Source organism: Hordeum vulgare, chromosome 2H, assembly GCF_904849725.1.
Source record: "Hordeum vulgare subsp. vulgare chromosome 2H, MorexV3_pseudomolecules_assembly, whole genome shotgun sequence".
Classification (NCBI taxonomy): domain Eukaryota; kingdom Viridiplantae; phylum Streptophyta; class Magnoliopsida; order Poales; family Poaceae; genus Hordeum; species Hordeum vulgare.
Window position 1 is genome coordinate 157,962,435 of NC_058519.1, and position 72,089 is coordinate 158,034,523.

A 72,089-nucleotide genomic window follows, 5' to 3' on the forward strand; every position below is an offset into this window, starting at 1 on the left:
ACCAACGCATTAACACTTGGTGAATACATGAACTCCTCATACTATGGTCAGCTCCGGGAGTGGTTCTAGCTATTGTCACTCCGGGGTTGCCGGGGCATAACACATAGTAGGTGACTACAACTTGCAAGATAGGAGTGAAAACACACATATATTGGCAACAACATAATAGGTTCAGATCTGAAATCATGGTACTCGGGCCCTAGTGACAAGCATTAAGCATGGCAAAGTAGTAGCAACATCAATCTCAGAACATAGTGGATACTAGGGATCAATCCCCGTCAAAACTAACTCGATTACATGATAGATCTCATCCAACCCATCACCGTCCAGCAAGCCTACGATGAGATTACTTATGAACGATCAAGAGCATCATGGAATTGGCGATGAAGGAAGGTTGGTGATGACGATGGCGATGATCTCCCCTCTCCGGAGCCCAAAACTGAGTTCAGATCTGCCCTCCAGATGAAGAACAGGAGGTGGCGGCGCCTCCGTATCCTAAAACGCGATGAACTCTTCTCCCTGATTTTTTTTTCCGGGCGAGACGGACTAAATAGAGCTGAGATTGGAGGCGGCGGAGCGTCGTGGGCTCCACAAGCCTGCCACACACGGCCAGGGGGCCCCGCGCCTGGTGGGCTTGTGGGCTCCACGCTCCACATCCTCCGCTGATTCTTGCGCCAGTATTTTTCATAAATTCTAGAATAATTCTCCGTAAATTTTCAGGTCATTCCGAGAACTTTTATTTCTGCGCAAAAACAACACCATGGCAATTCTGCTGAAAACAGCGTTAGTCCGGGTTAGTTCCACTCAAATCATGCAAATTAGAGTCCAAAACAAGGACAGAAGAGTTAGGAAAAGTACATACGACGGAGACGTATCAAGTGTCTCGGTCATGTTTGCATGCTTCCCGAACCCATAGGGTCTACACACTTAAGGCTCGATGACGCTAGGGTTAGATGAGAATAGTGTACGAGGTTGCCGAAGGTTGTTCAGATTCCCGGATGAGATCCCGGACGTCACGAGGAGCTCCGGAATGGTCTGGAGGTGAATATTGATATATAGGATGAGGAGTTTTGGACACTGGAAATGTTTCGGGCGTCACTGGTAACGTACCAGGACCACCGGAAGGGTTCCGGGGGTCCACCGGGAGGGGCCACCAGCCCCAAAGCTAACATGGGCCAAAAGGTGGAAGGGAACCAACCCAGAGTGGTCTGGTGCGCCTCCCACCAAGGCCCAAGGTGCAAGAAGAGAGGGAAGGGGGGACCCTAGTGGAGGTGGGCCTTGGACCCATCTGGGGTGCACCTCCACCTCTCCCAGCGCTGGCCGCACCTCCCTCATGAGAGATGGGGCTGCCGCACCCATTGGGGGTGGGAACCCTAAGGGGTGCTTCCCCCTCCCTCCCCCCCCTATATATATTGGAGGTTTTGGCCTTTGGAGAACACACAAAAATTGTTTTCCTCTCTCTCATGCAGCCCAGTTCTTCTTCCTCCTCTTCTGCGCAGCTTGGAGAAGCTCCGTCGGAATACCTCGTAGCTCCACCGCCACCGCGCCGTCGCGCTGTCGAAGCTCTCCCTCAACCTCTCCCTCCTCCTTGCTGGATCAAGGCCCGGGAGACGTCACCAGGCTGTACATGTGTTGAACACGGAGGTGCCGTGGTTCGGCACATAGATCGGAACCGACCGTGATCTGAATCACTGCGAGTACGACTCCATCGACCGCATTCTAGTAATGCTTCCGCTTTGTGATCTTCAAAGGTATGAAGATGCTCTACCCAATTACTCATTGCTGGTCTCTCCATATATAGATCCTTGTTTTCCATAGGAATTTTTTTGAAATTACTACGTCCTCCAACGTCTACATGGAAAAAAGAATCTACAAGGAAAAAAGAATCTTAAGTGTGTAGACCTTGCGGGTTCGAGAACTATGTATACATGGACGAGACACTCTCCGGTCAATATCCTATAGCGGGACCTGGATGCCCATATTGGTTCATACATATTCTATGAAGATCTTTATCGGCTAAAACTCTATGTCAGGGATTTAGTTAATCCCGTATAACATTTTCTTTGTCCTTCGGTATGTTACTTGCCCGAGATTAGATCGTCGGTATCTCTATACCTATTTGAATCTCGTTACCGACAAGTCTCTTTACTCGTTCTGTAATACAAAATCCTGTGGCTAACTCTTTAGTCACATTGCTTGCAAGGCTTGTTGAGATGTTGTATTATCGAGTGAGCCCCAAGATACCTCTCTGTCATACAGAGTGAAAAATCCCAATCTTGATCCCTTTCAGAGAAGAATTTTAAACGCAGTCCCAACGGAACAAAACTTCCAAAAAGATTTTTTACGAAACAGAAGAAGATCGGGAAGCCTGAGAATTAGGGCAGGGGGCCACCAGGGACCCCACAAGCCCCCTAGCCACGGACAGGGGGCCCGCGCCTCCCAGGCTTGTGGGCTCACTGGGCCACCTCTGCCCTAAGTCTTTTGCCTATATATTCCCTAAAATCCCAGAAAAAATCAGGAGATCATCGAAAGTACTTTTCCGCCGCCGCAAGCTTCTATCTCCGCAAGATCCCATCTGGGGCATGTTCTGGTGCCCTGCTGGAGGGGGGATTCGGATACGGAGGGCTTCTTCATCAACACCATGACCTCTCCGATGATGCGTGAGTAGTTCACCATAGACCTACGGGTCCATAGCTAGTAGCTAGATGGCTTCTTCTCTCTCTTGGATCTTCAATACAAAGTTCTCCATGATCTTCATGGAGATCTATCCGATGTAATCTTGTTTTGCGGTGTGTTTGTAGAGATCCGATGAATTGTTAATTTATGATCAGATTATCTATGAATATTATTTGAGTTTCTTCTGATCTCTCTTATCCATGATTTCATATCCATGTAGTTCTCTTCGAGTTGTGGGTTTTGTTTGGCCAGCTTGATCTATGATTCTTGCAATGGGAGAAGTGATTGGTTTTGGGTTCATACTGTGCGGTGACCTCGCCCAGTGACAGAAGGGGTAGCGAGGCACGCATCATGTTGTTGCCATCAAGGGTAAAAAGATGGGGTTTTCATCATTGGTTTGAGTTTATCCCTCTACATCATGTCATCCTGCTTAAGGCGTTACTCTGTTCGTCATGAACTCAATACACTAGATGCATGCTGGATAGCGGTCGATGTGTGGAGTAATAGTAGTAGATGTAGAAAGTATCGGTCTACTTGTCTCAGATGTGATGCCTATATGTATGATCATTACCTTAGATATCATCATGACTTTGCGCGGTTCTATCAATTGCTCGACGGTAATTTGTTCACCCACCGTAATATTTGCTATTTTGAGAGAAGCCTCTAGTGAACACTATGGCCCCCGGGTCTACTCCGCACCATATTTTCAGCCTTACTCTTTTTCTTCGTTGCACTTTCCGCCTTCAGATCTCACTTTGCAATCAATCTTGAAGGGATTGATAACCCCTTTACAGCGTTGGGTGCAAGCTCTTTTGGGTTTGCGCAGGTACTTTGGAATTGATGAGATTCTCCTACTGGATTGATACCTTGGTTCTCAAACTGAGGGAAATACTTACTACTCCGGTGCTGCATCACCATTTCCTCTTCAAGGGAAAAACCAACACAAGCAAGTCTCCGTCAACGTGTCAAATTCTGGCGCTGTTGTTTGAGAAGTAGCAGAAGGATTTCTGGCGCCGTTGCCGGGGAGGATCAAGTCAAGAACTCATCCAAGTAAGTGTCGCAAACTATTCTCTTGCATTTACTTTTTTGCCTCTCGTTTTCCTCTCCCCCACTTCTGAAAAACAAAAATTTACAAAAAAATATTTGCCTTTTTCTTTTGCCTTTTCGTTCGCCCTTTTCTCTCGCTTGCTCTTTGTTCGCTTGTGTGCTTGCTTGCTTGCCGAAGTCACCATGACTGAAAACACCAAACTTTGTGACTTCTCGAATACTAATAATAATGATTTTATTAGTACTCTGCTTGCTCCCGCCACTAGTGCGGAGTCATACGAAATCAATGCCGCTTTGGTGAATCTTGTTATGAAAGAGCAATTTTCCGGCCTTCCTAGTGAAGATGCCGCATCCCATCTTCATACCTTCATAGAGCTTTGCAATATGCAAAAGAAGAAAGATGTGGATAATGATGTGATTAAATTGAAGCTTTTTCCTTTCTCGTTGCGAGATCGAGCAAAAACTTGGTTTTCGTCTTTGCCCAAAAATAGTATCGATTCTTGGGATAAGTGCAAAGATGCTTATATATCCAAGTATTTTCCGCCGGCTAAGATTATCTCCATCCGTAATGATATCATGAATTTTAAGCAACTTGATCATGAACATGTTGCACAATCTTGGGATAGAATGAAATTGATGATTAGAAATTGTCCCGCTCATGGCTTGAGTCTTTGGATGATTATACAAATCTTCTACGCTGGCTTGAATTTCTCTTCTAGAAATATCTTGGACTCCGCCTCAGGTGGAACGTTCATGGAAATCACGTTAGGAGAAGCCACGAAACTCCTAGACAATATCATGACGAACTACTCTCAGTGGCACACTAAAAGGTCACCTACTAGTAACAAGGTACACGCTATAGAAGAAATTAACTCGTTGAGTTCTAAGATGGATGAGTTAATGAATTTGGTTGCCAATAGAAGTGCTCCTTTAGATCCTAATGATATGCCCTTGTCTTCCTTGATTGAGATTAGCAACGCTAGCTTGGACGTTAATTTTGTTGGTAGGAATAATTTTGGCAACAACAATGCTTTTAAAGGAAACTATGTTCCTAGGCCTTTTCCTAGTAACTCCTCTAATAACTTTGGCAACTCCTACAACAATACTCATGGAAATTACAATAGATTACCCTGTGATCTAGAGAGTAATATCAAAGAGTTTATCAACTCGCAAAAGATTTTCAATGTGTCCATAGAGGAAAAACTACTCAAAATTGTCGATTTGGCTAAGAGCGTTGATAGAATGTCTAGTGATATTGATGCTTTGAAAGTTAGATGTGCTCCTCCCAAGATCAATATGTATGAAACTTTGAAAGCTATGCGTGTTTCCATGAGTGGGAGTAAAAAAAGAACCGCCCAAATTCGTGCTAGACATGAATGGCTTAAAAAGGCGTGTTCTCGTGATAAGAATCACGAAGATCTTAAAGTGCTTGGTGTGACTCCCATTGAATCTTTGTTTTCTTGTGTCAAACCTAATGATGATGGGGCTGGATATGAATTCACTTTGGTTGAAAAACACCCCAATGATTCGGTGTCCATCTATCTTGATGCTAAAAGCACTGAAAGTGGAGTAGAAAATATTAAAACTTTGAGTAGTAATAAAATTACTACTTTGGATTTCAAGGAATTCAATTATGATAGTTGCTCCTTGATTGATTGCATTTCCTTGATGCAATCCATGCTAAACTCTCCACACGGTTATAGCCAAAGCAAAGCCTTTACCGATCATATCGTCGAAGCTATGATAAAATCTCTTGAAGAGAAACTTGAATTGGAAGTATCTATCCCTAGAACGCTTCATGATGAGTGGGAACCTACTATCAAAATCAAAATCAAAAACTATGAATGCAATGCTTTGTGTGATTTGGGTGCTAGTGTTTCCGCGATTCCAAAGTCTTTATGTGATGTTCTGGGTTTTAATGAGATTGAAGAGTGTTTTCTTAATTTGCATCTTGCCGATTCTACTGTCAAGAAACCCATGGGAAGGATCAATGATGTTCTTATTATGGCAAATAGGAACTATGTACCCGTGGATTTCATTGTGCTTGACATTGATTTCAATCCTACATGCCCTATTATTCTTGGTAGACCTTTCCTAAGGACTATCGGTGATATCATCGATATGAAGGAAGGGAATATTAGATTTCAATTTCCTTTAAAGAAGGGCATGGAGAACTATCCTAGAAAGAAAATAAGATTGCCTTATGAATCCATGATGAGGGCTACTTATGGTTTGAGCACCAAAGACGACGATACATGATTCTATCGCCTTATGCCTAGCTAAGGGCGTTAAACAATAGCGCTTGTTGGGAGGCAACCCAATGACATTATTTCTTTTTCTTTCTGTTTTGTTGCGTCCACACCATCATAGTTCTGTTATGATTGTGTCTTTTGTGTTTCTTTTTGTGTTTGATCCAAGCAAAACCTTTATGACTAGTCTTGGTGATGATTGTTTGATCCTGCTGGAAAAAGACAGAAACTTTTGGATCACGATATGATTTTTAATTTTTATTCAGAAAGATATTTTGAGTTGATTCCTTATTCTGCTGGTTGATATGCCTTTTTCCCACGCAGTCGTAATTGTTCAGAAGTTTTGAGGTACCAGAAGTATAGGAAGTATACAGATTTCTACAGACTGGTCTGTTTTTGACAGATTTTGTTTTTGTTGAGTTGGTTGCTTGTTCTGATGAAACTATGGATAGTATCGGGGGTACTAGCCATGGAAAAGTGATAATACAATAATCTAACACCAATATAAAAAGGAATCAAGATTGCTACAGTACCTAAGGTATTGGTAGTTTGTTTTCTTGTGCTAATGTTATCACGAGTTTCTGTTTAAGTTTTGTGTGGTGAAGTTTTCAAGTTTTGGGTGATGTTCTCATGGACAAAGAGATAAGGAGTGGAAAGATCTCAAGCTTGGGGATGCCCAAGGCATCCCAAGACAAATTCAAGGAGACCAAAAAGCCTAAGCTTGGGGATGCCCTGGGAAGGCATCCCCTCTTTCGTCTTCAATCCATCGGTAACATTACTTGGAGCTATATTTTTATTCACCACATGATATGTGTTTTTCTTGGAGCGTCTTGTATCGTAGGAGTATTTTCTTTTTGTTGTGTCACAATCATCCATGCTGCACACCTTTAGAGAGACATGCACTCATCGTGATTTTGCTAGAATGCTCATAGTGCTTCACTTATATCTTTTGAGCTAGATAATTTTTCTCTATGTGCTTCGCTTATATATTTTATAGCACGGCGGTGCGTGACTTGGTAGTTGGATTATGCTATGAAAGTGGTCCCAAAGGTGATAGGTACCCAAAGAGGATACAAAACCTCCATCTTCATGTGCATTGAGTAGAAAGAGAAGCCTTGATTCCTCTCAATTAGTTTTGAGACGTGGATTTGGTAATATTAAGAGTCATGTTAGTAGGGTGTTCTGAATCTAGAAATGCTTGTGTTGAAGTTAGTGATTCCCGTAGGATGCACGTATGGTAAACTGCTATGTTAGGAAGTCGGAGCATAATTGATCTATTGATTGTCATCCTTTGTGTTGAGGTCGGGATCGCGCGATGGTTAACACCTACCAACCCTTCCCCTAGGAGTATGCGTTTAGCACTTTGTTTCGTTTACTAATAATAACTTTCGCAACAAGTATGTGAGTTCTTCAGGACTAATGTGAGTCCATGGTATATATGCACTTTCACCTTCCACCATTGCTAGCCTCTCTAGTGCCGCGCAACTTCCACCGGTGCACAAACCCACCATATGCCTTCCTCAAAACAGCCACCATACCTACCTACTATGGCATTTTCATAGCCATTCCGAGATATATTGCCATGCAACTCCCAATGTCCCATCTCATGACTTGTGTCGTCACTCTCATATTTCCATTGCATGATCGTAAGATAGCTAGCGAGATGTTTCAACGTCATACGCCAAGCTAGATCGTTGCACATCTCGGTACACTGCCGGAGGCATTTCCTATAGAGTCATCATCGTTCTGAGCTTTGAGCTGTGAGTAAATAAAAGTGTGATGATCATCATTATTAGAGCATTGTCCCATGTGAGGTAATAAAAAAAAGGCCAAAGAGCCCAAATAAAAAAAAGAGGCCCAAGAGCCCAAATGAAAAAAAGAGAGAAAAAGAGAGAAGGGACAATGCTACTATCTTTTTCCACACTTGTGCTTCATAAAAGCACCATGTTCTTCATGATTGAGAGCCTCTCGTTTCGTCATCACCATATGCTAGTGGGAATCTTCATTATATAACTTGGCTTGTACATTCCAATGATGGGCTTCCTCAAAATTGCCCTAGGTCTTCGTGAGCAAGCAAGTTGGATGCACACCCACTAGTTCTCCTTTTGAGCTTACACATACTTATAGCTCTAGTGCATCCTTTGTATGGCAATACCTACTCATTCACATTGATATCTATTAATGGGCATCTCCATAGCCCTTTGATACGCCGAGTCAATGTGACCATCTCCTCCTTTTTGTCTCACAACCACCACCACACTCTATTCCACCTACAGTGCTATATCCATGGCTCACGTTCATGTATTGCGTGATAGTTATAAAAGGTTTGAGAAAGTAAGAGTGCGAAAACAATTACTTGGCCAATACCGGGGTTGTGCATGATTTACATTAGTTGTGTGAGGATGATGGAGCATAGCCAGACTATATGATTTTGTAGGGATAACTTTCCTTGGCCTTGTTATTTTGAAAGTTCATGATTACCTTGCTAGTTTGCTTGAAGTATTATTGTTTTCATGCCAATAGCAAACTATTGTTTTGAATCTTACGGATCTGAACATTCATGTCACACGAAAGAAGTTGCAAACGAGAACTATTCTAGGTAGCATTCCACATCAAAAATTCAGTCTTTATCACTTCCCTACTCGAGGACGAGCAGGAGTTAAGCTTGGGGATGCTTGATACGTCTCCAACGTATCTATAATTTTTGATGGTTTCATGCTATTATCTTGTCAAACTTTGGATGTTTTGTATGCCTTTTATATCTTTTTTGGGACTAACTTATTAACTCAGTGCCAAGTGCCAGTTCCTGTTTTTTCCATGTTTTTGACCCCTTTCAGAGGAGGATTTTAAACGGATTCCAAACGGAACGAAACCTCCAAAAATATTTTTTCCGAAACAGAAGAAGATCGGTGTCGTGGTTTTGTCACGGCAGATGTCCTCGTGAAAGGACTTAGTAGGGGAGCCATCGCACTTTGGTGGTGACTCAAAGGGGTTGAACAGGAGGAACGCGGCGGGTTACCCAGGTTCGGCCCCTCCTGTGGAGGTAATAGCCTACGTCCTGCTTGGCGTGTATTGATGTGGATTCGATTACAAGAAAGGCGTAACTCGCCTAACCTAGCACTCGATGATTTCTAACCTATCTATCCCCCTTCAGGCTCGCCTTTATATAGAGGTCGAGGCTTTAGGGTTTTACAAGAGTACCTTCCTCTTTACAAATCGTGACCACCGCGGTCTCTGAGTCGCCGTCTTGCAAAACCCAAAGACCTTCCATAAATCGTAACCATCCCGCGGCCTTGAACCACCCAGGCTGAGGCCCAACTAGCCCAAATGATGAATCGCCTTACTAGTAACCCGGCCCATATTGGGCGGGTCACTTAATAAGCAATATCCCCAACATTAGGCCCCAAATTGACTTGAATCTTCATGCCAATGCTTCTGCTTTAGTTGAAGGTGATTCACTCCTTTGTGTTCCTCCATACGCCAGAAATTTTAACTCGCCAACCGGTACCGGAAAAATCTTTGAATCGCCAATGCATTTCCCGTCAGCACCTTCCTTAGCCCTCGATCTTCGGGAAATTTACCACCATCCCAACGGATCTGTTAGTGCATTATTATCCCAAAATTTTCGGACGTCATCATGGCGAATCTTTTATTCCCAAACGGTTCCCGCTCACGACGCCTCGATTCCAGCACCCGTCCTGATAAATAGGCGGAAGGGACAGGGCTGGCGCTGGCCACCTACCAGTCTCGTCAGTCCCCCCCCCCATTATCGCGACAGAAGACCGCACCGCTTCCCGAGGGTTTCGCCGCCGGCCGCAACTTCCGCCCCCGTTTGAGGAGCTCCAGCGCCGCCCGCAAGCCGTCGCCATCGTCAAGGTTCGCACCTCGGTCAATCCGTCCGCCGTTATTGTCCATCGCACCATCATCGACAAACTCGCCGCTTGCCCCGAGCTCCGCCGCCGCCGAAGGCCTCTTCGTTCGTCGGGACCCCCGCGCTTCCCGGCGATCTCCGTCACCGCCGGTCTTCTTCGACCGAGAGCATCAGGTTAGGTCCTCGTTCCCCCTCTTAGGAGTAGGTTTATTCTTTGCCCGTATCTTCGCCATTGCCGTAGCTTTGAAGCTTTCCGCTCGTAGTCATTTATCTCCCTCGAATCGATGAGTCCGAGCGCCGCTAGGGTAGCCAGTGCTTCGAATAATTTCAACCATTCGCTGTTCTTGCGATTTTGTGAATACAATACCTTCTCCAAACGAGGGGCATTACCTGATAACATATTGTTCATGCTCAGCCATATTCGTAGGTCTTATATCTGTTCGGCAGATCCATTCCTCATTCACTGTTTGTAAAAAACTGTTTGTAACCTTCTTCCCCCCCCTTAGTGCTTCGGAACGAATAGACCTTACCATCCACAGTAATATTTCCTTTGGAAATAGCCCTGCTTCGATAAGTCGCCACATCAACCCAACCCGGCCTCTTAGTCTGGCGGGCTAATATGAACTGATCTCGATTCACACAGTAGATGTTCGAGACATGTAATACCATACTTCTACCTACTTGTAGCATGGGTGTCGTTTTCAAGAGCGATTGGCTTCCTACCAAAGTTGATGATGCTGTTCTAGCTAATTACGTGAAAGCCGGCTGTTTGGATCCTCAAGATGTCATTGGATGGCGCACCGGGTTGGGAGAAGATCTCCCCAACCCCAAAGAAGGGGAAATAGTAGTCTTTGTGGAACACTTGGAATGGGGTTTTAAGAAGCCCGGATCCAAATTTCTTAGGGACGCTTTGACCTTCATGAATGTCCGACTCCAGGATTTGGGACCTAATTCCATAAGCAACTTGAGTCAGTTCGAAGTCCTTTGCGAAGCTTATCTGCGGATCGAGCCTTCCGTTCATCTATTCTGGCACTTTTTCCATCTGAATCGCCAGACGGAATTCCACAATGGCCCCAGTTTGGAACTCGGCGGTGTCAACGTCCAGCACCGTAGGGACAGTCCGTTTCCTTCACTCACCATGCCTAGCCATCCCAAGGGCTGGGGTGAATCTTGGTTTTATTGTAAAGAAACGTCCCATGTTGGTGAGAACAAACTTCTGGGCTACAGGCCAACCCGCCTTCCGGTTAACTTCAAGCTCCCCGACAAGCTCACCGAGGAAGAAGAGTCGGAGTTCATCCCAATTTTGTCTGAACTGAGATCCTTGACGAACAATGGTCTTACCGGGGTTGACCTGATCCGCTGCTGGGTCGAATGGCGGATTCTTCCTCTGAGCCGCCGAGATGGTCTAATGTGTGAATTTGACGGCACTCTGGATCATCCCCAATGCTACTTTCACACAGCATTAACGGAGAAAGACATCGTCGCCATCATCAAAAAACTGACCGGCGAGCCCGCAGGAAAGTGCGGCCAAATCGGCCTTAAGCCCTTCTGCAAGATCAACCCGGCGCCCAAGGTAACCAAAGCTGACCCGCCCTTGAATTTTATTCCTTCTGTTTTATTGCCATTATAACTTCATGCCATATATCTTTCCAGAAAGGCGACAAGTTCTGGTCTAGGAGACCTAAAAAGCAAGCCATGAAGACTGCTAAGCCGCCCTCCAAGAAAAACAAGGGCAAAGGTAAATCTGCTGCGGCCGAGCCATCTGAAGTCGACGAATCTCAAGCCGGCGACGCACTTTCAGAGGTACAAATCCGTCCCCTGTTCACTCGCCACCTATTACTTTTGACCTCTTATCCATATCTCTCATTCTTCTTGTAACAGAATGAAGATAACGAAAGCCAAGAGGACTCCGTTGAGGTAATTTCTGTTTCCTCCGATTCATCTCCTTCCCCGCCTAAGCCGGCCCGGCGAATATGTGGGAAAGTCCCCTTCTCACATCCAGATGCCCATTTGGACCCAAATTTCTTATTGAAGAGAACACAGCACGCCTCAAACCGGAAGACACGAAGTCACTCCGGCGATCTAATATCTGGCTTGCCAGCAACAAACAAAAGAAAACCAAGCGAGGTACCTTTTTTATATAAGAACAACCATTGTTCGTGCTGCTTTGGATTACATCTGCAACCCGCCTGCATTATTAATGTATAATTCCTGCAGAATTCTCCCCCCTCTTCCGGCGACTCAGCAATGTCAACACTTCCACCAATGATTCGAGTTCCGGGGTAAGTCTTTTGCCTTGACTTTTTGAGAGTAATGATCTTTTTCAATTCCTTAACTCGCTTATCTCCTTTGGTTAGGGCACAAGCCAAAAAAAGGAAAACCAGTGGATCAATCCCTGACGCAACTTCCGAACTTCCAAGGAAATCAACTCCGACTCAAGAGGATCCGGGTCAAGCTGAGCCGGCCATGCAAGTGGATCTTCCTGAGTCGCCGAAAGAAACAGCGGACGCCCCTGAATCGCCAAACATATTGGCAACAGCGGATGACCCAGACGCTGTAGTTATTACTGGTTCCGGTTTTTCCAAGCCGGCGGCGACAGTTCTGTCCAAACACGTAGCATCTTCCTCTCAAGCAATCCCCGAGTCTGGGTTCTCCAAGGCGAAGCTTTCCGACTATGCAAATCTGGAGTTTAAAGAACTCTGTTCTGGCTTCGCAAGTCGCCTGGAAGCGAGTTATGAGATGGAGAAAAATCTGCTGAAGATGTTAAACGACAAACATGAGGTAAACTTTATACTCTATATTATTCCCAGTAACCCCCAAGGGCCGGGTCATCAGTAAAAGATGAGCTGGGTCTTTAAAAAAAACTTCGCGACCAGTAACCCCCAAGGGCCGGGTCATCAGTAAAATGATGAGCCGGGTCTCGATTTCTGTATAATTTTTCTTGAGAAATTATACATTAGCCCCCAAGTGTCAGGGGTATTGCCTTGCCATAATTCTGAGACTTGTCTTTGTTTTAAAAATTTTAAATAGGAAAACCTTGCCCAGACCGAACTAGCGCTGGGCGACTTAAGGAAAAACTTAGCTGATCAACAAGATGCCCGAACTCAGTCGGAAGATAAGTATAAATTGGCTCTGGTTGAACTGGAAAAGCTCAAAGCCGAGTTAGAAAAAACTCAAGCTGACCAAAACGCGGCTTTGAAGAGAGCAGAAAAAGCTGAAGCAAAGCTGGCGACTGTCCAACAGGAGTTGTCCGGCTTAAAACGTCATATCTCTAACATGACGCAAGCCATCTTTGGTAAGCCTTACCTAAATCTCCAACCTTATCCCCTCCTTTGGGCCAAATTCCTGACGTTAAGTTACCGGTTTATCAAATTCCAGGTCCAAGAGTCGCCAACCTGCAGGAAGACTGTGTGTTGATGCTGAAGGCGATCTATACGCTGACAGAGCAACTGTACATAGGCAGTGTGTTGACCGTCAAAGCTGTAATGGGCGCAAAAGAGCCGATTACTTCCATCAAGAAAGTACTTGGATGTCTGTCCACACTTCCTCCCCAGATTGGCGAGTTAACTCGGTCAGCCGCCTAGAAAGGCGTCCTGACAGCCCTGAGTCGCTGCTTAGCGTATGCTCCGGAGATTAATTTGGAAGAAGTAGCCGCCGGCTTCCCTCAGCTCAAAGACGATGTCTCGGAATTCGTGGAAGAGGATTACCAAAAAGTTGTCAAGGATTCTCGGTTGGCTGCAACTCAACTCGCCGCCAGTCTTGATTTAACGAAGTATCAGGCGGCTTATGACGGTAAGAATAAGAAAATCAGCCCGCCAACCTTCGTGGTGACCAACCTAATTCCTCGGCGACCCAAGAATCCCTTCGACTGGGAAGCAGACCTGGCATCAATCTTGACCGATGAAGACGATTTTGCTTCTTTGTCCAGGTGCAATTGGGTCTTGGGCAATTTACAAATCGAAGCTGGTCAGAGCTCACGCCAGGACTTAGCGGAGTAGACTTTTCTTGAATTTGGCCCGCGAGCCATGTAATAGTCAGTACTATCTTTTGATGACATCTTCTGCAAAAAAAACACTTATACCGCTTTCGAGGCGGTTTGAAATATTTGGTCCGCCCTTATAAGAATCTTCTGCAATGCTTAATCCGCCAAGGATGAAACCTTGAACACATCATCTGTGAAAACAAAAGAACTACAAATAGTTTCAGCAAACATGCAGAAAGGATAAAAACCTCCAAGATTAAACCATAACACGAGTAATTTTGTCGGCTCATACGGTCGCGACAGGGGGAGGCGAGTCAGAAGGCTCGTGCACCCACCCTAAATGCAGGTTTCGTCGGCTCATACGGTCGCGACAGGGGGAGGCGAGTCAGAAAGCTCGTGCACCCACCCTAAATGCAGGTTTCGTCGGCTCATACGGTCGCAACAGGGGGAGGCGAGTCAGAAAGCTCGTGCACCCACCCTAAATGCAGGTTTCGTCGGCTCATACGGTCGCGACAGGTGGAGGCGAGTCAGAAAGCTCGTGCACCCACCCTAAATGCAGGTTTCGTCGACTCATACGGTCGCGACAGGGGGAGGCGAGTCAGAAAGCTCGTGCACCCACCCTAAATGCAGGTTTCGTCGGCTCATACGGTCGCGACAGGGGGAGGCGAGTCAGAAAGCTCGTGCACCCACCCTAAATGCAGGTTTCGCCGGCTCATACGGTCGCGACAGGGGGAGGCGAGTCAGAAGGCTCGTGCACCCACCCTAAATGCAGGTTTCGTCGGCTCATACGGTCGCGACAGGGGGAGGCGAGTCAGAAAGCTCGTGCACCCACCCTAAATGCAGGTTTCGTCGGCTCATACGGTCGCGACAGGGGGAGGCGAGTCAGAAAGCTCGCGCACCCACCCTAAATGCAGGTTTCGTCGGCTCATACGGTCGCGACAGGGGGAGGCGAGTCAGAAAGCTCGTGCACCCACCCTAATGCATGTTCTGTCGGCTCATAAGGTCGCAACAGGATGACACAAATTACTCTTTTTAAGGAAGAAGCCCCCAAGTCGGGGAACATTTTATTACTTCATAATGAAACTGAAAAAGTTACAAAGCATGGAGTTTTTAAGAACTCAAGTGTAGTAAGGCCGCAAATGGGCAATATTCCAAGGGCGAGTTGACTCAGCCTCCTTAGTCGGTCGATCAGGCCGAAGATCCATCAAGTAGTAAGAGCCATTGCGGAGGTTCTTGCTGACGACGAAAGGCCCTTCCCAAGGGGGCGAGAGCTTGTGCATGCCTGCCCGATCTTGTATCAGACGAAGTACCAAGTCGCCCTCCTGGAAAGCCTGACTCTTAACCCGACGACTATGATAACGCCGCAGATCTTGCTCATAGATGGCCGATCGAGCCGCCGCTAAGTCACGCGCCTCTTCCAAGGCATCCAAGGAGTCCTGACGCGCCAACTTGTTATCTTGCTCCGCATATGCGGCGACTCTAAGAGAATCATGTCTTATGTCGGTAGGAAGGACAGCTTCTGCTCCATAGACCAAAAAGAAAGGGGTGAACCCCGTGGACCGATTCGGGGTGGTCCGGATGCTCCATAATACCGAAGGTAGTTCTTCAACCCAACACCCTGGGGTCCTTTCCAGGGGAACCATGAGGCAAGGTTTAATCCCTCGTAGGACTTCCTGATTCGCCCGCTCTGCTTGCCCGTTTGACTGCGGGTGAGCAACTGCTGAAATATCAAGCCGGATATGTTCACGGCGACAGAAATCCAGCATCGCTCCTTGGGACAAGTTAGTACCATTGTCCGTGATAATACTGTGTGGGTATCCAAAACGGAAAATCAGCTTTTTCAGAAATTTGACCGCAGTCTCCGCATCGCAAGCTCCAACAGGTTCCGCCTCAACCCATTTAGTGAACTTATCAACCGCCACCAATAAGTGAGTTTTCTTGTTAGAGGACATCTTAAAGGGACCGACCATGTCCAGCCCCCAGACCGCGAAAGACCAAGTAATGGGAATCATCCTCAATTCTTGAGCCGGCACATGAGCCTGTCTCCCATATCGTTGGCACCCCTCACACCGCCGTACTATATCTTCTGCATCTGCATGAGCCGTCAACCAGAAGAAACCATGTCGAAAAGCTTTTGATACCAAAGAACGTGACCCGGCGTGATGCCCGCAGTCTCCAGAATGGATGTCATTTAGGATTACGCATCCTTCCTCGGAAGAAACGCACCGCTGAAAGACCCCTGAAGCACTCCGTTTATATAGCTCGCCATTAATGACGACCATGGACTTGCTACGTCGAACGATCTGGTGAGCCAAAACTTCGTCGGTGGGTAACTCGCCACGAGCGAGATAAGCCAGATAAGGAAGAGCCCAATCCGGAGTGGCATGGAGAGCCGCCACAAGCTGAGACTCGGGATCTGGTATCGCCAATTCCTCCTCCGTGGGTATAGTCACAAATGGTTTATGCAAGACATCCAAGAAAACATTAGGGGGGACCGGCTTTCTCTGTGAGCCGAGTCGCGAGAGGGCATCAGCTGCTTCGTTGAGTCGCCGATCAACATGATCAACCTGGTACCCATGAAAATAACCCGCCACGTCAGATACAGCTCGCCTGTAAGCCGCCATCATAGGATCCCGAGAGTCCCACGTACCCGAAACCTGTTGCGCCAGCAAATCTGAATCCCCAAAGCATCTGACTCGGGTTAGGTTCATCTCTTTTGCCTGTCGCAAACCGTGAAGCAGAGCTTCATATTCCGCCGCATTATTCGTGCAGGGGAACATGAGGTGGAGAACATAGCAGAACTTATCTCCTTGAGGGGATATCAACACCACACCAGCCCCCGAGCCCTCCAACTGCCTGGATCCATCAAAGTAAATAGTCCAATAGGTAAGGTCAGGCCGATCTTCCGGAGCCTGAAGCTCTGTCCAATCTATAACGAAATCAACTAGTGCCTGGGACTTGATGGCCGTGCGGGGGGCATATTGTATGTGATGCGACCCAAGCTCTATCGCCCATTTGGCGATTCGCCCTGTTGCCTCCCGATTTTGGATGACGTCACCGAGAGGCGCGGAACTGACCACGGTGATCGGGTGCTCCTGGAAATAATGTTTAAGCTTTCGACTCGCCATGAACACCCCATAGACCAGTTTCTGTCAATGTGGGTATCGCTGTTTGGAAAGAGTTAACACCTCACTGATAAAGTACACCGGGCGTTGCACCAGGTATTCCTTTCCTTCCTCCTTTCTTTCGACGACCACAACCACGCTGACCGCTTTGGAATTCGCGGCGATATACAGGAGCATAGGCTCCTTTTCAGTCGGGGCTGCCAGGACCGGCGGGTTAACCAATTGATGCTTCAAGGCCTGAAGCGCCTCGTCTGCCTCCTCTGTCCATACGAATCGGTCGGACTTTCTCAACAATTGATAAAGAGGAATCGCCTTTTCTCCGAGGCGGCTCACGAAACGACTTAGAGCCGCAATGCGACCCGCCAATCGCTGAACTTGATTAACATTCGTCGACTTGCCGAGGGAAGTAACCGCTTCAATTTTGTCCGGGTTAGCCTCGATGCCGCGCTCCGATACCAAGAAACCCAGTAGTTTTCCCGCAGGTACGCCGAAAACGCATTTGGTAGGATTTAGCTTCATCTGATATACCCGTAAATTATCAAAGGTTTCCTTAAGGTCTTCCAGAAGTGTCTCCTCCCGGCGGGTCTTGATCACAATGTCGTCAACATAAGCATGGACGTTGCGGTCGATTTGGTTATGAAGACAATTCTGGATGCAGCGTTGATAAGTCGCCCCTGCGCTCTTGAGCCCGAACGGCATGGACACATAGCAAAAGGCCCCGAAGGGGGTTATGAAGGCCGTCTTCTCATGATCTTCCACAGCCATTTTAATCTAATGATAACCTGAATAGGCGTCCAAAAAGCACAATCGTTCGCATCCCGCCACCGAGTCAATGATTTGGTCGATGCGGGGAAGAGCGAAAGGATCCTTGGGACAAGCTCTGTTGAGGTCCGTATAGTCAATACACATACGGAACGTGCCATTCTTCTTGAGTACTAACACCGGGTTAGCCAGCCATTTGGGATGAAAGACTTCCACGATGAACCCGACGGCTAAAAGACGGGTGACTTCCTCTCCAATTGCCTTCCGTCGCGCCTCGTTAAACCTGCGAAGGTATTGTTGGACAGGTTTGCTTTTTGGGTCAATATTAAGATGGTGCTCAGCGAACTCTCTTGGTACACCCGGCATGTTAGAGGGTTTCCATGCGAAGATGTCCCGATTCTCACGGATGAATTCGATGAGCGCGCTTTCCTATTTGGGATCCAGACCCGTCCCAATGGTGAACTGCTTGGATGAATCGCCAGGAATGAAGTCGATTGTCTTAGTATCCTTCGTCGGCTTGAATTTGAGGGGCGACTCAGAATCTGTAGTCGGCTTCTTGAGTGGTGACGTGTCTGCCGGGTCAACATTGGCCCGATGGTGTTTGAGCTCTTCCGCCGCACAGGCGACCTCCGCATAAGCCGCGTCCCCTTCCTCGCACTCCTTTGCGATTCTTCTATCTCCATCGATCGTGATGGGTCCTTTGGGACCCGACATTTTTAGTTTGAGGTAGACGTAGCATGGGCGGGCCATGAAACGGGCGTAAGCCGGTCGCCCGAACATCGCGTGGTATGGGCTTTTCAGTTTGACCACCTCGAAGATTAGGGATTCAGACCTGTAATTCTGCGCAGTCCCAAATGCCACTGAGAGCCTGACCCAGCCTATGGGATAAGCCGACTTGCCCGGGACAATGCCATGGAAAACCGTGGTTGAAGGCATCAAGTCTTTTTCCGATAGATTCATCCTCCGAAAGGTGTCGAAGTATAGGATATTAATGCTGCTTCCACCATCCATTAATACCTTTGACAAGGTGTAACCCCCCACTTGGGGAGCCACGACTAATGCCAGGTCGCCCGGGTTATCTATTCTTGGCGTGTGATCCTCTCTGCTCCACGATATGGTCTGCTCGGACCAATGGAGATACCTGGGAATCGCCGGCTCGGTTACGCTGTACGCCCGGTGATTTACCTTTTTATCATGCCTGCAAGCATTAGTGGTGAAAACGTGGTACTGCCCATTACTTAGCTGTTTGAGATTGCTGCGGAAGCCCCCGTTGTCATCCTGGTCCTGTGGAGCCCCCTGTGGGGGCGGCTGTTGGAAAACTCCCGGCGGGTTGTACCGCCGCTGGTGGTGCACCGGGTACTGGCCGCCGCCCGGGTGCGGGCCTCCCTGAGCCTCCTGTTGGGAAAGCCGCCGAAGGGGTTGTGCCTTTGGTTGGGCGCGGCGAGTTGGTCCTGGCGACGGTTCGGATCTTCGCTTTGGCTCTTCTTGATTGCCTCGGCCCGAAATTCTCGCATCACGAAATAGTTCTCCCACGAGAGGCCCGCCGGGCCGTCGGCCGTGGCGTGGTGCGGGCAAGGGCCTTTGAGTAGCTCTTCATAATTACGCGGCCTTTTCCCACTGAAGCCTCGATTCTTCTTTTTGCCGTCGTTGGCGTTGGTGTTGACAACCAAATCCAAAGGCTCCTCTTGTGACCTACGCTTGCCGTTGGTCCCCTGGTTGTGACGGTTGCGGCCTTGGTGGCGGGTGTGGTTTTTGGTTGAGTCGCCCTTCTTAGGCGAGTTACCCTTACCATCCTCGTCGGGATCCTTGGTATCATCGGCCTCGGCGTACCTAGTGAGGGTGTCCATCAGTTCGCCCATATCCTGAACTTTCCGTTTGAGTCGCCCCAATTTCTGGACCAGCGGTTCATAGTGGCAGTTGTGCTCAAGAATAAGCACAGCTTGCGCTGTTGTGATGCCATCCGATGAATGGATAATTTCCGCGACTCGCCGCGACCAATGGTGCGTCGACTCATCCGGGCGTTGTACGCAGTGTTGTAAGTCGACGATCGTCATCGGCCGCTTGCAGGTTCCCCGGAAGTTTTTGATGAAACGCTCTTTTAGCTCGGCCCAGGACTGGATAGAATTGGGGGGTAAGTTTTTCAACCAAGTGTGCGCCGATCCCTCGAGCATTATGGTGAAGTATCTGGCGCAAACCGCCTCGTTTACGTCGAGCATGTCCATGCCGATCTCATAGCCCTCGATCCATGATATTGGTTCGAGATCTGGTGTGTAATTAGGCACCTTTCTTGGTCCTTTGAAATCCTTGGGCATTCTTTCGTTCCGAAGGGCTAGGGACAAGCAGGGCACCCCAACTCGCCCTCCGGTCCCCACGAGGGGAGTCTGGGCCTCTTGAATGTTGGGTGGATCCCTGCCCGGCGGGTTCCGCTCGGGCGGGTTGTCCTGCGGGAAGTGTCGCGGGGCACTGTTTACGGCTGGCTGATCCTCCGGCCTACTCCTGGTGTAGCTCGCCTAGGGGGTGGAGTGCAATCTCTCAGGGCTGTGCGAGAACTGCGCGTTTTGGACCACCGCCGTTTTCAACATCTCGATGGCGTTCCTTGCTTCAATCTTAGCTGGGGTGTTGCCGTGGATCGGAAGAGACTCCAGATGGCGAGTTGCGGAAAGCACGTTATCCACCGGGTTGGAGAAGTGGCCTCGAGGGGTACGGAAACGAGGAATTTGACCCTCAGTCGGCTGAATCGGCGGGTTAGGCGGGCGGCCCGATCCTCCTGCTGGGGCGGCTCCAATCCCGGGTGTTTGGGGAGTGTCGAACAGGCGAATCGGGTTGAGGTTATGGGGCAGGCGACCCTGGTGTCTCCACTGATGGACGGCGTCGGACGCGCGCTGCTGTCTTTCGAGCCGCCAGTTGTCGGTGTTCAATCGCATCCTTTCGGCCGTGATCTGGGCTTGTCGAGTTTCCATCCTGGAGGACTCCGTCTCAGCATCCTGATGGGCCTTTGCCACCGCCTCCCTCAGCTTTGCTAACTCTGTGTTTATCTCTTCTTGGTTTTCTGGCGTGAGGGGGGTTGACATTAGTCTCGTGATTTCCGCCGCTAAATCCACCAGGACTGCTGACGCACTTCTGGATGTCCCGCCGGTCCCATCGCCTCCCGCGGGGTTCTGTGCGGGTTGAGTCGCCCCGGCCATGTAGATGGCGATCTGGCGGCGGGTTCGATCGAAGATTTCCGGATCCATGGCCAATGAAAAGCCTTCGAGACCATCTCCGTGGAGGGACTGGATGGAATCTGAATCGCCCATGGATGATTCATCGTCAGAGTTGACCGGGGTAACGTCCTGAGCCGCCGCGTGCTCTGGCTCCTCCGACCCCTGCGTGAACCCCACAAAGACCGGGTGGGTCAGATTCCATGTTATGACTGGATGGACGTACCTGGCCGGCTCGACGATGTCGGAGGAGATGTCCGGCTCAGGAACAGATGACCCGATCATGCCGATGAAGACGTTGATCTTGCCGAAGGGGACCCTGTAGCCTGATTCGAGAGAATTCGCTCCAGGTCCCCATCGTTGGTTGTCGATGTAGGCTATGCCGCGTCGGCTCCAAGTCATGAGCGTCGTCGCATAACTCCCAAACCCTGGTAGGGCTCCCTTTGAGAACTCAACTCCACCGTGCGTAGGCCCACGGTGGGCGCCAACTGTCGTGGTTTTGTCACGGCAGATGTCCTCGTGAAAGGACTTAGTAGGGGAGCCATCGCACTTTGGTGGCGACTCAAAGGGGTTGAACAGGAGGAACGGGGCGGGTTACCCAGGTTCGGCCCCTCGTGTGGAGGTAATAGCCTACGTCCTGCTTGGCGTGTATTGATGTGGATTCGATTACAAGAAAGGTGTAACTCGCCTAACCTAGCACTCGATGATTTCTAACCTATCTATCCCCCTTCAGGCTCGCCTTTATATAGAGGTCGAGGCTTTAGGGTTTTACAAGAGTCCCTTCCTCTTTACAAATCGTGACCACCGCGGTCTCTGAGTCGCCGTCTTGCAAAACCCAAAGACCTTCCATAAATCATAACCATCCCGCGGCCTTGAACCGCCCAGGCTGAGGCCCAACTAGCCCAAATGATGAATCGCCTTACTAGTAACCCGGCCCATATTGGGCGGGTCACTTAATAAGCAATATCCCCAACAATCGGGAAGCCTGAGAATCAGGGCAGGGGGCCACCAGGGACACCACAAGCCCCCTAGCCGCAGCCAGGGGGGCCCGCGCATCCCAGGCTTGTGGGATCCCTGGGCCATCTCTTCCCTAGGTCTTTCGCCTATATATTCCCGAAAATCCTAGAAAAAATCAGGAGATCATCGAAAGTACTTTTCCGCCGCCGCAAGCTTCTGTCTCCGCAAGATCCCATCTGGGGCACGTTGTGGTGCCCTGCCGGAGGGGGGATTCGGATACGGAGGGCTTCTTCATCAACACCATGACCTCTCCGCTGATGCGTAAGTAGTTCACCATAGACCTACGGGTCCATAGCTAGTATCTAGATGGCTTCTTCTCTCTCTTGGATCTTCAATACAAAGGTCTCCATGATCTTCATGGAGATCTATCCGATGTAATCTTCTTTTGCGGTGTGTTTGTTGAGATCCGATGAATTGTGGATTTATGATCAGATTATCTATGAATCTTATTTGAGTTTCTTCTGATCTCTCTTATGCATGATTTCATATCCTTGTAATTCTCTTCGAGTTGTGGGTTTTGTTTGGCCAGCTTGATCTATGATTCTTGCAATGGGAGAAGTGCTTGGTTTTGGGTTAATACCGTGCGGTGACCTCACCCAGTGACAGAACGGGTAGCAAGGCACGCATCGTGTTGTTGCCATCAAGGGTAAAAAGATGGGGTTTTCATCATTAGTTTGAGTTTATCCGTGTACATCATGTCATCTTGCTTAAGGCGTTACTCTGTTCGTCATGAACTCAATACACTAGATGCATGCTGGATAGCGGTCGATGTGTGGAGTGATAGTAGTAGATGCAGAAAGTATCGGTCTACTTGTCTCAGGCGTGATGCCTATATGTATGATCATTGCCTTAGATATCGTCATGACTTTGCGCGGTTCTATCAATTGCTCGACAGTAATTTGTTCACCAACCGTAATATTTGCTATTTTGAGAGAAGCCTCTAGTGAACACTATGGCCCCCGGGTCTACTCCACACCATATTTTCAGCCTTACTCTTTTTCTTCGTTGCACTTTCCGCCTTTAGATCTCACTTTGCAATCAATCTTGAAGGGATTGACAACCCCTTTATAGTGTTGGGTGCAAGCTCTTTTGTGTTTGCGCAGGTACTCTGGACTTGACGAGATTCTCCTACTGGATTGATACCTTGGTTCTCAAACTCTTTCCTCTTCAAGGGAAAAACCAACGCAAGCAAGTCTCCGTCAACGTGTCAAATTCTGGCGCTGTTGTTTGAGAAGTACTAAGGGGTTGCGCCAAGAGCAGAGCTAGCTATCGGCACCGGGAAGACGTTTTTACCCAGGTTCGGGCCACCTGACCGTAAAACCCTACTCCTGCTTTGTGTATTAAAATGTGTTGGATGTTTACTGTAGGCCTGTCTCTTACCCTCCTTGTCTAACCCCTAGAACTGAGCCTTGAGCCTCCTTTTATAGGCAAAAAGGATCACCAACAGTGGCTGAATAGTTGGTTCACGAGTGGCACGGTGAAAAGGGTTCACTGTCTGGTTACAGTGTTACTGCGTAGTCAGTGCATAGTAAATGCTTCATCACACCCTCCCCCCGGGCTTCATCAGGAGAGTGTTGACACGTACCGAGGTGTTTCGAATACCTAAATAATGTTGAAGATAGAACAGTAGGTAGTAATTAATTTATTCGGGACACTTCCACAACTCAAATAAAAAAACTCGGAACATATGCCAGAAAGGCAATTATATAGAGCATATTGTAAAAAAAATCAGATCAAAAAGATGATCTCGTGAGTTTTGGCGAATTGTTCCGTCAGGCAAACAGAATCTGTTTCTACACAACATGTCACAATTTTTGAACTTTCTTGCAATCGGAGGCTAAAACTTGGCACGAAGGTTGAAAATAAAGATACAATGATGTTTCTACAGTAGTAACAAGCATCAAGACCACTAAAAACTGAAAGTAAAAAACTCAAAGTAAAGATAACAAGGGTTGTCTCCCTAGAGTTCTTTCTTTATAGCCATAAAGATAGGCTTAAGATTTTAATGATGCTCTCGTAGGAATAAGAGTTGTAGAACAAAATAGAGCATCAAGAAGCAAATACCAAACACATTTAAGTCTAACATGCTTACTATGCATAGGAATATTGCAATAGAATAATTCATTGAAGCACAAAGCAATAAGCATTGGAAGGCAAAACAAGTGCAGCTTCAAAACCTTCGACATAAAGAGGGGGAACTTGATATTATTGAAATATCTATAAGCATAAGTTCCCTTATCATAATAATTTTCAATGAGATCATGAGTAAACTCAACAATATAAGTATCACATAAATCATTATTACGATGATCCACATGCAAAAAGGTACTCTTACTCTCCACATAAGCATAACCTTTGGGGAGCCCATGGTTAGGACATTTTAGCATTAAAGTTTTCAGTCTCCCCCAAGCTTGAGCTATGCTCTCTCCGTCATAAGGATAGAAATTATAAACATAATTCCTATTCTCATGGAGTTCATGAAGAGGATAAAACTTGGAGTGAAAGAGAGACTGGATCTCTTCCCAATCCCGTAGGTGAGAATCATCTAGTAGCCTATACCATTACCATGATTTTCCTTTCAGTGACAAGGCAAATAATTTCCTCATGACTCCATCTCTTGCAAACCTGAAATCTTAAACAACTCACAAAGTTCTGTAAGTTCCAACAAATGAATACTAGGATTGACTGTTCCATCTCCTGCATAACAATCTTTCCTAATTATTTAAATTATCCCAAGTGGTATTTTGAATGGGATACATTCAGTAGGTGGAGGAGACTTCTCTACCATGGGTCTGGTAAAGCGACCTTTCCCAAGCAGCGAACTAAGAGTGAAGTTTTCCATAAGCCTAACTAGTGAAGTCACACAACTTGGTGTTCTCAGTGGAACCCATAGAAGCAGCAACAAGCAAGAACAAAGCAACTATTTTTTTGTGGTTTTTGGTATAAGACTCTAAAGCAAAAACTAGAAAGCAAACTAACAAGACTAAAAAGCAAAAGTAAAATATAGCATGCAACTCCCCTATCTTGAAGACTGGAGTCCCCGGCAACGGCGCCAACAAACTTTGCTTGATGAGGAGATGATGTATATACTTCCCGCACCCCATTGGTTACCCCAAGTGGAAGGTTGAGATGTAGTCAGCAGCAAGTTTTCCCTTACACGAAGACTATAAGGTTTATCGAACCAAGAGGACTCCTAGGATCAACAAGTAGGTGTCTGTTGTCCTGGCTAGCAAAAGACGTGGACCTGCACACACAAGAAATAACTTTGCTCCCAACGAGTACAGAGAGGTTGCCAATCTCTCTGGCCTTGTAGTTTGCAAAGGATCAAAACACAAGCGGGAATAGTAACAGTGATTGCAACAGAAAAGTAAATGAAAGCAGTAAATGATGGAGGTGTAAGCAATGATGGTGATTGTAATGCCCCAAGTGTAGAACTTTCCCTTCTTGTAACCTTCCATGTGGGGCCACCTTGTCAGAGATCTTGATGATATCATTTTGTGCCATGAATTCATGTGTGTTCCCTAGTGCTTACTTCCCTTGCATGCATGAATTACATATCATTCCTTACCATACTTATGATTGCATGCCATGATCATGTTGCATTTGAGTTTAATAGGAGTAGTGTTGTGGTGTTGTGAGTGCATGTGATCTTGCTAGGATTAAGTGGTGGTTTTGCACTACCTTGTGATGCATGTGATAATGGTGTGTGTGATGTAAGAGGGTGTGCTAGTCTTTTTAATCTCTTGCCTTTTAAACTCCTTTTCCCTCCTATTTTTATTCTTGTCAAAATTCCTTCTTCCCAAAGATGATTCTAAAATGTCTGGTGGTTAGATAAAAATATGCTTAGGAGGGGGTGCAATTTTTCTGGTTTGTTCTTAGGTTTTTAGAGGTGCAAATAAACTCAAAACAGTAGGTTAATTACTGTTTTTGCCTTTATTTCAAACATCTCCAAATATTGCATTCCTATTTTTCCCTATTGGGCCATAATTTCTTAAGTCCAGCAGATTTTTCCTTTTGAATTTTGCCACAACAGTTTATTTTGTGGGTTATTTTCTCTGTGGGTGTTTTAAAGCTAAATAAGAATTCCCCTCCCAGCCTTTTTTTTCTTTGCCCTGAGCAGCATGGGCCTCCTTCTCATCCCGGCCCAGCTGCTCCCTCCAGAGAGAGCCCACGCGAGGCCTCTCCTTTCCTCCTTTCCTGACGGCGTCCTCCTCCTCCCCTCGCTGTCTACTTTCCGTCAGCACGTGTGAGAGAGAGAGAGCTGACGGCAACGTGAGCAGCTCGTCGAGGTCCCCCTATAAGATGCGTTGGCGTCCGTGCCCGAAGCCTAGGGTTCCTCTCCTCCCCTCAGCCGCCGCCGCCACCTCTCCCAAACCCATCTCGTTCCCATCTCTCTTCCTTCTTCTCTGTCAGATGAGATAGCAGAGAGCAGTAGACAGAGAGCAGTAGGCATCGCCGGTGACCGTCGCGCCCTGCCTCCGTTCGCCGCCGTCGCCATGTCCAGGAGCTCGGGGTGGATCCCTTTGATCCATTCCCGGCGCTAGCAGCCCCGGAGGACGGCCACGCCGACGACCCCGAGCCCGTCTAGGACGTGCTCGCGGTGACTTCGCCTTCCCCTGCTTCGGTCTATGGCGGGACGACTTTGTCGGCTCGTCTTCTTCCTCTCCGGTGCTCCTCCTCCCCGTTCGGCGCCCCCTCTTCTCCCCAAGGTGAGGTTCATCGCCCCGTGCCTCCTCCTCCGCGGTTCGGTCATGTTCTGCAGTAGAAGCTTCGTTCCTTCTCTGCTGTTGTACGTCGTCTAGCTAGCGGGCGAAGGGTAAGAGGTGATGTGGTGTCGCCTTGCTGCGGGTTGGTAGAGTTAGCAGTAGCAGCAGCAGCGCCTCCTCCCAGCGCGAGGATCCGCCGCGTCGGGAGGGCGTGCGCCCCCTTCTCTGGCGGAAGCTACTGCCCGTTGGAACCCCAGGCCTGCAGCTTTCGTGGGTTCCTGTTAGTTCAGCTCGTGGATAGTCTAGTGGTAGTAGGAGGAGGGCTTCCTCCCCTCTCTCAGCAGCAGCGCCGTGTCCAGAGGAACCCCCTCGTCGTCGGTAGCGCAGCTCAGCAACGCCGGTAGGGAGGCCCGTCAGGTTCTCTGTCGCCGATGCAGTTCCGGCAGCCAAGCGGAGGTCTTTTCCCGTGCTCAGGGCGGGAATGGGACCCCTAGGGATCCCGTGTCCCCCGCCGATAGCCCCCCCCCCCTGCCGGTGGCAGCCGGGAGTGGCGCCGCCAGCTCCTTCTGGTCCGGCCGCCGGCGGAGCTCTCCCCTGCGGTGGAGAGTGTTGTTCTGTTATTGGCTATTGGCTCCTTATCTATGTCTAAAATTTAGTCTTCGTAATCTCTCCTTTTATATATAAAGCAATAAAGTCGGCGCCCACGAACTTCGGGGTTTTTGCCGTTTCAGCTTCTTGAAAGCATGAGTCTTTATTGTCCCATAAGTCGTCCAACCATGGACGCTATCAGCATCAAAGAGCATAAGTCGCCACGCTGCGCTTATTTCAAAACTGGATGTTGGTACGCCAAAGAAGACCAAAGTTGCCACGTTGCACGGTTCAAACATGGGCACCCTATATGGTTTTGAGACTTAAGCCGGCTTACTTGGGGGCTACTAGCTCCCAAGTCGTTTTGCAACAAGAGCGTACACGCTTCTGCAATCCTATGTCTTGCTTTTCCCTAATCATAGGTCTCTTGGGGGCTTCTTCTCATTGAGTTCAGCTTGAATACCCTCTTGGCTAGCGAAAAATTAACGCATTACAATGGTTATACTGGACTGTGTGTTTGGCGACTCATCCTATGGTCCCATGTACTCTTGGTGAGTCAATCCACTTTTTGGACCCTGAACTTGCCTAGGTTAAAACATGAAGGGTGCTAGCGGGAGCCGGCACATGGAAAATAGACAAACCATGGGTTCACTGAACCTGCTTCAGTGAAGCTTGACTCGCGGTTTATCAGCCGGCCTAAACATCTTAGGCTGTTGCAAAAGCCTTCTTGGGGTAGCACTACAGTTTTGCAAACTCGTCCTATCCTGTCGTAACTCATTGAGCCGACGAACTTTATGACTATCTTTGTGGCACAGCCCAAGGGTCTCATAAAACTCTATTATAACCCGTCGCGACTCATTGAGCCATCCTATTGTTTTTCTCTGATAAACAGGGCAAAGATCTTTCTTGTCAAACATGACAAAGCATTAGAAAAGGTGATTCATATTAATGAAGGTTGAAACTTTCAACACCATCATGAGGTACAGTTATCATACTGTATTCAAAAATCCTAGACTATTACATGGCTCAGCATGCCATACCAGGAAACATAACCCGACCATAAAGGATCAAAGTATTCTTTGCGGATCAACTTCATGTTAGTTTGGCTCAAGCCGCCTCCAGGTTATCCTGCCTCGAGCTTTCGCCATCTTCGATCTGTAAGTCACCCAATTTCCAATTGCAATTGGTCAAGGCGAGGAAGTCGTCTTCATCAGTCAAGACGGTGGACAGATCAACATCAAAATCAAAAGGATTCTTACGGCGTCGCGGAGTCGGGCTGGTGATTTCATATGAAGGAGGAGTCACTCCTTTGATGTATTCATCATAAGCCGCCTGGTACTTGCCTAAATCCAGGCTGGCCGCTAGCTGAGTCGCCGTGAAGCGAGACTCTTTTACACAGTGGTGGTAGTCCTCCTTAGTGAAATCAGACCCATCATCCTTCGGCTCTAGAAATCCACTAGTCACCTCTTCCAGCTTTAGTTCTGGAGCATAGGCCAAACACCGGCTCAGAGCAGTTATTGCTCCCTTGCGAGCGACTGACCTCTTTAGCTCTTCTATCAGGGGTTGCAATGTTGCAAGCAACCAAGCATATGCTTGATGGATTTTATGGGCTCCCTGTTGTCCATAACAGCCTTCATGGTCATCACACCACCAGTATACAGCTGCTCTATCAAGGTATAGATCTCCTTCAACTTCAGAATGCAATCATTCTGCAGGGTGGCGGCTCGCGGACCTACAAATGACAACGCAATATCATAAGTGGTTGCAAGGCTGTATAAAGTACTTTCAGAAGGAGGTAATTGACCCTTACCAAATATGGCCTGGGTCATTTTGGAGATGTGATGCCTCAAGCCGGAGAGTTCTTGTACAGCGGCTTTCAATTTCTCTTCGGCTTGTTCCGCCTTTTTCAAAATGGCGGCTTGCTCAACATGGGCCTTGTCTTCAAACCATTTGTGCTTTGTTTTCATTTTTTCCATGTCAGTTAGGGCAAGGACAAATTTCTCTTCAAACTTAGCTCGAGCGTCCTACTGCTCTGCTAAGCTTTGTTTCAAACTGGCCATGGTTGAGTCGGCCCGAGTCAAGGATTCCTGCAACAAACATCGGGAAAACAAGTTTCAGGACCATTGCAAGTAACATCCCTGACACTTGGGGTCTAATGTATGACTCAATTCTTCTAAGGTCATACCTTCGAACAAGACTCAACTCGTCTTTACAAAGATGACCCAGCCCTTGGGGGCTATAGGTTCAGACTTTTGTTCACATACAAGATCAAGACCCGACTCATCTTTACAAGGATGACCCGGCCATTGGGGGCTACAGGTTCAGACTTTTGTTCAAATACAAGTTAAAGACCTGGCTCATCTTTACAAAAGATGATCGGCCCTTGGGGGCTACAGGTTCAGACTTTTGTTCAAATACAAGTTAAAGACCCGGCTCATCTTTACAAAAGATGACCCAACCCTTGGAGGCTACTGGTTCAAGCTTTTGTTCAAATGCAAGTTAAAGATCCGGCTCATCTTTACAAAAGATGACCCGGCCCTTGGGGGCTACAGGTTGAAGATTTTACTCCAAGTGTTAAATTAAAAAGTTCCGGCTCATCTTTACAAAGATGACCCGGCCCTTGGGGGCTACACATTGAAAGATGATACAAATGCACGATTCGTCATGGATAACTCAACCTTTGGAGGGCTAATGGGAGGATATATCAATAAGGATAAAAGATGTCATACCTCATGTTTGATCTGCATCATGTTGGCCGGGCTTTTTTCCATCTCGTGTCTTCTCTCCAGGCGGTTCACAAAACAAGAGTATAGTTCCTCAAACTCCAATTTTTCATAATGGGGAAGCTTCAGCTTGGTGATATCCTTCTCTGCAAATACTTGGGCATATTTTGGCGTGTGTTTGGTTAACACCGCGGTTGCAGGCTTAGAATAGCCAGTACCAGTAACAACGGCTGAATCTGGGTCTTCAGGCGCCTTAGAAGGACTGGGCGGGTTGATGTTTTCAGTCACCTCCTTTTGAGGGCTTGAAGGGTTGACCCGGATATCAGGAACATCAGCAAAACTATCATCGCGAACTTCAACTGGTTCTTCTGGAGCCTCTGGGACGGAGGTACCCATACCAAACGCTTCAGCCGCTTTAGGAGCAGAAGATGAGTCGCCAGTATTCCTTTTCTTTGCTTACACTCTGAGAAACAATGGCACCAATGTTGAGACAGAGACATTGACATTTGAAAGAACATGTTAGTAAAGGAACTTACCCCTGAAGATGAATCATTGGGGAGAGAGTCGACATTGCTGAGTCGCCAGATGAAGGAGGTGAAACCTGATGGATAAGGATTCATAGATTGGGTAAATCACGAGAATATCTTACACAAGAAGGAAAAGATGCTTGCGATAACATACCTCGTTCTGCCGTTTGCGACCAGTTGTTCTCTCACGCAAGCCGGACACTAGGTCTCCAGAATGGCTTCAAGTGTCACATTTAGGTGTATAACTCGCCTTCTTCAAAAGGAAATTGGGATCCAGATGATCATCCGGGTGAGACATGGGAACTTTCCTACAAATTCGCCTGGCCGGCTTGGGGAGAGAAGAAGTTGAGTCGGAAGAAATGTAAATTACCTCGACATCTTCATCTTGGCTCTCAAAGTCATCATCCTATAAAAAAAGTAGCGAAGCATAAGTGCAAGTGAGAATTAAGCAATAAAGACAAGAGAGTTTTTACCTCTGATTGTTCTTCGATGGCCCGAGACTCGCCAACGATGGATGACTCTTTTGCTGCAGCTTTGCCTTTGTTCTTCTTCTTCATCTTAGGGGCAGGTTTGGTTGTTTTCTTGACAATTGTCTTGGGTCTTCGTGATCAAAACTCCGAATCCCTCTGATTAACATGATGAAAAGCTCAAGATCAGAAACATGAATGAGTACATGGAAAAGCTAAAAGGGCGACTCGGTTTGTTTACCTCTGGAGCTGGGTTGGAGACGCAAAAAGGTTTAAGCCCAATTTTGGAGCAATTCTCAATGGGCTCGCCACTTAGTTTCTTTAATATATCAACAATGTCTTCTTCCGAAAGCCTCACATTGTAAAAGCATTGGGGGTGGTTTAAGTCGCCAGTGTATTCACACATCAAGCCATCTCAGTGGCTTAAGGGCAGGATTCTCCACTCTACCCACCAGCGGATCAGATCGATCCCAGTAAGACCATTGACAGTAAGGTTTGAGAAAGGTTTGAGAAAGTAAGAGTGCGGAAACAATTACTTGGACAATACTGGGGTTGTGCATGATTTAAATTCGTTGTGTGGGGATGATGGAGCATAGCCATACTATATGATTTTGTAGGGATAACTTTCTTTGGCCTTGTTATTTCAAAAGTTCATGATCACTTTGCTAGTTTGCTTGAAGTATTATTGTTTTCATATCAATAGTAAACTGTTGTTTTGAATCTTACGGATCTGAAGATTCATGCCACAAGAAAGAAGTTACAAAGGACATATATGTTAGGTAGCATTCCACATCAAAAATTCAGTCTTTATCACTTCCCTACTCGAGGACGAGCAGGAGTTAGGCTTGGGGATGCTTCATACGTCTCCAACATATCTATCATTTTTTATGGTTCCATGCTATTATCTTGTCAACTTCAGATGTTTTGTATCCATGAACATGCTATTTTATATATTTTTTGGGACTAACTTATTAACTCAGTGCCAAGTGCCAGTTCCTGTTTTTCCGTGTTTTCGACCTTTTTCAGAGGAGAATATTAAATGGAGTCCAAAGGGAATAAAACCTGCGAAATGATTTTTTCCATAACAGAAGACACGCAAGAAACTTGGGAACCAAGGTAGGGGACCTCGGAGGAGGTCACAAGCCACCCAAGCCCGGCCTAGGGGGACCGGGCCTAGTAGGCTTGTGGCCCCCCTGTGGCTCCGCTACCCTACTTCTTTCACCTATAAATTCCCTAAAAAACAGAAACCACGAGAGAGAGCCACGAAAATACTTTTCCGCCGCCGCAAGCTTCTATCTCCACAAGATCCCATCTGGGGCACCTTCTGGTGCCCTCCCGGAGGGGGGATTCGGACATGGAGGGCTTCTTCATCAACACCATTTCCTCTCTGATGATGCGTGAGTAGTTCACCACAAACCTTCGGGTCCATAGCTAGTAGCTAGATGGCTTCTTCTCTCTCTTGGATCTTCAATACAAAGTTCTCCATGATCTTCATGGAGATCTATCCGATGTAATCTTCTTTTGTGGTGTGTTTGTTGAGATCCGATGAATTGTGGATTTAAGATCAGATTATCTATGAATGTTATTTGAGTTTCCTCTGATCTCTTATATGCATGATTTCGTATCCTTGTAATTCTCTTCGAGTTGTGGGTTTCGTTTGGTCAACTTGATCTACAATTCTTGCAATGGGAGACGTGCTTGGTTTTGGGTTCATACCGTGCAGTGTCCTCATCCAGTGACAGAAGGGGTAGCGAGGCACGCATCGTGTTGTTGCCATCAAGGGTAAGAAGATGGGGTTTATATCTATTGCATGAATTTATCCCTCTACATCATGTCATCTTGCTTAAGGCATTACTCTGTTTGTCATGAACTTAATTCACTAGATGCATGTTGGATAGCGGACGATGTGTGGAGTAATAGTAGTAGATGCAGAAAGTATCGGTCTACTTGTCTCGGACGTGATGCCTATATGTATGATCATTGCCTTAGATATCATCATAACTTTGCGCTGTTCTATCAATTGCTCGACAGTAATTCGTTCACCGACCGTAATACTTGCTATCATGAGAGAAGCCTCTAGTGAACACTATGGCCCCCGGGTCTACTTCACTTCATATTTTCAGCTCTACACATTCACTTTGTTGCGCTTTCCACCTTCAGATCTCACCTTGCAATTAATCGTGAAGGGATTGACAACCCCTTTATAGTGTTGGGTGCAAGTTTGTTTGTTTTTGCGTAGGTACTTTGGAGACTTGCCTTGATACTCCTACTGGATTGATACCTTGGTTCTCAAACTGAGGGAAATACATACTACTACTATACTGCATCACCCTTTCCTCTTCATGTGGAAAACCAACGCAAGCTCAAGAGGTAGCAAGGATTCTTTCAGTGACTGCATCATCTCGAAGTTCAACTCCCAATTGAGTCAAACGACCGTGCAACCCAGACATTCTGAGTATGTGCTCACTGACAGAACTATTCTCCTCCATCTTGCAGCTTAAGAACTTGTCGGAGACCTTATATCTCTCGACCCGGGCATGAGCTTGAAAAACTATTTTTAGCTCCTCGAATATCTCAAAACGCCTTTGGAGCCCCGGTTCTAAGCGGTAAAGCATGCCGCACTGAACGAGCGAGTAGTCATGACTCCGCGACTGCCAGGCGTTCCTAACGTGTTGGGTCTCTGTGGGTACGGGAGGGTCACCTAGCGGCGCATCAAGGACATAAGCCTTCTTGGAAGCCATTAGGATAAGCTTTCAGTTACGGACCCAGTCCGCATTGTTGCTGCCATCATCTTTCAGCTTAGTTTCTCTAGGAATGCATTGAAGTTCAGTGGGACATTTGCATTGGCCATTGGATCTACAATATTTGTAAAGACTGTTGGAAATATGCCCTAGAGACAATTATAAATAGTTATTATTATATTTCATGTTTTAAGATAATCGTTTATTATCCATGCTATAATTATATTGAGAGGAAACACAAATACATATGTGGATACATAGACAAAATAGTGTCCCTTGTAAGCCTCTAGTTGACTAGCTCGTTGATCAAAGATGGTTAGTGTTTCATAGCCATGGACAAGTGTTGTCACTTGATAACGGGATCACATCATTAGGAGAATGATGTGATGGACAAGACCCAAATTATGAACGTAGCATATGATCGTGTAATTTTGTTGCTATTGTTTTCTGCATGTCAAGTATGCATTCCTATAACCATGAGATCATGTAACTCAGTGACACCGGGGAATACTTTGTGTGTATCAAACGTCGCAACGTAACTGGGTGACTGTAAAGGTGCGCTACAGGTATCTCCGAAGGTGTTCGTTGAGTTAGCATGGATCAACACTGGGATTTGTCACTCCGTGTGACGGACAGGTATCTTGGGGCCCACTCGGTAATACAACATCACAAACAAGCCTTGCAAGCAATGTGACTAAAGAGTTAGCCACGGGATCTCGTATTACGGAATGAGTAAAGATACTTATCGGTAACAAGATTGAAATAGGTATTGGGATACTGACGATCGAATCTTGGGCAAGTAACATACCGAAGGACAAAGGGAATGGTATACGGGATTATATGAATCCTTGACATAGAGGTTCAACCGATCAGATCATCATAAAATATGTAGGATCCAATATGGGCATCCAGGTCGCGCTATTGGATATTGACCGGGGAGTGTCTCAGGTCATGTCTACATAGTTCTCGAACCCGCAGGGTCTGCACGCTTAAGGTTCGGTGACGTTTTTGTATAGTTGAGTTATGGGTGCTAGTGACCGAAGTTTTGTTCGGAGTCTCGGATGAGATGCCGGACGTCACGAGGAGTTCCGGAATGGTCCGGAGATGAAGATTTATATATAGGAAGTTGGTGTTTGGATTCCGGAAGGATTTCGGGCATTACCGGCAGTGTACCGGGAGTGACGAATGGGTTCCGGGGGCCCACCAGGTGGGCCACCACTCCCCAAGGGGGCCACATGGAGTTGATGGTGTCACAATAGCCTATTATGGGATGATTAGTCAACCAAATAAAGCCCATGAGGAAAAAGGTGGAAATTCCAAAAGAGGTGGACAATTTGGGAAGGAGTCCTAATCCAAGTAGGATTGCACGAGCACTCCTCCCCTCCTTGGTTTGGCCGACCCCAAGGGGTTCTCCCTTGGTGCGCAAGGCTGCCTCCTCCTTCCTCCTATATATACTAGAGGTTTGAGGACTTTTGAGACACAATATTCAGCCACGTGCAACCCTCTCCTCTATGTTGTAGTTCTTCCTCTAGATCAGATTTCTACGGTGCTTAGGTGAAGCCCTGCAAGAATAGATCACCACCACCACCAGTGCGCCGTCACGCTGCCGGAGAACTCATCTACATCCCCGTCTCTCTTGCTCGATCAAGAAGGCAAAGATCGTCATCGAGTTGTACGTGTGCTGAGCGCGGAGGTGTCGTCCGTTCGGTACTTGATCGGGACGGATCGTGGGACGGCGATTTGAATCGCGAAGACGTACCACTACATCAACCGCGTTTATTAACGCTTCCCTCTTAGCGATCTACAAGGGTATGTGGATCCGGTCTCCCTCTCGTAGGTGATCATCACCATGATAGGTCTTCGTGTGCGTAGGAATTTTTTTGTTTCCCATGCAACGTTCCCCAATAGTGGTATTAGAGCTAGGTTCATGCGTAGATGATATATCAAGTAGAACACAAAGGAGTTTGTGGGTGTTGATGTTCAATTTGCTGACCTCCTTATTCTTTTCTCGATTCGGCGGTATTGTTGAATTAAAGCGGCGGGTGCCTGTTTCTTCAACTTTAGTGCGCTTACGAGAGACCGGTTTCTTCGACTATGTGCAATTTGTTGCATAAAGATGACTGGCGGGTGCCTGTTTCTTCAACTTTAGTTGAATCGGAATCGACCGAGGCGGTCCTTGGAGAAGGTTAAATAGAAATTTGCATATCACCGTTGTGGCTTTTGCGTAAGTAAGATGCAATCATACTAGATGCCCATAGCAGCCATGCAAAATGTGTAATAACAAATTAGAGGACGTCTAACTTGTTTTTGCAGGGTATGCATGTGATGTGATATGGCAACGACATGATGTGATATATTGGATGTATGAGATGATCATGTTGTAATAGTTAAATATCGACTTGCATGTCGATGCTACGGCAACCGGCAGGAGCCATAGGGTTGTCTTTAAACTAACGTTTGTGCTTGCAGATGCATTTACTATATCGCTAGGTGGTAGCTTTAGTAGTAATAGCATAGATAGCACAACAACCTCGATGGTGGCACAATGATGGAGATCATGGTGCGGCACCGGTGACGATGGAGAGCATGCCGGTGCTTTGGTGATGGAGATCAAGAAGCACAAGTTCATGGCCATATCATGTCACTTATATTTGCATGTGATGTTAATCCTTTTATGCACCTTATTTTTCTAAAGACGATGGTAGCATTATAAGGTGATCTCTCACTAAAATTTCAGGATAAATTGTGTCCTGCCCGACTGTGCATCGTCGCGACAGTTCGTCGTTTCGAGACACCACGTGATGATCGGGTGTGATAGACTCAACGTTCACCTACAACGGGTGAAAAACAGTTGCACACGCGGAACACTCGGGTTAAACTTGACGAGCCTAGCATGTACAGACATGGCCTTGGAATACAAGAGACCGAAAGGTCGAGCATGAATCATATAGTTGATATGATCAACATGGAGATGTTCACCACTGAAACTATACTCAACTCACGTGATGATCGGACTTGAGTTAGTGAATTTGGATCATGCGACACTCGAATGACTAGAGAGATATCAATTTGAGTGGGAGTTTATTAGTAATATGATTAGCTAAACTCAATTATCTGAAACATAGTCTAAGTAACCTTTGCAAAATTTTATGTTGTAGATCAATGGCTCGCGCAATAGCTACCCTGAATTTTAACACGTTCCTAGAGAAAGCTAAGTTAAAAGATGATGGAAGCAACTTTGTTGACTGGGCTCATAATCAGAGGCTTATCCTCTCTGCTGGCCAAAAGAATTATGTCCTTCATGCAGCGCTAGGAGATGAACCGCCCGCTACGGCCCGCCAAGACGTTTTGAAGGCTTGGCACGCATGTAAGGATGACTACTCACTAGTTCAATGTGCAGTTTTGTATGGCTTATAACTAGGACTTCGAAGACGTTTTGAACGTCATGGAGCATATGAGATGTTCGAGGAGTTGAAGTTTATCTTTGAGAAGAACGCCCGGATCGAGAGGTATGAGACCTCCGATAAGCTCTATGCTTGCAAAATGGAGGAGAATTCGTGTGTCAGTGAACATGTGCTCGGAATGTCTAGGTACTCAAACCGTCTAGCTGAGCTGGGGATTGCTCTTCTGCAAGAAGCTATCACTGACAGAATTCTTCAATCATTGTTGCCTAGCTATAAAGGCTTCATGTTGAACTATAACATGCAAGGGATGAATAAGTCACCCGGTGAGCTGTTTGCGATACTGAAAGTCGCAGAGTCAGAAATCCAGAAAGAGCATCAAGTGTTGATGGTCAATAAGACCACTAGTTCCAAGAAAAACGGCAAAGACAAGAAGGGTAACTCCAAGAAGAGAGGCAAAGTTGTTGCCCCTCCGACGAAGAAACACAAGGCTAGACCCAAGGCTTGGAAGTGCAACTGCCCCAAGTATCTCGCCGATAAGAAGGCGGCCAACAACAAACAAGGTATATTTGATATACATTTTATTGATGTGTACCTCACCGGTTCTCGTAGTAGCGCATGGGTATTTGATACCGGTTCTGTTGCTCACATTTGCAACTCGAAACAGGAACTACGGAATAAACAAAGACTAGCAAAGGATGAAGTGACGATGCGCGTCGGGAATGGTTCCAAGGTTGATGCGATCGCCATCGGTACGGTCTCACTTCAGTTACCATCGGGATTAGTGATGAACTTAAATCATTGTTATTTAGTGCATGTGTTAAACATGAACATTATATTTGGATCTTGTTTATTGTGAGACGGTCACTCATTTACATCAAAGAATAATGGTTGTTCTATTTTTATGAGTAATATAGCAAAATTGCCCGTGCATTGCCACGGAAAAAAAATCTTCAATGATGGTGACCACATTATGTTCACATATCATCGCTTGATTTTGAAATTTTATGCACAAATGTAAGAAAATGTTTCTTCTTTTAAATTTATTCACAAGTTGAAGCAATATTTACATTTTCAAAAAATATATATCATGGTTGTCAAAAATCTTGGTAACTCAAAGATTTATTCTGAATTTCAATAAAAAAAATTAGAAAACATACAATAATGATTCGATCCATCCAACATTTAATTCTTCAAAATTCACAAAGTTATATTGTCAGAAAGACTTAGAAGCATTAATGTTTAACTACATACATTAGATCTTTCGTAAACAATTTTACAAATATGGGAACATATTTAAAATCGAGAACATTTTTTTACAATTTACAAACATTTACTAAAAATCGTGAATATTTTTTATATTTCGAACGGGTTTAAACATTTTCTTTTGAATTGGCGACCAATTCAAGAAAAAACGAACATAACTTTTATGTTGGAGGATTTTATTTTAAATTCACAAACATTTTTTGAAACGCATGAATTTTTTCTAAATAAACAAACATTTTTATAAATCAGTAATATATTTATTAAATTCATGGACATTGTTATAAATCAGTAATATATTTATTAAATTCATGGACATTATGTTTTTGTCAGCATTTTATTTCAAAAATCCTTTTTTTTTAATATGCAAAAGTTTATGTAGTTCTAAATTATTTAAATTAGAAATAAACAAAAATGGAATGGAAAACTTTAAACAAAAAAAATAAACTATCAAAACAGGCATTAGCTATTTTTAAAATTTTAGGACATTTCTTAAATGCATTAACATATTTTCAATTAGAAAGCATTTTGTTAAATGCCTTTAATAATTTTGAATACATGGAATTGTATTTGAAATCATGGACTTTTCTTATTGTACAATTTTTTTCTAAAATTGCAACATTTTATTGTATATGCGAGCATTTTATACAAAACTGTGGGCAGTTTTTGAAGTCACAAACATTTTATTTTTTAAATATATTGATTTATAGTTTTCAGTTTATTAAAATTTTAACGATTATTTGAAGTTCCAAATTATTTAAAATAAAAAATAAAACGGAACTGAAAATAAATAAATAAACGGAACTAAAAGCAGGTGCATGTGCATGGGCCGGCCCATACGGTGTGCTGGATATTCTCCCAGCATGCAGAGCGTAATATAGGAGGTTTTTACATGGGGCGGCCCAGTCCAAGATTTTTTGCTTTGTGAAACGTTTTCTATTACTTACCGGTGGCATGGTGGGTAATTAATGCAAACTTTAGGGGTAATTTTCATGACGGACGACCAGAAATCCTATTTGCTTTATTATTAGGGAGAGATCTTTTATGGTCATGCACCCAATGTGATGGGTTTGTTCATATTGAATCTCGACAGTGATGAAACTCACGTCCATAACATTGAGACCAAAAGATGTCGAGTTAATAATGATAGCGCCACGTTCTTGTGGCACTGCCGCTTAGGTCATATTGGTGTAAAGCGCATGAAGAAACTCCATGCTGATGGACTTTTGGAGTCACTTGATTTTGAATAACTTGACACGTGCGAACCATACCTCATGGGCAAGATGACTAAGACTCCGTTCTCCGGAACAATGGAGCGTGCAAGTGACTTGTTGGAGATCATACATACTGATGTGTGCGGATCGATGAGCATAGAAGCGTGCGGCGGATATCGTTATTTTGTCACCTTCATTGATGATTTGAGTAGATATGGCTATATTTACTTAATGAAGCACAAGTCTGAAACATTTGAAAAGTTAAAGAAATTTCAGAGTGAAGTAGAAAATCATCGGAACAAGAAGATCAAGTTCCTGTGATCTGATCGAGGAGGAGAATATCTGAGTTTCGAGTTTGGTGCTCACTTAAGACAATGTGGAATCATTTCACAGTTGACACCGCCTGGAACACCACAGCACAATGGTGTGTCCGAACGTCGTAATCGTACTTTATTAGATATGGTGCGTTCTATGATGTCTCTTACCGATTTGCTGTTATCATTTTGGGCCTATGCATTAAAGACAACTGCATTCACTTTAAATAGGGCACCACCAAAATCTGTTGAGACGACACCATATGAGCTGTGCTATGGCAAGAAGCCAAAGTTGTCATTTCTTAAAGTTTGAGGATGTGATGCTTATGTCAAAAAGCTTCAACTTGAAAAGCTGGAACCCAAAGCGGAAAAGTGTGTCTTCATAGGATACCCAAAAGACACAGTTGGGTATACCTTCTCTCTCAAAACCGAGGGCAAATTGTTTGTCGCTAAGAACAGAGGTTTTCTTGAGGAAGAGTTTCTTTCAAAAGAATTGAGTGGTAGGAAGATAGAACTTGATGAGGTTGACGAACCTTTGCTTCAATAGGTTGGTGGCGCAGGGCAGAAAGAAGTTTCTGTCGAGGCTTCACCAGTTGAAGAGGAAGCTAATGATGGTGATCATGAAGCTTCGGATCAAGTTGCTATCGAACCTCGTGGTTCGACAAGAGTACGTTCTGCTCCAGAGTGGTACGGAAATCATGTCTTGTCAATCTTGTTGTTAGACAACAATGAGCCTCCGAATTATGAAGAAGAAATGGTGGGCCAGATTCTAGAAAATGGTTAGAGGCCATGAAATCCGAGATAGGATCTATGTACGAAAACAAAGTATGGACTTTGGAAGTTTTACATGAAGGCCGAAAGGCTATTTAGGAAAAATGGATCTTTAAGAAAAAGACGGACGTGGACGGTAATGTGTCCGTCTATAAAGCTCGACTTGTGGCAAAGGGGTTTTCACAAGTTCAAGGAGTTGACTACGATGATACATTCTCACCCGTAGCGATGCTTAAGTCTGTCCGAATCATGTTAGCAATTGCTGCATTTTTCGATTATTAAATACGGCAGATGGATGTCAGAACGGCGTTCCTTAACGGGTTTCTTAAGGAAGAGTTGTATATGATGCAACCCGAAGGTTTTATCGATCCAGAGAATGCTAATAAAGTGTGCAAGCTCGAGCGATCCATTTATGGACTGGTGCAAGCATCTCAGAGTTGGAATAAGCGCTTTGATGAGGTGATCAAGGCGTTTGGGTTTATAAAGTTGTAGGAGAAGCTTGTATTTACAAGAAAGTGAGTGGGAGCTCTATAGCGTTTCTAATATTATATGTGGATGACATATTGCTGATTGGAAACAATATAGAATTGTTGAATAGCGTAAAGGATTACTTGAATGAAAGTTTTTAATGAAGAACCTGGGAGAAGCTGCTTACATATTAGGCATTAAGATCTATAGAGATAGATCAAAGTGCCTAATAGGACTTTCACAAAGCACACACCTTGATAAGATTTTGAAGAAGTTCAAAATGGAACAATCCAAGAAGTGGTTATTGCATGTGTTGCAAGGTATAAATTTGAGTAAGACTCAATGCCCAGGAAGTGCAGAAGATAGAGAATCGATGAGTGTCGTCCCCTATGCCTCAGCCATAGGGTCTATCATGTATGAAATGTTGTGCACACGACTGGATGTCAGCCTCACCATAAGTATGGCAAGGAGGTTTCAAACTAATCCAGGAATGGAGCACTAGACAATGGTCAAGAATATTCTGAAGTACCTGAAAAGGACTAAAGAAATGTTTCTCGTTTATGGAGGTGACGAAGAGCTCGTCGTAAAGGGTTACATTGATGCAAGCTTCGATACTGATCCGGATGACTCTAAGTCGCAAACCGGATACGTGTATATTCTGAATAGAGGAGCGGTAAGTTGGTGCAATTCCAAGCAAAGCGTCGTAGCAGATTCTACATGCGAAGCGGAGTACATAGCAGCCTCGGAGGCGGCTAAGGAGGGTGTGTGGATGAAGCAGTTCATGACAGATCTTGGAGTAGTGCCGAGCACACTTGATCCAATAAATCTGTTATGTGACAACACAGGTGCCATTTCTCTAGCCAAGGAACCAAGGTTTCACAAGAGGACTAGACACATTAGACGACGCTTCAACGTCATCCGCGACTACGTCGAGGAGGAATACATAAATATTTACAAAGTGCACACGGATCTGAATGTTACAGATCCGCTGACTAAACCTCTTCCACGAGCTAAACATGACCAACACTAGAACTGTATGGGTGTTAAGTTTGTTACATTGTAAATCACATAGTGATGTGATGCTAGATTATTGACTCTAGTGCAAGTGGGAGACTGTTGGAAATATGCACTAGAGGCAATAATAAATAGTTATTATTATATTTCTTGTTTTAAGATAATCTTTTATTATCCATGCTATAATTGTATTGAGAGGAAACACAAATACATGTGTGGATACATAGACAAAATATTGTCCCTAGTAAGCCTCTAGTTGACTAGCTCGTTGATCAAAGATGGTTAGTGTTTCATAGCCATGGACAAATGTTGTCACTTGATAACGGGATCACATCATTAGGAGAATGATGTGATGGACAAGACCCAAATTATGAACGTAGCATATGATCGTGTAATTTTGTTGCTATTGTTTTCTGCATGTCAAGTATACATTCCTATGACCATGAGATCATGTAACTCACTGAAACTGGAGGAATACTTTGTGTGTATCAAACATCGCAACGTAACTGGGTGACTATAAAGGTGCGTTACAGGTATCTCCAAAGGTGTCCGTTGAGTTAGCATGGATCAATACTGGGATTTGTCACTCCGTGGGACGGAGAGGTATCTCGGGTCCCACTCGGTAATACAACATCACAAACAAGCCTTGCAAGCAATGTGACTAAAGAGTTAGCCACGGGGTCTTGTATTATGGAACGAGTAAAGAGACTTACCGGTAATGAGATTGAAATAGGTATTGGGATACCGACAATCGAATCTCGGGCAAGTAACATACCGAAGGACAAAGGGAATGGTATACGGGATTATATGAATCATTGACATAGAGGTTCAACCGATAAGATCATCGTAGAATATGTGGGATCCAATATGGGCATCCAAGTCCCGCTATTGGATATTAATCGGAGCGTGTCTCAGGTCATGTCTACGTACTTCTCAAACCCGCACGGTGTGCATGCTTAAGGTTCGATGACGTTTTTGTATAGTTGAGTTATGGGTGCTAGTGACAAAAGTTTTGTTTGGAGTCCCGGATGAGATCCCGTACGTCACGAGGAGTCCCGGAATGGTCCGGAGACAAAGATTGATATATAGGAAGTTGGTGTTTGAATTCTGGAAGGATTTCGGGCATTACCGACAATGTACCGGGAGTGACGAATGGATTCTGGGGGCCCACCAGGTGGGCCCACCACTTCCCAAGGGGGGCACATGGATTTGATGGTGGCACAACAGCCTATGATGGGATGATTAGTCAACCAAAGAAAGCCCATGAGTAAAAAGGTGGAAATTCCAAAAGAGCTGGACAATTTGGGAAGGAGTCCTAATCCAAGTAGGATTGGAGGAGGACTCCTCCCCTCCTTGGTTTGGCTGACCCTAAGGAATTCTCCCTTGGTGCGCAAGGCTGCCTCCTCCTTCCTCCTATATATACTAGATGTTTGAGGGCTTTTGAGACACAATATTCAGCCGCGTGCAACCCTCTCCTCTAGTTCGTAGTTCTTCCTCTAGATCGGATTTCTGCGGTGCTTAGGCGAAGCCCTCCAGGAATGGATCACCACCACCACCGGCACGCCGTCACACTGCCGGAGAACTCATCTACATCCCCGTCTCTCTTGCTGGATCAAGAAGGCGGAGATCGTCATCGAGTTGTACGTGTGTTGAGCGCGGAGGTGTCGTCCGTTCGGTATTTGATCGGGACGGATCGTAGGACGGCAATTTGAATCGCGAAGACGTACCACTACATCAACCGCGTTTATTAATGCTTCCCGCTTAGCGATCTACAAGGGTATGTGGATCCGATATCCCTCTCGTAGATGATCATCACCATGATAGGTCTTCGTGTGCATAGGAAACAATTTGGTTTCCCATGCAACGTTCCCCAATAAAGACATATTTAGACTTAGTTCATTTAATCAAATTACTAATAAACACCCAATTAGATAGACATCCCTCTAGTCATCCAAGTGTTACATGATCCACATCGACCAGCCCATGTCCGATCATCACGTGAGACGGACTAGTCATCAATGGTGAGCATCTCGATGCTGATCGTATCAACCATACGACTCATGTTCGACCTTTCGGTCTCCCGTATTCGAGGCTATGTCTGTACATGTTGGGCTCATCGATTCAACCTAAGTGTTATGTGTGTGTAAACTTTCTTACACCCGTTGTATGCGAACATTAGAATCTATCACAACCGATCATCACGTGGTGCTTCGAAACAACAATCCTTCGCAATGGTGCACACTTAGGGGAATACTTTCTCGAAATTTTCATGAGGGGTCATCTTATCTTTTCTACCGTCGTTCTAAGCAATAAGATGTAAACATGATAAACATCACATGCAATCATATAGTGACATGATATGGCCATTATCATCTTGCTCCTCGGATCTCCATCTTCGGGGCACCATGATCATCGATGTCACCCCATGATCTCCATCATCACGATCTCCATAATTGTGTCTCCGTGGAGTCGTCACGCCAATCTATTACTTCTACTACTATAGCTAACATTTAGCAATAAAGTAAAGTAATCACATGGTGTTTGCATCTCATACAATAAATTAAGACAGCTCCTATGGCTCCTGCCGATTGTCACATTCATCGACATGCAAGTCGTGAATCCTATTACAAGAACATGATCAATATCATACATCACACATGTAACATCACATTCTTTTGGCCATATCACATCACATGGCATACCCTGCAAAAACAAGTTAGATGTCCTCTAATTGTTGTTGCAAGTTTTACGTGGCTGATTTGGGTTTCTAGCAAGAATTCTTCTTACCTACATGACAGCCACAACGTTGATATGACAATGCTATTTACCCTTCATAAGGACCCTCTTCATCGAATCCGATCTGACTAATTTGGGAGACACAGACACCCGCTAGCCACCTTATGCAACAAGTGCATGTTAGTCGGTGGAACCTGTCTCACGTAAGCGTACGTGTAAGGTCGGTCCAGGCCGCTTCATCCCACGATGTCGCTGAATCAAGATAAGACTAGTAACGGCAAGCCATTGACATATTCAGTGCCCACAACTTTTGTGTTCTACTCGTGCATAGAATCTACGCATAGAACCTTGGTTCGGATGACACTGTTGGGGAACGTAGTAATTTCTAAAAAAATCCTACGCCAAACAAGGATCTATCTATGGAGAGACCAGCAACGAGTAACGGGGTAGATCATCTTCATACCTTTGAAGATCGCTAAGCGGAAGCGTTACTAGAACGCGGTCGATGGAGTCGTACTCGCACCGATTCAGATCACGGTCGGTTCCGATCTATGTGCCGAACCACGGCACCTCCGTGTTCAACACACGTACAACCCGGTGACGTCTCCCGCGCCTTGATCCAGCAAGGAGGAGGGAGAGCTCCAGCAGCACGACGGTGCGGCGGCGGTGGAGCTATGAGGTATTCCGACAGAGCTTCTCCAAGCTGCGCGGAAGAGGATGAAGAAGAACTGGGTTGGCTGAGAGAGAAGAAAACGATTTCTGTGTGTTCTCCAAAGGCCAAAACCTCCAATATATATGCGGGGAGAGGGAGGGGGAAGCCCCCTTAGGGTTCCCACCCCCAAGGGGTGCGGCATGCCCATCTCTCGTGAGGGAGGTGGAGGCCAGCGCTCGGAGAGGTGGAGGCGCACCCAAGATGGGCCCAAGGCCCACCTGCACTAGGGTTTCCCCCATTCCCTCTCTTCCTACGCCTTGGGCCTTGGTGGGAGGCGCACCAACCCACTCTGGGCTGGTTCCCTTCCACCTTTTGGCCCATGTTAGCCTTTGGGGCTGGTGGCCCCTCCCGGTGGACCCCCGGAACCCTTCCCGTGATCCCGGTACGTTATCAATGACGCCCGAAACATTTCCGGTGTCCAAAACCCCTCATCCTATATATCAATCTTCAACTCCGTACCATTGCGGAGCTCCTCGTGACGTCTGGGATCTCATCCGGGACTCCGAATAACCTTCGGTAACCTCATACACTATTCCCATATAACCCTAGCGTCATCGAACTTTAAGTGTGTAGACCCTACGGGTTCGGGAAGCATGCAGACATGACCGAGACACTCTCCGGTCAATAACCAACAGCGGAGTCTGGATATCCATATTGATTCCCACATGTTCCACGATGTCAAGGATTCAATCAAACTCGTATGCAATTCCCTTTGTCTATCAGTATGATACTTGCCCAAGATTCGATCGTCGGTATCCCCATACCTTGTTCAGTCTCTTTACCGGCAAGTCTCTTTACTCGTTCCGTAGCACATCATCCCGTGGCTAACTCCTTAGTCACATTGAGCTCATGATGATGTTCTATCGAGTGGGCCTAGAGATACCTCTCCGTAACACGGAGTGACAAATCGCGGTCTCGATTCGTACTAACCCAAGAGACACTTTTGGAGATACCTGTAGTGCACCTTTATAGTCACCCAGTCATGTTGTGACGTTTGATACATCCAAAGCACTCCTACGATTTCCGGGAGTTGTACAATCTCACGATCTAAGGAAAAGATACTTGACATTAGAAAAGCTTTAGCATACGAACAACACGATCTAGTGCTATGCTTAGGATTGAGTCTTGTCCATCACATCATTCTCCTAATGATGTGTTCCCGTTATCAATGACATCCAATGTCCATGATCAGGAAACCATGACCATCCATTGATCAACGAGCTAGCCAACTAGAGGCTCACTAGGGACATATTGTGATCTATGTATTCACACATGTATTATGGTTTCCGGTTAATACACTTATAGCATGAATAATAGACATTTATCATGAACTGGAAATATGATAATAACCACTTTATTATTGCCTCTAGGGCATATTTCCAACAATAGATTCTTTTTAGAAAGCCTGAACAAATGAGAAACTTTTCTATGTAGATTCTTTTTTCCAATTATTTAACGTTTTAAGTGAATTGAAAAATGACTAAAATAGTTTTTGGCCATAATTTGTACAAACTTTATCGGAATGGGGCAAATAATATACCGTTCAAAATCTACGGAAAATGAGAAACTCTTTCATGTAGATAGTTTTCTCTGATTTCTAGCCATTTTCAAGAAATCTCGAAAACACCGAGATCACACGTTTTGCCTATAGTGCGAAATAGAGCCTTCGAAAATGTACCGCGGGGAAAACTTGAACTTCTCGGATTGTCTACTTTGTACTTCAGTCTGTTTTTCACGTGCTGTTTTTTGCTCATAACTCACCATCCACTCACCGGAATTGAGCAAATGATATACGGATGGAAAGCTGATGTAAACACGCAACTTTTCCATGTTAATCTTTTTTTCATACTCGCAACGGTTTAAAAGATTTTTTGAATACGTAAAAAAGTGTTTTAACGTTATATATGAGACATTTAAATGGTTTATCGGAATGAAGCATATAATATACCTTTGGAAAGCTTTTGAATCGGAGCAACTTTTTCATGTAGACAGATGTTAGAAATTCGTTGTCGTTTGAGAGTAGTTTTGAAAATGGAGAAAACAACTTCATTTTCTCCATTTTTCAAACATGCAATTGATGGTCGAACACAAGAAATGGCGTCTGACGATGAGGGGATCACTGAGTGTGATTATTGCAACAAAGATTGGGGTATGTGCGACTGCCAGCCTCACCTGTGAAACGACACGTTCTTCACCATCAAGTTTGACGAAACTTTTCATGTTTTTACGATATGCAACGATGACCATTATTTTTGCATCTTTGCTTTGTGTTTGTTTGCTTCAACATGTAATTTCTTTTTTTTACAATTCAACTAGTGCTTCCCCTGCCATGTAAGACCATATGTCATGAAGAAGCTCGGTTTCCAAGAAATGTATAATATGTAGACGAAGAGAACTAACCTAAGAACTAAACATGATTTCACATTTCTGGTTACACTATAGAATATAATGCAATTAATCACTCGCATTTTGGTTGCTCAACTTGAGAAGCTCTAGGCAAGGCATATGGATTTCAGGAGGTTATGTAAATAACCTTCACTATTCGTCTTCAAGATGATATTGAAGGTAATATCTACATTTGGCTGAATGTCAATATGCTTCCAATTTTACCTCAATGTGAGTTTGACAACCATATTTGTTAACTGATTTGCATTGTTTATTTAAAAATAGTTGGCGTTCATCCCTACTTAACTTGTTTACTTTTAATTGAAAGCTTATTTCTCTTCTTAAAAAACAAACTCAAAAGACAGTAGACAGGACATACTACAGTCCTGGCTCCGATCTAACTTGGTTGGAGAAAAACTATCTGATCTCATTTATTGATGATGTTGATGTTTATAAGAACAATTATGAAGATATTGACGAAAGTTATTCTGAATACATGTCACTAGTGCACGAGTTGAACCCTAATAATTTCCATGTAGATAGCATGGTAAGATTATTTTTTACTATTGTGTCATTAATTAGTCCATATTTTGCATACATAATTTTTTTAGCAAAACTAGATTGCTAACTATGTTATTATTATGTTCTTCAACAGAAATTCCCGCCAGAGGTTGTGCCTAATCTGATGAGTATAGAAGATCGTCATTTGAATGTTACCAGCTTACGCCCACGATGGCCTATATGTTTCTACAATGCATACTCTCTTTATAGAAGGGATGGAAGCCTGAAACTTAAAAGATTTGAAGATTTAATCAAAAGCCGCTGACAACTACTTGACGGAGACGTGAAGGATTTGCGCATGCCACATGTGAGAGATTGGTGGATCTCTATTCTTCACAATGAAGAGAGTGGAGCTTACCTTTTTTACGCTATTTTACCTAGTAGAGGGTAGTAGGTTCTACCTAGGAGATAATAATATGTTCTAGCCAAGAGAGATGACCTTTTTTAGTTTATGATTATTATGGTGTTTTTCTATTTTATTAAATTTTAACTTGGTATGATTAAGATGATAATAAACTGTTAGATGATTAAGAGGATGATGAGTTCTTATATGATTAAGATGATGATGAGTTGTTAGATGATTAAGAGGATGATGAGTTATATGACAGAGATTAGATTAAAGTGGATAGATGCAAGTTACCAAGCTGAATTAGAGGAAAATATGATGTTGCAGTTTGTAACATCATATTTTCTCTCTAACCCAACTTGATCACTTGCACCCATCCACTTTTATCTAAATGTTGTTTTTTATAAAATTATTATTGTTGTTGTATATTAGTATGTATAACCGTGTAAAAATACAAAATAAATATACGGGATTAGTAGTGGCGTGCGTTAAAGATAACGCTACTGGTAAAGTCACATATCAGTAGCGCGGATGGGCTGACAGCGCTAAGCGCGCTACTGTTAAAAAATAGCTATAGCGTCTTAGCAGTAACGTGCTTGAGAGCGCTGCTGGTAGCTAAATGTCCCGTGCTACTAGTAGGGTTTTTTCTAGTAGTGTCTCCTGCGTGTTGACATCTGCACGCGTGTCGTGATGCATTGGAAGTGGAGCTATATGCATGTATGGAGGGTCTTTCCCTTACAAAGATGCAACTCTCCGATTGCTATTGAGTTAGACTCATCCATGGCGGTGACTATGATTCAAGACACCGGAGTGGAACGCTCGGTGTATGCTCCTATTGTTAAGGGATCAAGTACTTGAAAAGCTTGCGTGAAACTTCATAGTTAAAATAAAGCTAGTGAACGGTGACTTTGGCTAGGGTCTGGTCCTGAAAAGGTCCGTGAGTTGGTTTCCGATGATTGTAAGAACTTATTAATTGAGTAATGTAAATCTTCTCTCCGCAAAACAAAACAAAACAAAAAAGATTCGACAATCACAACACCCGTACAAGAGATTTTCAGACGTTGAAGGGCTCCAGTTCAGAAGAATAATGTAATGAAATACTCCCTCCGTTTTTTAATATAAGTTTTTTTTAGAAAATTCACTAGAGAAGTACATACGGAGCAAAATAAACCAGGACTATGTAATTACTACGTAAGCCAGGACTAGCTCTACCTCTGGGGCTCCACAACTCCACTATGCTATCAAGCTCCTTTTTATTTGAGATGATGCTATCAAGCTCCTTGATTAAGAGGAAAACAGCAGCACCAACTATCTAATAATGTTTAAATCAAATCAAGCACTCCCTCCCTACAAAATTAACTGTCGCTGAAATGAGACGTGTTTGAGTGTAATCTTGTTTCCCCCTCTCCGGTAGATCTCACCTCGTCTCTACGGAGAACAATACCCCTCAGTGGCTCCAGTCACGCCTCTCGGATTCACTCCTCGAGGCTAGGAACAGTCCTTCGGCATCGGGTCGATACGGCCTAAAGGCCATGTCTCCCCTATCCTGGGCTTACGGCTGCTGACTCATCTCCAGTGATCAACATATCATCAACATAGAGAAGAAGCAAGGTACGACCGCGGTCAGATGTATGAGTGAAAATTGCAGGGTCATGCTCACTAGAAGAGAAACCAGCAGCTTGAACCACAGAGCTGAACCGCTCAAACCAAGCACGAGGTGGTTGCTTTTTTTCCCATAGAGGGCCTTTCGAAGGCGACTGTTTGTTTATTTGATCTTACCCGGTTGTGAGACGGGACGTGAAGTCAACCAAGTACATGTGTGTTCATAGTGTCCCCGGCACCTTCCTCCTAGCTGAGTATGGATGCTGAAGTTAGCTGGAGTGTGGGGCGAGTGCGTGGTAGATGGAACTCCTATTTACCGCATTTCTTCTTGCACTTCCAACTTGAAGAGGAAGAAGCATCTCTCTTTGCATCTTCAATAGATAGGAAAAAGGATCTTGACCTGAAGCCTTCGACCAAAGAAAGGGAGACTTGGCGAAGTCAGAGGTGGTTTTCCTTCCCTAGATTCATGGAAGGACTTTTTGAAGTTTGAGTGAGGAAGGAAAGTAAGGAAAGCGGGAAAGGTCCGATACAAAGGAAAGGGTTGCGAGGCTTAACGATTTAGAATATAGCTGTAGATTCACACATTCCAGCACATCCAATAAAATTGAAACGATACAGCACATTTTGATGATGATACTCCTACATATACTTGGCCATGAAAAACCCAGCACAGCCAAGATAGGCTCGGGCCTAGAAATCAAGCTCGAACATCAGACCAGTCCAGGCTCGGACCAATGGGAACCCGTTTTTATGCCTATGTCAGGCCGGGCCAGGCTTCTTCAGGCTTGGGCCCAAAAACTAGGCCATATGGTCAGGGCAGGCCGGGTCTGGGTTTTGTACCGCAGGCTTTTTAAGGCCCGACCAGGAGTCCTACGGTAGTAGTAGTAGCAAGCGATTTAAACAGATACTAGCAAAATGGCCCATGCGTTGCCACGGAAAAAAAATCTTCAATGATGGTGACCACATTATGTTCACATATCATCGCTTGATTTTGAAATTTTATGCACAAATGTAAGAAAATGTTTCTTCTTTTAAATTTATTCACAAGTTGAAGCAATCTTTACATTTTCAAAAAATATATATCATGGTTGTCAAAAATCTTGGTAACTCAAAGATTTATTCTGAATTTCAATAAAAAAATTTAGAAAACATACAATAATAATTCGATCCATCCAACAGTTAATTCTTCAAAATTCACACAGTTATATTGTCACAAAGACTTAGAAGCATTAATGTTTAACTACATACATTAGATCTTTCGTGAACAACTTTACAAATATGGGAACAATTTTAAAATCGAGAATTTTTTTTTACAATTTACAAACATTTACTAAAAATCATGAATATTTTTTATATTTCGAACGTGTTTAAACATTTTCTTTTGAATTGGCGACCAATTCAAGAAAAAGCGAACATAATTTTTATGTTGGAGGATTTTATTTTAAATTCACAAACATTTTTTGAAACACATGAATTTTTTCTAAATAAACAAACATTTTTATAAATCAGTAATATATTTATTAAATTCATGGACATTGTTATAAATCAGTAATATATTTATTAAATTCATGGACATTATGTTTTCCTCAGCATTTTATTTCAAAATTCCTAATTTTTAATATGCAAAAGTTTATGTAGTTCTAAATTATTTAAATTAGAAATAAACAAAAATGGAATGGAAAATTTTAAATAAAAAAAGAAACTATCAAAACAGGCATTAGCTATTTTTAAAATTTTAGGATATTTCTTAAATGCATTAACATATTTTCAATTAGAAAGCATTTTGTTAAATGCCTTTAATAATTTTGAATACATGGAATTGTATTTGAAATCATGGACTTTTCTTATTGTACAATTTTTTTTCTAAAATTGCAACATTTTATTGTATATGCGAGCATTTTATACAAAACTGCGGGCAGTTTTTGAAGTCACAAACATTTTTTTTTATAAATATATTGATTTATAATTTTCAGTTTATTAAAATTTTAAAGATTATTTGAAGTTCTAAATTATTTAAAATAAAAAAATAAAATGGAACTGAAAATAAATAAATAAACGAAACTAAAAGCAGGTGCAAGTGCATGGGCCGGCCCATACGGTGTGCTGGATATTCTCCCAGCATGCAGAGCGTAATATAGGAGGTTTTTATATAGACCGGCCAGTTCAAGATTTTTTGCTTTGTGAAACGTTTTCTATTACTTACCGGTGGCATGGTGGGTAATTAATGCAAACTTTAGGGATAATTTTCATGACGGACGACCAGAAATCCTATTTGCTTTATTATTAGGGAGAGATGAGTAGCAAGCGATTTAAACAGATAATATACTAGTCGTTCGGCATACAAATATAACATCCTGTCCAAGCAAAAGAAATATACTCCAGCCGGACCAGTTTAAAACGCCCCCAATTGTACACTGAGTCTAACTTTGGCCACAAATTTAACCGCAAAAATATGAGTTGTCTTCTATAAAAAGTATACTGCTGGAAACATTTTCCAATGAAAATCCAACAGTACAGTTTAGGGTGTATATAACTCATATTTTCTTTGTTAAACCGGCGGTCAAAGTTAGGCTCAAAAATAAAATGGGACCTTCTATGGGTTCAGATTTAAAGGTACTAGGCGTTCTTCCGCTTCGACACACTGGCCAGTCCAGTATCTACTCAAACTGCAACCACATCTCCAGTAGCAGCAGCTGGCCTGAGACAAAAATTATCAGGTCAGGTAAAAGTTCTGACACTTGAGCGTACTCATTCTTGGCAAACAGATAACACAAGTGTTTTGTGCCCAAATACAACAAATGTGCACGACCCTTACATCCTATCTAATCTAACCGAATAAAAACAAGAAACTGGATGCTGTTGATTTTTAAAACAAAAAATGTACAGGTGTCAAGTAAGAGCATCAAGTATGGATACCGCTGATTAATGAATGGAAAAAAAAGAAACGCCAAGAAATGCTAATCACCAAATATGCTTGGGTTTTTCCTTTTCTTTCTACTTTCAAGTCTTTACGTATCATGTTCCTGTGTATGTACAACTCTCCGGTTTTTTTTTTCATCTCTAGGCATATTATTTATGTTATGTCCTACCCTTCTTCTCCAAGAAACATCTTGACATAGAATAATGGGCAGATGAGCAGGAGCATGTGTCATTCACAATTTATTATTCTATCTGTATGAATTGTGAACATTTTCAATAAAACCTTAATGGAGATACTTACACAAAGTTCTTGATAATATTGTTATAAGCTTTTCAAACCTTTACTTCCAGTAAATGTTTAGTCCTTGTATTTTAAGAACATGGTTAATAGTATTTTTTATTTTTCTTTCACACAATCTGTTAATTGATTTACATACTGATACCCTAGTATATTATACTCTAATGTAGTTGGACGCACCATTTATCAAAGTTTCCCAAAGTAGTAACCCAAACATAAATTTCTCAAGCAACTTGCTACAAATTTACTGGAGGTGTCACAGGGACATACTCATTCATACTGAAGGTATTAAAAACAGTGAGATAATCTGGGTAAACGAACCCTCCAGATTTAGTGCGAATCTTGAAGTCCTGCTCCGGTTGCTCAGGGATTGCGATCTTGTGTGTTGTAACAGGTAGTGCCTTGCCCTGCTCTAGAACAGAGTTGTCCTCATCCATTTGATAGGTTTTCAAGGTTATGTAAGCCTTCCTTGGCAAGTAAATCTCATCTGCAAGGAGATCACCATCCCAAGAACGTCGTATGCGCTTGCTAGATCTCCAGTTCAACGAACAGAAGCTCCCACCATTACGCAGCGAAGAGCAGAAGATTCCCTTAACGACACCGCCAGCACTAGCGGTCGCTGTCTCAGAGGATTTTACTAGAACCCCAGTGATGGATAACTTCATGGCAGGATCCTTGTCATGGTTGCTGGGCAAAATTGGCAAAAATGACCCCTGGGCGAAAGAACTCACGGATTGACCCCTCGAGGGAAATAATTCACCGGCCTGACCCTTTTGTGTGGCGCCCGACACCTAGGCGCCACACTGTACTGTGTGACGTCTAGAGGTTCGGCGCCACACCCCCTACCAAGTGGCAGTGAGGGGCCCACCCCCAGGCAGTGTGACGCCTAAGCCTCAGGCGTCACACATTGTAATGTGTGGCGCCTGACCCTTAGGCGCCACACATTGACTTATACAGCCACGGGCCAGCCCCCCTCCCCACCCCCTCCCTCATTCAAACAGAAACTGCCACTGCAGCGGCGGCTGGCTCTCATCCCCTCCCTAATCCCCTCCCCCATCTCCTTCGGATCTGAGGATTTCTTTCTTGGATTGATCCCCCAAGGTAATGTCCTCCCCATCCCTTCCCTTTCCCATCCTTCTATCCAATTTTATTATGTTTTGGTTGAGTAGATTGATTTGAGTAGGTTCTTAGGATTTGACTAGTTAGGATTTGGTTGAGTATATGAGTAGTAGTAGTAGTAGTTAGTAGTAGTACTTAGTATTAGTAGTAGTTAGTAGTAGTGGTAGGTATATGAATTGTATTAGGTTTTGACTAGTTAGGATATGAGTTAGGATTTGACAAGTTAGTATATGAGTTAGGATTTGGTTGAGTATATGACTAGTTAGTAGTTAGTAGTAGTAGTAGTTAGTAGTAGTAGGTCTAGGAATTGCATTAGGTTTTGGTTTGTAGTTAGTAGTAGTAGTTAGTATTAGTAGTAGTTCATATGAGTATATGAGTCTTATTTGAATATGAGTATATGTGTAATAAGCACTTGATATCTTCTTCTCCTATATGTTTGCAGGAGCTTACGCCCTTGAAGATCCGGTCTCATGGGGCATCCTCTGTAATGCATTACGATGAGCGGTACACCCCACACATCGAGATGACGGGACTCCTTCCATTCGTGCAGCTTGTGAGTCGGTCAACTCCCAATCTGAACGCTGCGGCAGTCACAGCACTCATTGATCGTTGGAGGCCGGAGACACATAGTTTTCACCTCCGGACCGGAGAGATGACGGTTACTCTTCAAGATGTTTCCATGATCACCGCTCTTCCCATTGAGGGGAAGCCACTATGTATGAGCACTGATTCTGAGGGATGGCGGCATCAAATGGAGGCTCTTATTGGTATGTCGCCGCAGGAGCCGGAGGTGCAAGATGGAGGGAAGAAAGATAGAGTCCGTGCCGGCGCCACTTTCACTTGGATTGCCGCCAACTTTGCTCATTGTCCTGAGGACGCAGATGACGAGGTGATCCAGAGGTATGCTCGCGTCTACATGTGGTACGTCATCTCTAGGACTATCTTTGCGGACGGCACATGCAAGAATGCTCCATGGATGTGGCTGAAGGCGTTGACTGTTTTGGACAACAAGTTCAGCTGGGGCTCGGCCGCACTGGCTTACTTGTATCGGCAGGTAATAAATTGTTAGTATTAAGTACTCTCTGTTATCTTTTTCTGCTAAACTGATGCATGTTTGTTGTTACTTGTAGTTGGACGATGCTTGTCGCAGGACGACAAAGGACGGTGGAGTTGGTGGTTGTATGCTCCTACTTTCAGTATGGAGCTGGGAACGCCTACCTGTTAGACGCCCTAAAAGCTCACAGTGGAATACCTGGAATGACCACGGCAACCCTGTACGGCAACCTACATGGGCTTACAAGTGGGACTTGGTATCGGAGGTGGCAAGCGAAGTGAACCTATTGTATAAGCAATACACCAACGAGATGGATTCGCTTACCCCCGAGCAGGTAAGATGGTTTCAGAGTTGACTTCCAGCTTCTATGTTGTGAGTGAAATGAATTGTGGTATCCATCTTGTGTTGTAGGTTGAATGGGAGCCATATGGTGTCGGGACAAACTTTGGTGATGCACACACGTTCGAGCTGAATCCACTATGCGTGCAGGAAATACATCTTTGGCTAATGCGTTGTCCCCTAATATGCAATTGGGTGGTTGAGTGGCATCTCCCGCATCGTGTGCTGCGTCAATTTGGTTACTTTCAGCCACACCCGCCGGAGTGGGTGGACACAGACACACAGCTTCACAGGTAACAAAAAATAATTAGTGGTTAGTTTTGTTATTAGTGTTGAGCGAGCTACTGATGTGTTTTGTTCAAAGCAGGTTGGATAGGAGGAGGCAGCGAAAAATCAAGGATTGGCAGAAGCATCATAAGAGCTATGTCCTTATGTTCGAGCAAAGTGTGCAGGCAACTTTGAGCATACAACGAACCCAGTACCGTCAGCATTGTGCTCTTGCGTTCAGCAACTACCTAAGATGGTTTCAGGAGAGTACTCGTGTCGAGATTTGTCCGCCGGCTTACGAGGAGGACATATTGGAAGAACCCACTGAGTACGATGAACTTGCCCAAGGCGGTTACAGCAAGTTGATTCGCGAAGGGTACCAAACTTCCTTCGCCCCTGTCCTGAACTTTGTGGTAAGTGTGCTCCCCTATGTAAATTATGAATTCTAGTGGACCTATTCACTTGCACTTATTTGTTGTCATTGTCTTGTGATTATAGCGCAAAGAGGTCAAGAAAGGCATTTGAAGCCCAGGAAGGAATTTAAGCGCTACTCACCGGATGATTATGCGAAAGGAAAGGATCCGGTGGCCGGGGGCTCTCGTGGGGAGGGGGGTGGGGAGGGGGCTGGGCCGTGGCTGTATAAGTCCATGTGTGGCGCCTAAGCCTTAGGCGCCACACCACACATGTGTGGCGCCTAAGGCTTAGGCGCCACACACTCTGTCATGCCAAGAACTGCATATTAATGGAGGAGGAGTTCAAATATACAACACATAGTAGTGGTGGAGGAGTTCAGATACATACGTTAAAACATACAACACAAAGCGCATAGTAGTGGTGGTGGAGTTCAAACATACAGACGGTTCTTGAACTAACATACGTCCAAAAGTGCATACATAGTGGAGTTTCATAGTAATAAAGCGTGGAACCAAACAAGGTTCAACAACACATAGATTACAAGCATCCGGCTCTATTGGGTCGAGCAAGGCCCCTTACCCTTCTTCTTCTTCCTCTCTTCTTCCTCTTCCTCTTCCCTTTTGCGCAGTTTTGAAGCCTCTTCCTTAACCCTCTCCGTGAAGCTCTGATGCTCCCGCTCTCTCTTTGCCGCGGCCTCTGTCAACATCTTCTTAAAGTTAGCTTCATATTCTTTTTTACGTTTCTCTAGCGTCTTCCTGTCATTCTCCTTTATCCTAGCCTCATATCGCTTATGCTCAAGGAACATTTGCCACTCCTCATCCCTCTTTGCCTTATGCTCCTCATCCTTCTTCTTTCGCGCTTCCGCTGCATCCTCCTCTCTCAACTTCTTTGCAGCCCTCTCCATCATTGTTTTTGGTTGGCTAGGACTTGGTTGGCTAGGACTTGGTTGGCTTGACCTGGAATCATTGTTTTTGGACTTCTTCTTTCGCGCCGTACACCTTCTTCTGTTGTGCCCTGTTACACCGCAATCTCCACATTATGATCTCTCAGTAGGCTCTTGGAATTGGTTGTTCCCCATTTCTCTGCCACCACCATGGCCCCATCCGTCCATGTCTCCTCTAAAATGCTTTGACTTTCGTCTTCCCAGTTTCACAACCTTCCACTCTGGGTCGGGCCATAGTTGTACTCCATGATACTCCAGCCATTGTGATTGGTCAAAGTATGGTTCAAATCTAGGAGCCCATGTATGCTTCGTGGTCATGATCGAGAACTCGGACTCCCTCATGGTTAGTGGATGGTTGATGTCCACATTCCTACTGCGAGCTGCCATGTACAAATGCGAGCATGCGAGATGAAGCAACCTTGGCCTCCCACAAGAGCAATCACACAAGGATAAAGAAACCTTGAACGCCCTGTTTCCGTGTTGCTGGCCATCGTTTGTCGTTCCTCCGGGCTCATTCACTTCGCATGTCCAATCCTCGTTGTTGTAGACGGTAGCCGTTTGGGAGTCAGCCTTCCGTGATTGAAATACCATCCATTTGTCAACCTTTGGTGGAAACTGGTACTTATACTTTTTCTTGTTCTCTCCCGCAATCTGATCATCTGTTTCTTGTGAGTACTTTAGAAAGTATGCTCTCAACTTGTCGAATGTGTATTGAACTATTGCCGTCACCGGCAACGCACGGACACCCTTCAACACCCGATTGAAGCATTCTGCCATGTTACTGGTCATTTGACCATATCTTCGGCCATCTTCGTCATAAGCTCGTGCCCACTTGGCCCGAAGTTCAATGTGCCTGTTAAGAAACTCAAGCCCACCTGCATCAAGTTTTTTGTTTACAAGCAAAGCATTGTACAATCTTGCAAATCGTTTGTCAGAAAATGCTTGACAACAATCTTGAAGATCATCCGCCAACTCATTGCTACCACATGCCCGGTAGAAGTTTGCACAGAAATGCCTCATGCACCATCGATGATGCAAAGGAGAATGGCCGGGAATGACAATGTCAACCGCGTTAAGTATGCCTTGATGACGATCCGATATGACACATACTTCCCTCTCAAACGGTAATACTTTGGTTCTCAAAATATGCAAGAACCATTCCCAGTTAACATTGTTCTCTGCCTCAACCAAAGCAAAAGCCAAAGGCATCAACCGGTTATTGGCATCACTTGCTATTGCAACCAACAAAGTGCCCTTGAATTGTCCGGTCAAAAACGTGCCATCGATGGAGATGACATGACGACAATGCTGGAAAGCCCTCACACATTGCTCAAATGCCCAAAATGCACGGCCAAATACGCGAACCCTATTTCCATTCTTAATCCTTGTTTTCTCCCCATACGGCTCGACCACATGAACCATGCCCGGGTTAGTGTGGGCAATAGCTCCCAACAACCTAGGTATGCGGTTGTATGCTTCCTCCCAATCACCATACAACATCTTGAATGCGGCTTGCTTTGCTTTCCATGCCTTACCATATTTCACCTCGTAGTGAAACAGGGCTTTCACAAGGTCTTGTACGCTTTTTATGCTCATTGTAGGAAGAGAGGAGATGGAGTTGGAAAGCCTATAAGCGATGAACTCGGAGGTTAGTTGTCTATGGCTTTGCGACGATAGGGCACCATCAACCCTCTTGCCTTGACACATGTGAGGCATACAACTGACAATGTTCCATCCTGGCCCTCCTTTCCATGGTCTTGCACGGACAATCCAAGGACAACCTCTATCCTCACATGCAACCGTGTAACGCAGCTTCATGTTTGAATGAACAACTTTGTGTGGCCTATAATGCGTAACAGAATATTCATCCAACCACATCTTCAGTTCAAAGAATGTTTCAAACTTTGACCCCGGCAAAATAATATTCTTCCCATGTGTGTCCCGATGAGAAGGTGGCCTAACTCCAAACAATATTCCTTCGCCTCCGTCAACCACGGCTTCATCCGCAAGGCTAAGATCCTCGAACAATGGTGTCCGGTGATCATGCTTTAATACCTTCGTGAAAGCTTCAGCCTCCTTTGCCGTGAACCCTTCCTCATCAAGTTCTTCATCGGGACCCTCATCGTCAGACTCAGAGGCATAGCCACGTGAGTACGGAATGGAATGGTCCATTGTCTCCTGCAAATTATATTTGTCCAAATCACCAAGATTGTTGTCATGAAGAACATTACCATCATCATAGTGCTCATAATTAGCCTCTACCAATGGTTCATGTTCAATGTTGACCTCTTCGTTAGCCTCATAGACACAAGAAAGAGGTTCAATGTTGGCCTCTTCGTTGATGGCTGCAGGAATAGCTTCAACAATCGAAGAGGCAACCCGGTTCAAATCCAACAAGTTAGGAACATTTGTTTTCATGGCAAATAACTCTAGAGCCTTGTCTAGTGATTCGGCCACCGTATCCTTGTATGCAAGCCAACGTTGCTCGGAGTTGACACGCATGGTCTTCCAACGAATGTGCATTCCGAATCCCACATTATGCCTACCAGCAAACTCAACTACATCACTAGGGTCCATCCAATTCAAATCCTTTCGGACTTGTTCCAACAATTCACCATAGCTAGGACACAAATCGAACACCATGTCAAGCTCATCCGGGTCCGGATCAATATTTCCTTTTAAAAAGGCATCCTTGTCCACGTGATGAACATAAACACATGTTCTTCCCATACCTAAACAACAAAACATAGAACCTTTTTTATGAGCAATCATACAATTACAATAACCATAGCCTAACTTCCAAATAACCCTAACCCCATCATAACCCTAACACAACCAAACATCCCTAACCCTAGCCTAACCATAGCCTAACCCTAAAACAATCATAATGCACACATCCAAACAACCCTAATCCTAACCCCGTCATACCCCTTATCCTAACATACAAACAAAACCAACAATATCATATACAACCCACATTTCATGAAAAACTAGGGTTTCCTCAAATTTGCAAAAAAAAAAGAAAACAAAAGATTTTCCTTTGGATGAGAATGAGGGGAGAGGTGGGGATTACCTTAGGGGAGTGATTGGACAACAAATTCCCGGTCCAAACCTTCAGATTTGGTGATTTAGAGAAGGATTCGAGGGAGGGGGCAGTGGCTGGGAGAGGGGCTGGGGGAGGGGAATGAGGGAGGGGGTGGGGAGGGGGGGCTGGCCTGTGGCTGTATAATTCAATGTGTGGCGCCTAAGGGTCAGGCGCCACACATTACAATGTGTGACGCCTGAGGCTTAGGCGTCACACTGCCTGGGGGTGGGCCCCTCACTGCCACGTGGTCGGGGGTGTGGCGCCGAACCTCTAGGCGTCACATAGTACAGTGTGGCGCCTAGGTGTCGGGCGCCACACAAAAGGCTCAGGCCGGTGAATTATTTCCCCCGAGGGGTCAATCCGTGAGTTCTTTCGCCCCAGGGGTCAATTTTGTCAATTTTGCCTGGTTGCTGCTCGGCAGGCTTGCAGCAGGAAGGAGCTTGATTTTGTAAGCAGTTAGGACGGCTGGCTGTTCCTGACGGTAGAGAGAGCACCATCGGTCGTGCCCACATGACTCGCCAAGGTATAGGATTTTTTCACGATTTTGATACGTGGGATGAAAGTATTTCACGGAATGAACTCTGACTGAAACTATTTCACGATCTGACATTTTTTGAAACGCCAGAGCCCGTGGCGTTGCAGACGCACATAGAAACGCCAGTCTACCGTGGCGTTGCTGCCCTATAGTGATACGCCTGTCTACCGTGGCGTTTTCTATTTTCTGCAACGCCAGCCTACTGTGGCGTTGCAGACCCACTGTGAAACGCCAACAGTACTGGCGTTGCTGCCCTAAGTGACACGCCTGTCTACCGTGGCGTGTTTTCTTTCTTGCAACGCCAGTCTAATGTGGCGTTGCAGGCCGATTGTGAAACGCCAACAGTCCTGGCATTGCAGACCCACTATGGAACGCAGCGACGACATCCAGCCAGCCCACGGCATGCTGCTTGGTCTGCAATGCCAGCCCTCTTGGCGTTTCTGCTTGGTCTGCAACGTCCAGTAGACTGGCGTTTGGCCTAAGGCCTCCAACGCCACGGACTATGGCGTTTCCAAAAGGGTCAAAACGTGACATAGTTTCGAACCGAGTTCGTTATGTGATGAACTTACGCCTTAAGGATCAAAACAGTGAAAAAATCCCAAGGTATACGCCGGCCGCGGCGTCGTGCGGGGTGGCACGGCCGACAAAAGGCAGACTCTTGCGATGATCAACCGTCTGCCACTTGGCCGAGACGGTGTGGAACACATGGGTGGCTTGGCAGGTCAGCGACTTGAGTGACAGCAGTAAGTAGTCGCCGACGAGCACATAGGAGTGCACGGTGACCATAGGCGGGTGCCTCAACTCATAGGGGGTCAGCCGAGACGGAGACGGGAAGCAAGGCGGGCTGGGCAGCTCCTCCCAGGAGCAGCCGTGGAGGCGGGCAAAATTGACAAAAATGACCCGTGGGGGGAAAGAACTCACGGAGTGACCCCTCGGGGAAAATATGTCACCCGGCTGACCCTTTTGTGTGGCGCCCGACACCTAGGCGCCACACTACACTGTGTGACGCCTAGCCCTTCGGCTCCACACCCCCCGACCACCTGGCAGGGAGGGCCCACCCCCTAGGACGTGTGACGCCTAAGCCTCAAGCGTCACACATTGTAATGTGTGGCGCCGAACGCTTAGGCGCCACACATTGACTTAACTGCCCACGGGCCAGCCCCCCTCCCCACCCCCTCCCCATTCCCCTCCCTCATTCAAACAGAAACAACAACGGCGGCGGCTGGCTCTCTTCGAATCCCTAATCCCATCCCCCATCTCCTTCAGATCTGGTGATTTCTTCCTTGGATTGATCTCCCAAGGTAATCTCCTCCCCCATCTCCTTCCGTTTCCCATCCTTCTACCCAAGTGGAATAGGTTTTTGTTGAGTAGATTGATTTGACTAGTTAGGATATGAGTTCTTAGGATTTGAGTAGTTAGTATATTAGTAGTTAGTATATGAGTATTAGGAGTTAGTATATTAGTAGTTAGTATTAGTAGTTAGTATATGAGTAGTAGTAGTTCATATTAGTAGTTAGTATTAATAGTTAGTATTAGTAATTAGTATTAGTAGTTAGTATATGAGTCTATGAGTAGTAGTAGTTCATATTAGTAGTTAGTATATGAGTATATGAGTAGTAGTAGTTCATATGAGTTTTTAGGATTTGAGTAGTTAGGATATGTAGATTAGTGGATTAGTAGATGAGTAATTTTTTGAATATGAGTATTTTTTTGTGATTTATAGGATGGTGTGGCTTCTGAATAATGTTTATGACGTTGAACACCGGGCCTATTTCATGTCGGAGAAGAAAATGGTAAGTAGAAAATGATTAGTAGATGAGTAATTTTTTGAAAATGTAATAAGCACTTGATATCTTCTTCTCCTATCTGTTTGCAGGAGCTTAAAACCTTGAAGATCCGGTCTCATGGGGCATCTTCTGTAATGCAGTACGATGAGCGGTACACCCCATACATCAAGATGACAGGACTCCTTCCATTCGTGCAGCTTGTGAGTCGGTCAACGCCCAATCTGAACGCTGCGGCAGTCACAACACTTATTGATCGTTGTTGGCCGGAGACACATAGTTTTCACCTCCGGACCGGAAGATGACGGTTACTCTTCAAGATGTTTCCATGATCACCGCACTTCCGATCGAGGGGAAGCCTCTTTGTATGAGCACTGATTCCGAGGAATGGCGGCAACAAATGGAGGCTCTTATTGGTATGTCGCCGCTGGAGCCGGAGGTAGAAGATGGAGGGAAGAAAGATAGAGTCCCGGCCGGCGCTCCTTTCACTTGGATTGCCGCGAACTTTGCTCAGTGTCCTCAGGACGCAGATGACGAGGTGATCCAGAGGTATGCTCGCGTGTACATGTGGTATGTCATCTCTAGGACTATCTTTGCTTACGACACTGGCAAGAATGCTCCATGGATGTGGCTGAAGGCGTTGACTGTTTTCGACAACAAGTTCAGCTGGGGCTCGGCCGCATTGGCTTACTTGTATCGGCAGGTAATAAATTGTTAGTATTAAGTACTCTCTGTTATCTTTTTCTGCTAAACTGATGCATGTTTGTTGTTACTTCTAGTTGGACGATGCTTGTCGCACGACCACAAAGGACGGTGGAGTTGGTGGTTGTATGCTCCTACTTTTAGTATGGAGCTGGGAACGCCTACCTGTTGGACGCCCTAAAAGCTCAGAGTGGAATACCTGGGATGACTACTGCAACCCTGTACGGCAACCAACATGGTCTTACAAGTGGGACTTGGTATCGGAGGTGGCAAGCGAAGTGAACCTATTGTACAAGCAATACACCAACGAGATGGATTCGCTTACCCCCCGAGCAGGTAAGATGGTTTCAGAGTTGACTTCCAGCTTTTATGTTGTGAGTAAAATGAATTGTGCCTTTTATGTTGTGTTGTAGGTGGAATGGAAGCCATATGGTGTCGGACCAAACTTTGGTGATGCACACACGTTCGAGCTCAATCCACTATGCATGCAGGAAAAACATCTTTGGCTAATGCGTTGTCCCCTTATATGCAATTGGGCGGTTGAGTTTCATCTCCCGCATCGTGTGATGCATCAATTTGGGTTCTTTCAGCCACACCCGCCGGAGTGGGTGGACGCGGACACACAGCTTCACAGGTAACAAAAAAGAAGTACTGATTAGTTTTGTTCTTAGTGTTGAGCGAGCTACTGATGGGTTTTGTTAAAAGCAGGTTGGATAGGAGGAGGCAGCGAAAGATCAAGGATTGGCATAAGCATCATAAGAGCTATGTCATTATGTTCGAGCAAAGTGTGCACGCAGCTTCGAGCATACGACGAACCCAGTACCGCCAGCATTGTCCGCCAGAGAGGAGATGGAGTTGGAAAGCCTATAAGCGATGAACTCGGAGGTGAGTTGTCTATGGCTTTGTGACGAAAGGGCACCATCAACCCTCTTGCCTCGACACATGTGAGGCATACAACTGACAATGTTCCATCCTGGCCCTCCTTTCCATGGTCTTGCACGGACAATCCAAGGACACCCTCTATCCTCACATGCAACCGTGTAACGCAGCTTCATGTTTGAATGAACAACTTTGTGTGGCCTATAATGCGTAACAGAATATTCATCCAACCACATCTTCAGTTCAAAGAATGTTTCAAACTTTGACCCCGGCAAAATAATATTCTTCCCATGTGTGTCCCGATGAGAAGGTGGCCTAACTCCAAACAATATGCCTTCGCCTCCGTCAACCATGGCTTCATCCGCAAGGCTAAGATCCTTGTATGCAAGCCAACGTTGCTCGGAGTTGACACGCATGGTCTTCCAACGAATGTGCATTCCGAATCCCACATTATGCCTACCATCAAACTCAACCACATCACTAGGGTCCATCCAATTCAAATCCTTTCGGACTTGTTCCAACAATTCACCATAGCTAGGACACAAATCGAACACCATGTCAAGCTCATCCGAGTCCGGATCAATATTGCCTTTTAAAAAGGCATCCTTGTCCACGTGATGAACATAAACACATGTTCTTCCCATACCTAAACAACAAAACATAGAACCTTTTTTATAAGCAATCATACAATTACAATAACCCTAGCCTAACTTCCAAATAACCCTAACCCCATCATAACCCTAACACAACCAAACATCCCTAACCCTAGCCTAACCATAGCCTAACCCTAGCCTAACCCTAAAACAACCATAATGCAAACATCCAAACAACCCTAATCCTAACCCCATCACACCCCTTATCCTAACATACAAACAAATACAACAATATCATATACATCCCACATTTCATGAAAAACTAGGGTTTCCTCAAATTTGCAAAAAAAGACCACAAAAGATTTTTCTTTGGATGAGAATGAGGGGAGAGGTGGGGATTACCTTAGGGGAGTGATTGGACAACAAATGCCCGGTCCAAACCTTCAGATTTGGTGATTTAGAGAAGGATTTGAGGGAGGGGCCAGTGGCTGGGAGAGGGGGATGGGGGAGGGGAATGAGGAGGGGGTGGGGAGGGGTGGGGAGGGAGGCTGGCCCGTGGGCAGTTAAGTCAATGTGTGGCGCCTAAGCGTTCGGCGCCACACATTACAATGTGTGACGCTTGAGGCTTAGGCGTCACACGTCCTGGGGGGTGGGCCCTCCCTGCCAGGTGGTCGGGGGGTGTGGCGCCGAAGGGCTAGGCGTCACACAGTGTAGTGTGGCGCCTAGGTGTCGGGCGCCACACAAAAGGGTCAGCCGGGTGACATATTTTTGCCCGAGGGGTCACTCCGTGAGTTCTTTCCCCCCAGGGGTCATTTTTGTCAATTTTGCCCCTGGAGGCGTCCATCGACGGCTCTAGCTGTGGAGAGGTCAAGGATTTCGAACCAGGGCTCCAGATCTCGTTCTCCCTTGATCTCGGGAACGCTTGAGAGAGCATAGATCTTGTCCTCCACGGACACTAGCACGGAAGATCTTTTTTCGCTGAGGAGATCCGGCCCAACGATGAGCTCTTTGGTGTGGGTGTCGAAGACGGTGGTGTGGCGGGCGCTGACCGCGACGATCCACCTGCGGCTGCGTGTCTGCACGGGCACGTAGTTGAGGCCGGACGAGGCATCCATCGAGGCGACCGGTTGCAGCCGCCTCGGGCTCGGGGAGCACGGGTAGGGATAATGCACCTTGTAGAGGGAGGCCACCACGCGATTGCTGCCGATCAAGATGTTCACCGCGAAGTAGATCGACCGGCCCTCGCCCTCGCCCTCGCTGGCGGTGCGGATCTGTTTGTTTTCGGCCGACTGCTCCTCGAGCTTTGGTGGAACATCGCTGCTTCTTGCGCCGCCAATCATCTTCCTCTTCCGCTTGCCACCATGATTCTTCATCCTCTCCCCTATCATATCCTATCTACTCCCTCCGTTCCTAAATATAAGTCTTTTAAGATATTTCACTAAGGAATTACATACGAAGCAAAATGAGTGAATCTACACTTTAAAGTATGTCTATATACATCCGTATGTAATCCACTAGTGAAATCTCTAGAAAGACTTGTATTTAGGAACGGAGGGAGTATCTATGATAGCCAATGTTGACCGGGAGATTAGGAATTGGTGGAATAATGTGTATTGCTTGAGCCTTGTGGGCATATATATAGTACATTATCATCTTGGAGTACAACTCAAGGCAGAAACAAATCCTAGTCTATCTATGCTTTCCTAAACAATCACGTCACTCAACATCCCCCGCAGTCACAACGGCAACGACGCAGACGGTGAGACTGGAGAAGAATCCGAAGGTAAGCCGACGGTCATCCCCCCACAGTCATAACGGTCGATGCATTGTGGAAGTTGTGGCTGGAGTAGAAACCGACGAGGTTGCTCAAACAAGGCGGTAGCCCTTTGTGCGTTGGTCGAGATAGCCGAGAGCGTAGGGTGGTGTAGCCGTGGTCGAGGTAGCCGTGCGAAGAACGTCGTGGTCGATGTCGAGTCGGGGTAGCCGGTGTCGAGGAAGTCGACGTGGGCACGAGGAGGCGTCGAGTTAATCATGGGTGCAGTGGTGTCGAAGTAGTGGTGCGCCGGGAGGAAGACGTAGTTGAGACGCGTCGCGCCGAGTTTGCCAAGCCCGGGGACACATCATGGACGAAGGCATACATCGGTGTTGCCAGCACCGCGCATGCGTAGACGGATGAAGTCGATGTTGACGATGCGTCGCTCCAGGTTTGCTAGGCCTAAGAACACACCGGGGACGAAGCCACACGTCGGTGTTGCTAGCACCGGGCATGCGGAGACGGGGACCTGCACACAACCTGTATGCCATGTCGAGGAGGCTAGCAGAGAAGGACTCGACGACGGTTGTGGCGCAAATCGGCAGAGGCCGATGTTGCCCGCGGTGGTCGGGGTAGATGAAGCGGTCGGGGAAGACGACGGTGACGCTGACGATGGGCTGGTGCTGGACGAAGATGAAGGAGGTGGACGGGCGTTGCGATTCGGGTGAGCGAGCTGCAGCAGCGCCAAAGAAGAGCGGTGGCGGCGGCCTGATGGCGGCTGGTTAGGAGCGCGGCGGCGATGCTCGAAATAGGCGAGGAAGAGCCCGACAACATGACGAAGACCGGCGTGACGCATACCACAGGAAGTCGACGTGCGGGGATGGCAGAGTGGACCACGTGCCGCGACGCTACGACCCGAAGGGACGATGGAGCGGTAGCGCGCGGGTCAGGGCGACGATGGAAGACCTCGGGGTGGCGGCGCAGACCACGTGCCGCAATGCTACGGCCCGAAGGGGCGACACACCGGCGGTGCGCGGGTCGGTGCCTCCACGGGGACGGTCTCGGGCGGCGACGGGGAGCGCATGCCACGCTCGCTACGGCCCGGTGGGGAGATGCAGTGGCAGCGCGAGGGTCAGTGCAGCCACGGGGACAACCTACAAAGGACGGCCTCGAGGCAGCAGTATACCGCGGGCTGCGACACTGCTGTCCGAAGGAGTGACGCAGCTATAGCGCGCGGATCGGGCAACCGCGGGGAGAACCACTGGGCGGCGGCGTTGCGGCCCGATGGGCGACGCAGCGGCTGCCCGATGCTCGATCGATGAAGGGGCGCGCTGCACTCGGGACAGTCTTCATGGGGCCTGCAGAGGCGCACGCAGCCAACGGGCCAGGTCGGTCGCACGACATAGATGAGGCGAATCGTGGGCGGGCGGGTGATTAATCCGATCGCACGCGAGGTCGTGGACGTCGCTCGGTGGAGGCGGGGTGGTGGCGGCCGAGAAGCCGGCAGTCGGCCCGAGGCAGGTGGCGCGGCGGAGGCGACAACCGGCCCGAGGTAGCCAGCCCAAGGCAAGCGGCGCGGCCGGAGACGGCAGTCGACCCGACGCAGGCGGCGAGGCCGATGCTGTCGGAACCGGGAGCCGGCCCGACGCAACCGGCCCGAGGCAGGCAGTGCGGCCGGAGGCGGCAGACGGCCCGGAGACAGGCGGCGGCGCAACCGTACGAGGCGACGGTGTTGATCGACGGGAAAGCGGCGCGCGAACGGCAGCTGTGATGGGCCGCCGCATGGCACGTGGCCGTCGCGTCGGGGCGATGCAGGAGTCCCTATCAGAGCAGGGCGATGACGACCGGCGGAGATCGACGAGCGTGCCGGCGCGCGAACGGCGGTGTTGAGGGACCGCGAGGTTTGCGCGAGGCCGCCGGGTCGAAGGAGAAGCCGGGTCACGCCGATGTCGGAGTAGGGGCGCGGTGGTCGACGGCGGCGACGGGCGACGGAATCAGATCTAAGATCGGAAAAACCAAAAAGAAAACGCCGATCAAAGTGACCGGCGGAGGAGAGAAACCCTGGATTAAGAAATCGGAAAAAGACTCTCTAGGGCAGCCGGTCAACATGACCGGCAAACAACCCTAGGTACGGGCGGCGCGGCCCCCGGCGACGGTCATGAAGGCCGACTTCCCCGGGGGCGGCACACGGTGCGGAAGCGGGGGCGGCGCGCGGTGCGGAAGCGGCGGCGGCGGCTAGGTCAAGGACCTTGCGACAGATACCATGTTAAACCGGAGAATAGGGATTGCTGAAATAGTTGATGTATTGCTTGAGCCTCGTGGGCATATATATATAGGAGTACAAGTCAAGTCAGGAACAAATCCTAGTCTATCTATGCTTTCCTAAATAATCACGTTACTCAACACCCACCGATCGATGAGGAACCTCTGCAGATGAGAGGAGACGAGGGTGGGTGCTCTGCAGAGGAGAGGGGACGAGGGTGGGTGGGGATATTGTCGGGGATTCGAGTGGGTCGGCGCACGAGGGCGGTTCGGGCAAACCCTATTCTAGTTGTTGCTCGGCGCTCGCACAAACATCACATGGGCCAGGCCCGTTTAGCTGTTTGCAGCGTTTTCTCTTTCGCAAGAATAGCGCGTGTGTTCCTTCCGCCGCTTGCCACTCCGACTGCGGCGTCCACCTCCCATTGGCTATTTTTTTAAATATTATTGTTTTTATTCTTTTTGAAAAATATTGCGTAATTTAGAAAAATTTAAAAATATTGTGGCCTCAGCCTAGGTGAGGCCGATTGGAAACTTTCGGCCTAGTCAAGACCAATAAGTCGCTATCGGCCTTGGCTAGGCCGATAGGCGTGTCGGAGAAGCATTTGGCAGCCCATCGGGCTTGGCTAAGCCAATAAATTCCTGTCGGCCTTGGCTAGGCCAATAAGTCTGTATCAGCCTTGGCTAGGTCAATAATGACTAATTGGTGTTGGCTAGGCTAATAGGTGCATGGATCAAATTATTTTGCATGTAATTTTTTTCGCCTTCATTTTCCGCAGACTTTCACTTCATTTTCACTTCATTTTTAGTTTAGTGAAGTAAGTAGTTTACAAAAATTTGGTGCTCCTGTAGATTAGGATATATTTAGTTAAGTGAAGTAAGTAGTTTAAAAAAAATTAGATGCTCCTGTAGATTAGGATATATTTAGTTTAGTGAATTAAGTAGTTTAAATATTTTTAGGTGTTCCGATAGATTTGTATATATTTACTTTAGTGAATTAAGCAGTTTTAAAAAAATTAGGTGCTCCGATACTCTAAACATGTTATATTCAGTTATGTTGTTCCTTGAGCTATTTCTAATGAAATTGGCTCCATCTATTGTCACGTTATTTATCTTGCTTTCCATACAGTTATCCCGTTGTTATTGTATTCATATTCTTATATTCTTCTCTTGTTGAATAGTGAAGTATCTCTTGCTGGGCATGATTTATCGTACTCATCCTTGCTTTCTCTGTTTTTTTTAAGATGCAGTCGTTGATTATCATAAGCATGCTCGAAAGACACTGTCATCCAGGAATATGCCTGACCAGCGGGTGGGAAGCGAATAGAGAAATATTTTTCCAGCTATTTTTCCAGCAAAGTAAATATATGAGCTTTTATGATCATTGCTGGTTTATGCCTGCGTAATCACGCCTTGCGTGACTATAAGCCTCCTAATCTACAGGAACACCTAATTTTTTTTTAAACTACTTACTTCACTTAACTAAATATATTTCAATCTATAGGAGCACCTATTTTTTTTAAACTACTTACTTCACTAAACTAAAAATGGAGCAAAAGTCTAAGGGAAATGAAGGCGGGAAAAATTACATGCAAAAAAACTTGATTCCATGCACCTATTGGCCTAGCCAACACCAATTAGTCCTTATTGGCCTAGCCAAGGCCGAAAGGGACTTATTGGCCTAGCCAAGGCCGACAGAAACTTATTGGCTTAGCCAAGGCCGATAGGCTGCCAAATGCCTGTCCGACAGGCCTATCGGCCTAGCCAAGGCCGATAGGGACTTATTGGTCTTGGCTAGGCCGAAAGGTTAATTGTGCAATATTTTTCAAAAAGAATAAAAAAGTAATGTTTTTAGAAAATAGCCCTCCCGTCGCTAGTCACTCCGACCTCGGCATCCACCCAAATCCCCTGGCTTCCGGTGGCTCTCCTCACCTTCCGAGCCGTCCTCCCCCCCGGTCCTGCTCATGGCGACGAGCTCGTGTTCTGTCACCTCCTCCTTCCGCCGGTTCGCGGAGCACCCGGTGGTCTCGAGCTCCGATGGCTCGGAGGCCCGTGTCCCCCCCGTCGGTGGTGTCTCCATTCCATGTTACGCCGCCTGTTGTGGCCTCTGCGCTGCAGATCTGGAAACAGCCGCCGTCGTCGAAGAAGGAGTTTTGGAGGAGGCGTCACGGTGTTGGCGAGTCTGCGGCGCAGGGTGCTCCGCATGCTCGCCAGTGGAAGGATGTTTCATCGAAGATGGAGGGCCTCTACTTCCGTTGCTTCGGGGAAGGGCACTTCCGCAGAGACTGTGCCAACCCATGGTGTGTTTCCGCTGCGGCAACCCGGGACACGGTTCCAAGCAATGCAAACAGCCTCGCACCCGTCCCCAAAAGAAGAGCTTCGGCGCCAGGTGGCGGCTCGAGTGGCTGGCCAGGACAAGGCGTCGGCAAGTCGCCCTGTGGGCAGGGATCCTGTCCTGTCACCTTCGCCGCCTCCGCATCGGCCGCGGTTGAGGAATTTCCGCGCTTGTGCATCCCGTGTCTGGAGTGCGCGGGCATGAAGAACTCGCTCCTTCTGAGTTCTGCATCATCCGACACACTGTTCCATGGCGTACCTGGAGGAAAGACTGCAATTTGCGATGCTGGCTTATGCGGGTGGTGCTCGACATGACATCGCGGTGGAGTTCGTGAGGGAGGCAT